Raw genomic sequence first — 72,089 nt, 5'->3', positions numbered from 1 at the left:
CAATATAAACCACTTCTATTACTCATGTTATCTATGGAGCTTCACATGCACTTTATAAAAACGTGCTTTTTATTTTTACAAACTTATTCCTCAAAGGAAATAAATGAAACACGTATTAATGTAAGCATTAATCATGTTTCTACTTCTTAAATGTTCTTCTTAAATATTGTAAATGTGTTAAAAGTAGCAGATCTAAAATAATATTGACAAATCTGATATGTCAAACTAATTTTATATAATAACAAGTAAGGAAGGTTAAGTTCGGGTGTAACCGAACATTACATACTCAGTTGAGAGCTATGGTGACAACATAAGGGAAAATAACCATGTAGGAAAATGAACCGAGGGAAACCCTGGAATGTGTTTGTATGACATGTGTATCAAATGAAAGGCATTAAAGAGTATTTTATGAGGGAGTGAGCCATAGTTCTATAGGTGGACGCCATCTAGGGATATAGCCATAAAAGTGGATCATGGTTGACTCTAGAATGCGTTTGTACGATACGGATATCAAATGAAAGGTGGTAATGAGTATTTTAAAAGGGAGTAATCCTTAGTCCCATAGGTGGACGTCGTTTCGAGATATCGCCACAAAGGTGGACCAGGGGTGACCCTAGAATTTGTTTGTACAATATGGGCATCAAACGAATGGTGTTAATGAATATTTTAAAAGGGAGTGGGCCTTAGTTCTATAGGTGGATGCCGTTTCGAAATATCGCCATAAAGGTGGACCAGGGGTGACTCTAGAATGTGTTTGTACGATATGGGTATCAAATTAAAGGTATTAATGAGGGTTTTAAAAGGGAGTGGTGGTTGTTGTATAGGTGGTCGCCTTTTCGAGATATCGCCATAAAGGTGGACCAGGGGTGACTCTAGAATGCGTTTGTACGATATGGGTATCAAATGAAAGGTGTTAATGAGTATTTTAAAAGGGAGTAATCCTTAGTTCCATACGTGGACGCCGTTTCGATATATCGTCATAAAGGTGGACCAGGGGTGACCCTAGAATTTGTTTGTACAATATGGGTATTAAAAGAAAGGTGTTAATGAGTATTTTAAAAGGGAGTAATCCTTAGTTCCATAGGTGGACGCCGTTTCAAGATATCGCCATAAAGGTGGGCCAGGGGTGACTCTAGAATTCTTTTGAGCAACATGGGTATCAAACGAAAGGAGTTAATGAGTATTTTAAAAGGGAGTGGGCCTTAGTTCCATAGGTGGACGCCGTTTCGAGATATCGCCATAAAGGTGGAGCAGGGGTGACCCTAGAATTTGTTTGTACAATATGGGTATCAAAAGAAAGGTGTTAATGAGTATTTTAAAAGGGAGTAATCCTTAGTTCCATAGGTGGGCGCCGTTTCGATATATCGCCATAAAGGTGGACCAGGGGTGACTCTAGACTTTGTTTGTACGATATGGGTATCAAATGAAATATGATAATGGGTATTTTTAAAAGGGAGTGGGCCTTCGTTCTATAGGTGTTCGCCTTTTCGAGATATCGCTATAAAGTTGGACCAGGGGTGACTTTAGAATATGTTTGTACGATATGGGTATCAAATGAATGGTGTTAATGAGTATTTTAAATGGGCGAAGGGCTTACTTGTATAGGTGGACGCCTTTTCGAGATATCGCCATAAAGGTGGACCAGGGGTGACTCTAGAATGAGTTTGTACGATATGGGTATCAAATTAAAGGTATTAATGAGAGTTTTAAAAGAGAGTGGATAGTTGTATATTTGAAGGCGTTTTCCAGATATCGACCAAAATGTGGACCAGGGTGACCCAGAACATCATCTGTTGGATACCGCTAATTTATTTATATATGTAGTACCTGCCAAGATTTTAAGGGTTTTTTATTTCGCCCTGCAGAACTTTTTAATTTTCTTCTACTTAATATGGTAGGTGTCACAACCATTTTATAAAGTTTTTTCTAAAGTTATATTTCGCGTCAATAAAACAATCCAATTACCTTACCATGTTTCATCCCTTTTTCGTATTTGGTATAGAATTATGGCATTTTTTTCATTTTTCGTAATTTTCGATATCGAAAAAGTGGATTTCGTTCATTTTGCATACCAAGATAAGGAGAGTTCAAGTAAGCACGTGAACTAAGTTCACTAAAGATATGTCGATTTTTGCTCAAGTTATCGGAAGAACTGACGGACGACTGTGTATAAAAACTGGGCGTGGCATCAACCGATTTCGCCCATTTTCACAGAAAACAGTTAACGTCATAAAATCTATGCCCCTACCAAATTTCGAAAGGATTGGTTAATTTTTGTTCGACTTATGGCGTTAAAAGTATCCTAGACAAATTAAATGAAAAAGGGCGGAGCCACGCCCATTTTGAAATTTTCTTTTATTTTTGTATTTTGTTGCACCATATCATTACTGGAGTTGAATGTTGACATAAACTACTTATATACTGTAAAGATATTAAATTTTTAGTTAAAATTTTACTTCAAAAAAAAATTTTTTTTAAAAGTGGACGTGGTCCTTCTCCGATTTTGCTAATTTTTATTAAGCGTACATATAGTAATAGCAGTAACGTTCCTGCCAAATTTCATCATGATATCTTCAACGACTGCCAAATTACAGCTTGCAAAAATTTTAAATTACCTTCTTTTAAAAGTGGGCGGTGCCACGCCCATTGTCTAAAATTTTACTAATTTTCTATTTTGCGTCATAAGTTCAACTCATCTACCAAGTTTCGTCGCTTTATCTGTCTTTTGTAATGAATTATCGCACTTTTTCGGTTTTTCGAAATTTTCGATATCGAAAAAGTGGGCGTGGTTATAGTCTGATATCGCTCATTTTAAATAGCGATCTGAGATGAGTGCTCAGGAACCTACATACCAAATTTCATCAAGATACCTCAAAATTTACTTAAGTTATCGTGTTAACGGACGGACGGACGGACGGACGGACATGGCTCAATCAAATTTTTTTCGATCCTGATTATTTTGATATATGGAAGTCTATATCTATCTCGATTCCTTTATATATGTACAACCAACCGTTATACAATCAAACTTAATATACTCTGTGAGCTCTGCTCAACTGAGTATAAAACTGATTTCATAAATTGCATTCATTTTATACATATGCATTATATTTAAAATTTTCTCTAACTATTCCCTTTGTGCTGACTAAATTTTGCTTATGCATAACTTTCTTTGGCTATATAAGATAACAATTCCAGGGGCCGTTTTCACCATATTCGGTGAACGCTAACAAACACTTTATTTGAAAGAAATCGTTCAGTGATTCGTCAAATAAGGGTTACTTTAAAATAACGGACGATAAAAGTTCCCCTGTCACATGAGGAAAAATGAAATACAACTATTTTTATAACATGAAGATAAATAGAAAATTTATTGGGGATTGCACTGCGACCGTTGATCTATTGTGCCCTCATCAGATTGCGTCGCGTTCCAGGAGAATATGTTCCACCGTCTCTCCTGATCGATTACGAAATCGACATGAATAGAAAATTATGTTTTTTATTTAGTTGAACGGCGATAGAAAATCGGTTTTTTTTTCAAAAATGCAAGAAACTTAAAGAAGAACATTTTTATTTATTTGTGTGTTGCTTTTACGTTGGCATTGCGTTGCTTATGGATTGAAGCACTTAAAGCACGTGTGTTCAATGTCAGATGTAGACGCAACGCAAGTGCCAAAACGACGCAAAAGTCACCTTAAGCGTATTTGCTTTAAGTGTTATTTATCAATATTAATTAAAAATGTTAGATATCCTAAAAATTTGAACTTTGGCAAGATACACAAGAGGCGTAGCTTCGTAGACGCCTGCAAAATATGGCATACAGCTAAGATCTCTCTACACCTCAAAATTGCTTATGCTGTGCCTAATACGCCTCTATGAAGCTACGCCTCGTGTCCATCTTCTCTTAGATTATATTTCAAAGACATTTTTTTTTAGCTTTAAACTTTGTTCATAATATTCATGTACATGTCTACTACTATGGCAGTCGCTTGTATACTACTATTTCATTATTTAAAAAAAAATTTAGTTCGGAATAATGCAACCTTATCACGTGCATTCTCAAACACGGTTGCACCATGTTGTCATTTGGGACCAAAATTCATCGAAAAAAGGACCAGACCTCAAAAAAGGACCAAATTTTAGTTTTATTTTATTGGTATACAAACAATTCGGCAAGTTACTAGAGTATCGTATTTGTTGTAAAAAGCGAAAATTGTAGGATGTTTCAGGGGTGTCCTATATAAAATTTTAATAAAGGAGACACTTGGCTTTAGTTCAAACTGAACAAACAAAAATAAAGTGTACTTTGAGGTATCACATTTTAAAATTTTTAGGATAAGACTATGTCTTTCACCAATCTAGTTTCACCAATGAAGTTTTGCTTGATTGCAACGAAATAAAATGTATAACGCAGTTAGGTTTTAGTAAGGAACGGTTAAAAAATTTGCGTTGTGGCAAACCCAATAAATCATAAATCAAACTAAGCAATTGTGTTAATGCTATTTTTATAGATGCTTTCATTTTCACTCACAGTTTAAACTTCATACCAGAGCCTAGATTCAGTAAGTGTGAATTTTGAACTCAGACTAAAAATTAAGCGTCTTAAAAGTTTCAACTGTATAATAATTGAATACCGATCGAAATATCTAAACACTAAAACAAGTCTTTTTCTGATAAGTGCGTTGTTTCATCAAAAATTAATGACAATGTGTTTGTCCGAACATTCAACACTTCATTTTTAATGCCTCGCCTAAATTATCTCCCAAGTGAAATGCCATTGTTCTGCTACATTTTATTGATAGAGCAATTTTCGTGGTAAGAATTCCATTGGAGTAAATTGAAAATTATATGTGGTTAATAGATTTGCGGCAATTTCTTTAGCAGTGTTTGGAATTTTTGTTTCAGTGAAAAAGAAATAAAAGTACCAAAACCGTGCTGAAAAAAACCAAAATTGAGAAAAAAGGACCAGCGGACCATATAGGGGTGGAAGGGACCATTTTTGGTCCAAATGGACTGAAGTGGCAACCGTGTTCTCAAATGCAAGCATCCACATCAAATACATATACATATAAGTACTTCGACATTACGAAATACATTGTCGCGTTTTGAGGCTAAGTATTTATGCATAAAAGCTTTTTGACTACCACAATACCACAGATTAAGTATAAAATTTCACAAAAATAATAAATTTTTTCGAAAAATCACACAGAATATCCGCAGTCATTGTTTACGAATTTAGAAACAATGAGAATGGCAAATACGAACGTGTATGAAATGTAATGTTAAAATGTATATGCACATGGTTGTATTTATATGAATGCTTTAAAAACGCATGAAGTTGTTACAATAAAGTTCAAAAATAGATGCTAAAAACTTTGATATAAATAAAAAGATTCTTTTAATAACAACAAAAGCGCCTTATATATTCTATATATATATCAACTAGCCTTTACCCGCGGCCCCGTCCGCAAGGAAAATTTTAAATATATGGGCTATTCGCGTTAGCCTGCTTATTATCTGTTTAAAATTTTGTTTTCTGTCTAATGCATTTTATTTTTGTAATTGAGTAAAAAAAAATAACTAAATGAGCTGATAACCTGATAGGATCCAAAATGATCTCGAAATTATCCAGAAAAAGCTACGATATGACCCCAACGCTATCGCGGACGGATCCCGAAAACCATCCAGAAATGCCCCGAAAGGGTCTCCAAAAGTTCCCCGAATAGTCCCAAAAAAACCCGAAATGAGAGCGACACGATTCTAGACGTATCCAGAGAACCACACAGAAATGATCCCTGAAGGTGTTCCAAAATGATCCCGAAAAGGTTCCGAAATGACCCTGACGGGCTCCCGGGCGGATCTCAAAAACCATCCAGAAAATATCCAGGAAGGGTCCCTAAATTATCCCGACTAACTCCAGAAAAAGTTCCGAATTGGCTCCGAGGGGATCGTGGAGATGGATCGCGAAAACCATACAGAAATGATTCCGGAAGGATTACAAATGATCCCGAAATAGTCCGGAATTGACCCAGATAGGATCCCGCACAGATCCAGAAATGATCCCGGAAGGGTGCAAAAACTATCCCGGATAAGTAACAAAAAATCCCGAAATGGCTCCTACGGCATCCCGGCCGGATCCAGAAATGATCTCGGAAGGGTCCCCAAATGATCCCAAAATGGTCCGGAAATGACCCTGATGGATCCGGCAAACCATCAAGAAATTATGCCGGAAGGGTACCAAAATGATCACGAAATAATACAGAAAAAGTCACGAAACGACCCCTAGAGGATCCCCAAATGATCCCGTATTAGCCCCGAAAAGGTCCCGAAATAACCCCGACGGGATCCCGGACAAATCCCGAAAACCATCCAGAAATTATGCCGGAAGGAATCCCAAATGGTTCCGTAAAAGTCCCGCATTGATTCCGACGTCCCAAAATTATCCCGAAATAGTCTGGGAAAAGTCCAGAAATTACCCTGACGGATCCCGGACGAATCCTGAAAACCAATCTTAAATGATGCCGAAAAAGTCCCGAAATGACCCTGATGGGACCCGGAAAGGATCCCGAAAACTAACCAGAAATGATGCCGGAAAAGTCCTCAAATGATCTCCCAATAGTTCCGAAAAGACCCTGACGGGATCCCGAACGGATCCCGACAACTATCCAGAAATGATACCGAAAGGGCCCGCAAATGATCCCGTATTAGTCGAGAAAAAGACCCGAAATGACCCGGACGGGATGCCGGACGAATCCCAAAAACCATCCAGAAATGATGTCGGAAGGGACCCCAATGATCCCGAAAAAGTCCCGCAATTATTCCGACGGGAATCTGAACGGATACCGAAAACCATCCAGAAGTGATGCCGGAACGGTCCTCAAATGCTCACCTAATAGTCCCAAAATGACCCTGAGGGCATCCCGGACAAATCCCGAAATCCATCCAGAAATGATCTTGGGAAGGTCCCAAAATGATCCCGAAATAGTCTCGGAAAAGTCCAGAAATTACCCTGACGGGTTCCCGGACGAATCCTGAAAGCCATCCTTAAATGATCCCGAAAAATCCCCGAAATGACCGTGACGGGATCCCGAACGGATCCCGACAACTATCCAGAAATTATGCCGAAGGGGTCCGCAAATGATCCCGTATTAGTCGAGAAAAAGTCCCGAACGAATCCCAAAAACCATCCAGAAATGATGCCGGTAGGTATCCCAAATGATCCCGAAATAATCCCGAATTGACCTCGTCAGCATCCCGGACGGATACCGAAAATTATCCAGAAATGATGCCGGAAAGGTCCACAGATGATCCCCTAATAGTCCCGAAATTACCCTGATGGGATCCCGGACGGATCCCGAAAACCATCCAGAAATGATGCCGGAAGAGCCCCCAAATGATCCCGAAAAAGTTCCCAAATGACCCCCACGATATCCCGGACGGATCCCGAAAACCATCCAGAAATGATGCCGGAAGAGCCCCCAAATGATCCCGAAAAAGTCCCCAAATGACCCCGACGAGATCCCGCACGGATCCCAAAACCATCCAGAAATGATTGCGGAAGAGCCCCAAATGATCCCGAAAAAGTCCCCAAATGACCCCGACATACTCCAGAAAAGGTTCCGAAATGGCTCCGAGGGAATCAACGACGGATCGCGAAAACCATACAGAACAGATTCCGGAAGGATCCCAAAATGATCCCGAAATAGACCGGAAATGACCCAGATGGGATCCCGCACAGATCCAGAAATGATCCCGGAAGGGTCCAAAAACTATCCCGGAAAAGTAACAAAAAATCCCGAAATGGCTCCTACGGCATCCCGGACGGATCCAGAAATGATCTCGGAAGGGCCCCCAAATGATCCCAAAATGGTCCCGAAATGACCCTGATGGATCCGGCAAACCATCAAGAAATTATGCCGGAAGGGTCCCCAAATGATCCCGAAATAAAACAGAAAAAGTCACGAAACGACCCCTAGAGGATCCCCAAATGATCCCGTATTAGCCCCGAAAAAGTCCCAAAATGACCCTGACGGGATCCCGAAAGGATTCCGAAAACAATACAGAAATAATGCCGGAAAGGTTCTCAAATGATCCCCTAATAGTCCCGAAATGACCGTGACGGGATCCCGACAACTATCCAGAAATGATGCCGAAAGGGTCCGCAAATGATCCCGTATTAGTCGAAAAAAAGTCCCGAAAGGACCACGACGGGATCCCGGACGAATCCCAAAAACCATCCAGAAATGATGCCGGTAGGTATCCCAAATGATCCCGAAATAGTCCCGAAATGACCTCGTCGGGTTCCCGGACGGATCCCGAAAATTATCCAGAAATGATGCCGGAAAGGTTCCCAAATGATCCCCTAATAGTCCCGAAATTACCCTAATGGGATCCCGGACGGATCCCGAAAACCATCCAGAAATGATGCCGAAAGGGTTCCCAAATGATCCCGTATTAGTCGCGAAAAAGTCCCGAAGTGACCCCGACGGGATCCCGAACGGATCCCGAAAACCATCCAGAAATGATGCCGAAAGGGTTCCCAAATGCTCCCGTATTAGTCGCGAAAAAGTCCCGAAATGACCCCGACGGGATCCCGGACGGATCCCGAAAACCATCCAGAAATGATGCTGGATGAGCCCCAAAATGATCCCGAAAAAGACCCCAAATGACCCCGACGAGATCACGGACGGATCCCGAAAACCATCCAGAAATGATGCCGGAAGAGCCCCCAAATTATCCCGAAAAAGTCCCCAAATGACCCCGACGATATACCGGACGGATCCCGAAAACCATCCAGAAATGATGCCGGAAGAGCCCCCAAATGATCCCGAAAAAGTCCCCATATGACCCCGACGAGATCCCGCACGGATCCCGAAAACCATCCAGAAATGATGCCGGAAGGGTCCCCAAATGATCGCGAAATAGTCCCGAAATGATTCCGGAATAGTCCCGAAAATGTTCCAAAATAACCCCGACGGGATCCCGGACGGATCCCGTAAACTATACAGAAATGATCCCGGAAGGGTCCCGTAATGATCCCGAAATAGTCCCGAAAAAGTCCCGAAATTACCCCGGCGTAATCCCGGACCGATCCCGAAAACCATCCAGAAATGATCCCGGAAGGGTCTCGATATGACCCTTACGGGATTACAAATAAGGTGAAGCTAATTATAAAACCATGTTAATAAGGCAGTAGGCGCATTGGAGCGAATAAAAAGTTAGATAGAAACATACAGGTAAAGCTAATAAAAGCGTGCTAATAAAAACAATTGATGGAGGGTGGATGGCGGGAGTAGAGGATCGTTGATCGTTCCTCCAAAATTGTCTAGATCTCGTTCTGTATGTACCAGATACCAAAAACTATTGATTTAGGAGAAAATTTAGATTGAGTTATAACAATTTATGGATTTTACACCAGAGGGGTAGATAAAGGGGCGGACGGAGGGTGTCACTGCTTACTTTGTAAGCCCTCGACTTATTTGACCCCTTGAGTCTGTGATATTGGTGAAGGCCAGTATACGTAAAGTTATAATGTGTAAAAATTATAAAAAATAATTTCTCGAAGGGGTCGTGGGACCCCCACCCCTCTTTCCATGATCGAAAAAAATTTCGCTAGTAGACTACTGTCTGTGTCCCAAATTTCATCAAAATCCGTGTAGCCATTCTGGCGTAATTCAGTCGCAAAGACGAAAAAATATAATAATTAAATTATAACTGTTCCTAGGGGGCGGGGACCACGCCCCTTTTGAAAAATATATAGCTAGTAGACCCTTCTAGACTATTGGCTATATGTGTGCAAAATTTCATCCAAATCGGTCCAGCCGTTCTTGCGTTATTGAGTCACAAAGACAAACGTCTGGACAAACATTCAAACATCCAAACATCCAAACATCCAAACATCTTAACATCCAAACTTTCCCATTTATAATATACTAGCCTTTACCCGCGGCCCCGTCCGCAAGGAAAATTTTAAATATATGAGCTATTCGCGTTAGCCTGCTTATTATCTGTTTAAAATTTTGTTTTCTGTCTAATGCATTTTATTTTTGTAATTGAGTAAAAAAAAATAACTAAATGAGCTAATAACCTGATAGGATCCAAAATGATCTCGAAATTATCCAGAAAAAGCTACGATATGACCCCAACGCTATCGCGGACGGATCCCGAAAACCATCCAGAAATGCCCCGAAAGGGTCTCCAAAAGTTCCCCGAATAGTCCCAAAAAAACCCGAAATGAGAGCGACACGATTCTAGACGTATCCAGAGAACCACACAGAAATGATCCCTGAAGGTGTTCCAAAATGATCCCGAAAAGGTTCCGAAATGACCCTGACGGGCTCCCGGGGGGATCTCAAAAACCATCCAGAAAATATCCAGGAAGGGTCCCTAAATTATCCCGACTAACTCCAGAAAAAGTTCCGAAATGGCTCCGAGGGGATCGTGGAGATGGATCGCGAAAACCATACAGAAATGATTCCGGAAGGATTACAAATGATCCCGAAATAGTCCGGAATTGACCCAGATAGGATCCCGCACAGATCCAGAAATGATCCCGGAAGGGTGCAAAAACTATCCCGGAAAAGTAACAAAAAATCCCGAAATGGCTCCTACGGCATCCCGGCCGGATCCAGAAATGATCTCGGAAGGGTCCCCAAATGATCCCAAAATGGTCCGGAAATGACCCTGATGGATCCGGCAAACCATCAAGAAATTATGCCGGAAGGGTACCAAAATGATCACGAAATAATACAGAAAAAGTCACGAAACGACCCCTAGAGGATCCCCAAATGATCCCGTATTAGCCCCGAAAAGTTCCCGAAATAACCCCGACGGGATCCCGGACAAATCCCGAAAACCATCCAGAAATTATGCCGGAAGGAATCCCAAATGGTTCCGTAAAAGTCCCGCATTGATTCCGACGTCCCAAAATTATCCCGAAATAGTCTGGGAAAAGTCCAGAAATTACCCTGACGGATCCCGGACGAATCCTGAAAACCAATCTTAAATGATGCCGAAAAAGTCCCGAAATGACCCTGATGGGACCCGGAAAGGATCCCGAAAACTAACCAGAAATGATGCCGGAAAAGTCCTCAAATGATCTCCCAATAGTTCCGAAAAGACCCTGACGGGATCCCGAACGGATCCCGACAACTATCCAGAAATGATACCGAAAGGGCCCGCAAATGATCCCGTATTAGTCGAGAAAAAGACCCGAAATGACCCGGACGGGATGCCGGACGAGTCCCAAAAACCATCCAGAAATGATGTCGGAAGGGACCCCAATGATCCCGAAAAAGTTCCGCAATTATTCCGAGGGGAATCTGAACGGATACCGAAAACCATCCAGAAGTGATGCCGGAACGGTCCTCAAATGCTCACCTAATAGTCCCAAAATGACCCTGAGGGCATCCCGGACAAATCCCGAAATCCATCCAGAAATGATCTTGGGAAGGTCCCAAAATGATCCCGAAATAGTCTCGGAAAAGTCCAGAAATTACCCTGACGGGTTCCCGGACGAATCCTGAAAGCCATCCTTAAATGATCCCGAAAAATCCCCGAAATGACCGTGACGGGATCCCGAACGGATCCCGACAACTATCCAGAAATTATGCCGAAGGGGTCCGCAAATGATCCCGTATTAGTCGAGAAAAAGTCCCGAACGAATCCCAAAAACCATTCAGAAATGATGCCGGTAGGTATCCCAAATGATCCCGAAATAATCCCGAATTGACCTCGTCAGCATCCCGGACGGATACCGAAAATTATCCAGAAATGATGCCGGAAAGGTGCACAGATGATCCCCTAATAGTCCCGAAATTACCCTGATGGGATCCCGGACGGATCCCGAAAACCATCCAGAAATGATGCCGGAAGAGCCCCCAAATGATCCCGAAAAAGTTCCCAAATGACCCCCACGATATCCCGGACGGATCCCGAAAACCATCCAGAAATGATGCCGGAAGAGCCCCCAAATGATCCCGAAAAAGTCCCCAAATGACCCCGACGAGATCCCGCACGGATCCCGAAACCATCCAGAAATGATTGCGGAAGAGCCCCAAATGATCCCGAAAAAGTCCCCAAATGACCCCGACATACTCCAGAAAAGGTTCCGAAATGGCTCCGAGGGAATCAACGACGGATCGCGAAAACCATACAGAACAGATTCCGGAAGGATCCCAAAATGATCCCGAAATAGTCCGGAAATGACCCAGATGGGATCCCGCACAGATCCAGAAATGATCCCGGAAGGGTCCAAAAACTATCCCGGAAAAGTAACAAAAAATCCCGAAATGGCTCCTACGGCATCCCGGACGGATCCAGAAATGATCTCGGAAGGGCCCCCAAATGATCCCAAAATGGTCCCGAAATGACCCTGATGGATCCGGCAAACCATCAAGAAATTATGCCGGAAGGGTCCCCAAATGATCCCGAAATAAAACAGAAAAAGTCACGAAACGACCCCTAGAGGATCCCCAAATGATCCCGTATGAGCCCCGAAAAAGTCCCAAAATGACCCTGACGGGATCCCGAAAGGATTCCGAAAACAATACAGAAATAATGCCGGAAAGGTTCTCAAATGATCCCCTAATAGTCCCGAAATGACCGTGACGGGATCCCGACAACTATCCAGAAATGATGCCGAAAGGGTCCGCAAATGATCCCGTATTAGTCGAAAAAAAGTCCCGAAAGGACCACGACGGGATCCCGGACGAATCCCAAAAACCATCCAGAAATGATGCCGGTAGGTATCCCAAATGATCCCGAAATAGTCCCGAAATGACCTCGTCGGGTTCCCGGACGGATCCCGAAAATTATTCAGAAATGATGCCGGAAAGGTTCCCAAATGATCCCCTAATAGTCCCGAAATTACCCTAATGGGATCCCGGACGGATCCCGAAAACCATCCAGAAATGATGCCGAAAGGGTTCCCAAATGATCCCGTATTAGTCGCGAAAAAGTCCCGAAATGACCCCGACGGGATCCCGAACGGATCCCGAAAACCATCCAGAAATGATGCCGAAAGGGTTCCCAAATGCTCCCGTATTAGTCGCGAAAAAGTCCCGAAATGACCACGACGGGATCCCGGACGGATCCCGAAAACCATCCAGAAATGATGCTGGATGAGCCCCAAAATGATCCCGAAAAAGACCCCAAATGACCCACGAGATCACGGACGGATCCCGAAAACCATCCAGAAATGATGCCGGAAGAGCCCCCAAATTATCCCGAAAAAGTCCCCAAATGACCCCGACGATATACCGGACGGATCTCGAAAACCATCCAGAAATGATGCCGGAAGAGCCCCCAAATGATCCCGAAAAAGTCCCCATATGACCCCGACGAGATCCCGCACGGATCCCGAAAACCATCCAGAAATGATGCCGGAAGGGTCCCCAAATGATCGCGAAATAGTCCCGAAATGATTCCGGAATAGTCCCGAAAATGTTCCAAAATAACCCCGACGGTATCCCGGACGGATCCCGTAAACTATACAGAAATGATCCCGGAAGGATCCCGTAATGATCCCGAAAAAGTCCCGAAATTACCCCGGCGTAATCCCGGACCGATCCCGAAAACCATCCAGAAATGATCCCGGAAGGGTCTCGATATGACCCTTACGGGATTACAAATAAGGTGAAGCTAATTATAAAACCATGTTAATAAGGCAGTAGGCGCATTGGAGCGAATAAAAAGTTAGATAGAAACATACAGGTAAAGCTAATAAAAGCGTGCTAATAAAAACAATTGATGGAGGGCGGATGGCGGGAGTAGAGGATCGTTGATCGTTCCTCCAAAATTGTCTAGATCTCGTTCTGTATGTACCAGATACCAAAAACTATTGATTTAGGAGAAAATTTAGATTGAGTTATAACAATTTATGGATTTTACACCAGAGGGGTAGATAAAGGGGCGGACGGAGGGTGTCACTGCTTACTTTGTAAGCCCTCGACTTATTTGACCCCTTGAGTCTGTGATATTGGTGAAGGCCAGTATACGTAAAGTTATAATGTGTAAAAATTATAAAAAATAATTTCTCGAAGGGGTCGTGGGACCCCCACCCCTCTTTCCATGATCGAAAAAAATTTCGCTAGTAGACTACTGTCTGTGTCCCAAATTTCATCAAAATCCGTGTAGCCATTCTGGCGTGATTCAGTCGCAAAGACGAAAAAATATAATAATTAAATTATAACTGTTCCCAGGGGGCGGGGACCACGCCCCTTTTGAAAAATATATAGCTAGTAGATCCTTCTAGACTATTGGCTATATGTGTGCAAAATTTCATCCAAATCGGTCCAGCCGTTCTTGCGTTATTGAGTCACAAAGACAAACGTCTGGACAAACATCCAAACATCCAAACATCCAAACATCCAAACATCTTAACATCCAAACTTTCCCATTTATAATATATATTAGATTAGATACTAGCCTTTACCCGCGGCCCCGTCCGCAAGGAAAATTTTAAATATATGGGCTATTCGCGTTAGCCTGCTTATTATCTGTTTAAAATTTTGTTTTCTGTCTAATGCATTTTATTTTTGTAATTGAGTAAAAAAAAAATAACTAAATGAGCTGATAACCTGATAGGATCCAAAATGATCTCGAAATTATCCAGAAAAAGCTACGATATGACCCCAACGCTATCGCGGACGGATCCCGAAAACCATCCAGAAATGCCCCGAAAGGGTCTCCAAAAGTTCCCCGAATAGTCCCAAAAAAACCCGAAATGAGAGCGACACGATTCTAGACGTATCCAGAGAACCACACAGAAATGATCCCTGAAGGTGTTCCAAAATGATCCCGAAAAGGTTCCGAAATGACCCTGACGGGCTCCCGGGCGGATCTCAAAAACCATCCAGAAAATATCCAGGAAGGGTCCCTAAATTATCCCGACTAACTCCAGAAAAAGTTCCGAAATGGCTCCGAGGGGATCGTGGAGATGGATCGCGAAAACCATACAGAAATGATTCCGGAAGGATTACAAATGATCCCGAAATAGTCCGGAATTGACCCAGATAGGATCCCGCACAGATCCAGAAATGATCCCGGAAGGGTGCAAAAACTATCCCGGAAAAGTAACAAAAAATCCCGAAATGGCTCCTACGGCATCCCGGCCGGATCCAGAAATGATCTCGGAAGGGTCCCCAAATGATCCCAAAATGGTCCGGAAATGACCCTGATGGATCCGGCAAACCATCAAGAAATTATGCCGGAAGGGTACCAAAATGATCACGAAATAATACAGAAAAGTCACGAAACGACCCCTAGAGGATCCCCAAATGATCCCGTATTAGCCCCGAAAAGGTCCCGAAATAACCCCGACGGGATCCCGGACAAATCCCGAAAACCATCCAGAAATTATGCCGGAAGGAATCCCAAATGGTTCCGTAAAAGTCCCGCATTGATTCCGACGTCCCAAAATTATCCCGAAATAGTCTGGGAAAAGTCCAGAAATTACCCTGACGGATCCCGGACGAATCCTGAAAACCAATCTTAAATGATGCCGAAAAAGTCCCGAAATGGCCCTGATGGGAACCGGAAAGGATCCCGAAAACTAACCAGAAATGATGCCGGAAAAGTCCTCAAATGATCTCCCAATAGTTCCGAAAAGACCCTGACGGGATCCCGAACGGATCCCGACAACTATCCAGAAATGATACCGAAAGGGCCCGCAAATGATCCCGTATTAGTCGAGAAAAAGACCCGAAATGACCCGGACGGGATGCCGGACGAATCCCAAAAACCATCCAGAAATGATGTCGGAAGGGACCCCAATGATCCCGAAAAAGTCCCGCAATTATTCCGACGGGAATCTGAACGGATACCGAAAACCATCCAGAAGTGATGCCGGAACGGTCCTCAAATGCTCACCTAATAGTCCCAAAATGACCCTGAGGGCATCCCGGACAAATCCCGAAATCCATCCAGAAATGATCTTGGGAAGGTCCCAAAATGATCCCGAAATAGTCTCGGAAAAGTCCAGAAATTACCCTGACGGGTTCCCGGACGAATCCTGAAAGCCATCCTTAAATGATCCCGAAAAATCCCCGAAATGACCGTGACGGGATCCCGAACGGATCCCGACAACTATCCAGAAATTATGCCGAAGGGGTCCGCAAATGATCCCGTATTAGTCGAGAAAAAGTCCCGAACGAATCCCAAAAACCATCCAGAAATGATGCCGGTAGGTATCCCAAATGATCCCGAAATAATCCCGAATTGACCTCGTCAGCATCCCGGACGGATACCGAAAATTATCCAGAAATGATGCCGGAAAGGTCCACAGATGATCCCCTAATAGTCCCGAAATTACCCTGATGGGATCCCGGACGGATCCCGAAAACCATCCAGAAATGATGCCGGAAGAGCCCCCAAATGATCCCGAAAAAGTTCCCAAATGACCCCCACGATATCCCGGACGGATCCCGAAAACCATCCAGAAATGATGCCGGAAGAGCCCCCAAATGATCCCGAAAAAGTCCCCAAATGACCCCGACGAGATCCCGCACGGATCCCGAAACCATCCAGAAATGATTGCGGAAGAGCCCCAAATGATCCCGAAAAAGTCCCCAAATGACCCCGACATACTCCAGAAAAGGTTCCGAAATGGCTCCGAGGGAATCAACGACGGATCGCGAAAACCATACAGAACAGATTCCGGAAGGATCCCAAAATGATCCCGAAATAGTCCGGAAATGACCCAGATGGGATCCCGCACAGATCCAGAAATGATCCCGGAAGGGTCCAAAAACTATCCCGGAAAAGTAACAAAAAATCCCGAAATGGCTCCTACGGCATCCCGGACGGATCCAGAAATGATCTCGGAAGGGCCCCCAAATGATCCCAAAATGGTCCCGAAATGACCCTGATGGATCCGGCAAACCATCAAGAAATTATGCCGGAAGGGTCCCCAAATGATCCCGAAATAAAACAGAAAAAGTCACGAAACGACCCCTAGAGGATCCCCAAATGATCCCGTATGAGCCCCGAAAAAGTCCCAAAATGACCCTGACGGGATCCCGAAAGGATTCCGAAAACAATACAGAAATAATGCCGGAAAGGTTCTCAAATGATCCCCTAATATTCCCGAAATGACCGTGACGGGATCCCGACAACTATCCAGAAATGATGCCGAAAGGGTCCGCAAATGATCCCGTATTAGTCGAAAAAAAGTCCCGAAAGGACCACGACGGGATCCCGGACAAATCCCAAAAACCATCCAGAAATGATGCCGGTAGGTATGCCAAATGATCCCGAAATAGTCCCGAAATGACCTCGTCGGGTTCCCGGACGGATCCCGAAAATTATTCAGAAATGATGCCGGAAAGGTTCCCAAATGATCCCCTAATAGTCCCGAAATTACCCTAATGGGATCCCGGACGGATCCCGAAAACCATCCAGAAATGATGCTGGATGAGCACCAAAATGATCCCGAAAAAGACCCCAAATGACCCCGACGAGATCACGGACGGATCCCGAAAACCATCCAGAAATGATGCCGGAAGAGCCCCCAAATTATCCCGAAAAAGTCCCCAAATGACCCCGACGATATACCGGACGGATCCCGAAAACCATCCAGAAATGATGCCGGAAGAGCCCCCAAATGATCCCGAAAAAGTCCCCATATGACCCCGACGAGATCCCGCACGGATCCCGAAAACCATCCAGAAATGATGCCGGAAGGGTCCCCAAATGATCGCGAAATAGTCCCGAAATGTTTCCGCAATAGTCCCGAAAATGTTCCAAAATAACCCCGACGGTATCCCGGACGGATCCCGTAAACTATACAGAAATGATCCCGGAAGGGTCCCGTAATGATCCCGAAATAGTTCCGAAAAAGTCCCGAAATTACCCCGGCGTAATCCCGGACCGATCCCGAAAACCATCCAGAAATGATCCCGGAAGGGTCTCGATATGACCCTTACGGGATTACAAATAAGGTGAAGCTAATTATAAAACCATGTTAATAAGGCAGTAGGCGCATTGGAGCGAATAAAAAGTTAGATAGAAACATACAGGTAAAGCTAATAAAAGCGTGCTAATAAAAACAATTGATGGAGGGCGGATGGCGGGAGTAGAGGATCGTTGATCGTTCCTCCAAAATTGTCTAGATCTCGTTCTGTATGTACCAGATACCAAAAACTATTGATTTAGGAGAAAATTTAGATTGAGTTATAACAATTTATGGATTTTACACCAGAGGGGTAGATAAAGGGGCGGACGGAGGGTGTCACTGCTTACTTTGTAAGCCCTCGACTTATTTGACCCCTTGAGTCTGTGATATTGGTGAAGGCCAGTATACGTAAAGTTATAATGTGTAAAAATTATAAAAAATAATTTCTCGAAGGGGTCGTGGGACCCCCACCCCTCTTTCCATGATCGAAAAAAATTTCGCTAGTAGACTACTGTCTGTGTCCCAAATTTCATCAAAATCCGTGTAGCCATTCTGGCGTGATTCAGTCGCAAAGACGAAAAAATATAATAATTAAATTATAACTGTTCCTAGGGGCGGGGACCACGCCCCTTTTGAAAAATATATAGCTAGTAGATCCTTCTAGACTATTGGCTATATGTGTGCAAAATTTCATCCAAATCGGTCCAGCCGTTCTTGCGTTATTGAGTCACAAAGACAAACGTCTGGACAAACATCCAAACATCCAAACATCCAAACATCCAAACATCTTAACATCCAAACTTTCCCATTTATAATATATATTAGATTAGATTGGTAAGGATTATATCACTTTAAAATTTAAGCTAAATAATCTAAAGTATTTTTTTGAAACTGAGTCGAGAACTGAGCGTGTGAATGTGCGAATTTCACCGACCAGCTGTTAGTTGCGCTACTTGGTAAAATTTACTATGGTTGAATAATTATTGGCGCCACTTCACACGTAGTAATATTCTCTTTCGTCTTTATTCGGCTTTAGTTGTCGCTGAACAAGCAGAGTAGCAACATCGGGTGAGGTTATTGTTTATTTGAGCATTTGCGAACAGATATTTTGCAAACAAACGCTCATGCTCAGAATGTTTTAATGGTTTCATGTTAACAATTTATTTTGTTAAAATTTTTCATTAGATTCAAGCAATAAAGTAGTATTTATGTGGCATATTTACGAATCACTTATTGTATGTTAACAAACATGCGTGCATACGTCCCACCTCATTGATTTTCATCAACAACTAAACCACTACCAATAAGATGATTTTAGTTTTACTCACACAGCCACAGTTTGAATTTCGGCTACCCCTGATGTAAACTTTAGTAGCAAAACAATTAACATACATACATGTACTTTTCTTGAAACGGCTGAACCGATTCTCATGAAATTTTGTGAGCATATTGGGTAGGTCTGAGAATCGGCCAACGTCTACCTTGTTTTCACTACGTCCCTAGGGTCTTGAGATCAAAACGTGGACCCGGGTACCCTAGAATGTGTTTACACAATATGAAAACTGTTGATGAGTGCTATAGTACAGGATAATTTTCATACAACTGGGAGGCTAGGGTCTCGAGATATAGCCCAAAACGTGGACCCGGGTACCCCTAGAATATGTTTATACAATGTGGATATCAAATCAAAGCTGTTGATGAGTGCTACAGTACAGGATAATTTTCATACAACTGGGAGGCTAGGGTCTCGAGATATAGCTCAAAACGTTGACCCGGGTACCCCTAGGATGTGTTTATACAATATGGATATCAAATGGAAGCTGTCGATGAGTGGTATAGTACAGGGTAATTTTCATACAACTGGGAGGCTAGGTTTTCGAGATATAGCCCAAAACGTGGACCCGGGTGCCTCTAGAATGTGTTAATACAATATGGGTATCAAATAAAAACTGTTGATGAGTGCTATAGTACAGGATAACTTTCATACAACTGGGAGGCTAGGGTCTCGAGATATAGCCTAAAACGTGGACCCGGGTACCCCTAGAATATGTTTATACAATATGGATATCAAATGAAAGCTGTTGACAAGTGCTGTAGCACAGGATAATTTTCATACCCCTGGGTGACTGGGGTCTCTAGATATAGGCCAAACCGTGGACCCGGGTACCCCTAGAATGTGTTTATACAATATGGATAACAAATGAAAGCTGTTGATGAGTGATTTAGTAGAGGATAATTTTCATACCCTTGGGTGACTAGGGTCTGGAGATATAGGCCAAACGTGGGCCAGTGAACGCCTAGACAATGTTTTTACATTGTGGGTATCAAATTGAAGCTGTTGATGAGTGATTAAGTACAGGGTAGTTTTCATACCTATTGGTGACTAGGGTCTCGAGATATAGGCCAAAACGTGGATCATGGTAACACTAGGATGTGTTTTTACATTATGGGTATCATATTGAAGCTGTTGATGTGTGCTTTAGTACAGAGTAAGTTTTATGCCGCTTAGTGACTAGGGTCTCGAGATGTAGGCCAAAACGTGGACCCGGATACACCTAGAATGTGTTTTTACATTATGGGTATCAAATTGTAGCTGTTGACGTGTGCTTTAGTACAGAGTAAGTTTTACGCCGCTGAGTGACTAGGGTCTCGAGATATAGGCCAAAACATGGACCCGGATACCCTTAGAATGTATGTGTATTATGGATATCAAATGAAAGCTGTTGCTGAGAGCTCTAAAGTTCACTGTGATATTCGATTTAGTCGCATCAACGTGGCAAAACTGATAAATATGCATGCGAAGCCAAAATAAAGGCAAGAGTTAATAATACCCACATACCTATTTACATACGTCCTATTCGATTTGCCGGAAATTTCGTATATAAACTTGCCTATATTTGTATTTACTATGCTTTTTTCCGGGAAGTATACCAGAGGCGGACTGGGATTAGGACTAGGACTGGGACTGAGACTGAGACTCGGAATGGGACGGGAACAAAATACATACCACCCTCTGGGACTTGCAATAAGAGATGAAGATTAAGGAGAAAAACTTGAGAAAAGAGAAAAGAGAGGAGGAGACTGAGAAAGAGATAGAATGAGACGAAGATGAAAATTAAGCGAAACAGACGGAGGGTGGAGTGAATAAAAAGATTAGGAAAAAGTGTAGAGGGGTAGGGCGGAGTTAGACGGAAAAAGCTTATTAAAATGTATGCAGATAGACCAAATTTAGGGCAGAACAACGTTTGCCAGGTCTGCTAGTATTATGTATAAAATTCAAATATACAATTAAAAATCAAAATTAATTATATGCTTGTAAAGTTCCCTGCACTTTGGGGTCTTCAAATCCCCCCGTTACTTCCACGCAGCGTGACCGTTACCGCACCATTTTTGTTAATCCGCACCCTGAAGACCTTAACCGCTACGTGTATCTGGAATGTTTGGCGCTTCTCCGGACGATTTACGGATTGCTCTTTTATTGCCCTCACGACCTCTTACGGAACAGGTTCGACTCCGCTAAAATTCTTTATTGGCGGTGTGGGTTCGGCTGGACTTACCCCTTCGCAGAGTCACTTTTCTACCTCCTCGATTGTTCCGGGATTTACTGGTTCTTCCTCGGCGTTAATAACCTCGTCTAGCCTGCTTTCCAGCCATTTGTCTTCAGCATATAAGCTCAGTGTATCACAACCCTTTGGTTCGTCCGCTGGTACATCATATATCTGTAGTTTCGATGGGGGAGGGTCTTCCTTGGTTACTCCATCGTTGCACAATCGCATGCGTACATCCACCTGCCGTGTTGTTATTCTTACTAAAAGGGATTTATTAAAGTTTTTATTAGCAGTGTTGGCGCGTGTATATGTAGATAAGTGTTCCTATTGGATATGCTTATTAATAACAAGTAAGTACGGGTGTAACCGAACATTAAATACTCAGCTGAGAGCTATGGAGACAAAATAAGGGAAAATCACCATGTAGGAAAATGAACCTAGGGTAACCCTGGAATGTGTTTGTATGTCATGTGTATCAAATGGAATGTATTAAAGAGTATTTTAAGAGGGAGTGGCCCATAGTTCTATAGGTGGACGCAATTTAGGGATATCGCCAAAAACGTGGACCAGGGCTGACTCTAGAATTTGTTTATACGATATGGGTATCAAATGAAAGATGTTAATGAGAAATCTGAAAGGCGTGGGCGTAGTTCTATAGGTGGACGCCCTTTAGAGATATCGCCATAAAGGTGGACCAGGGGTGACTCTAGAATTTGTTTGCACGATATGGATATCAAATGAAAGGTGTTAATGAGTATTTTAAAAGCGTGTGGGCCTTAGTTCTATAGGTGGACGCCTTTTCGAGATATCGCCATAAAGGTGAACCAGGGGTGACTCTAGAATGCGTTTGTACAATACGGGTATCAAACGAAAGGTGTTAGTGAGTATTTTAAAAGGGAGTGGGCCTTAGTTCAATAGGTGGACGCCTTTTCGAGATATCGCCATAAAGGTGGACCCGGAGTGACTCTAGAAATTGTTTGTACGATATGGGTATCATATGAAAGGTGTTAATGAGTATTTTAAAAGAAAGTGGAATTAGTTCTATAGGTGGACGCCTTTTCGAGATATCGTTATAAGGGTGGGCCAGGGTTGACTCTAGAACGCGTCTGTACAATATGGGTATCAAACGAAAGGTGTTAATGAGTATTTTAAAAGGGAGTGCGCCTTAGTTCTATAGGTGGACTCTTTTTCGAGATATCGCCATAAAGGTGGAAGGGGTTACTCTAGAATGCGTTTGTACAATAAGGGTATCAAACGAAAGGTGTTAATGAGTATTTTGAAAGGGAGTGGGCCTTATTTCTAGGGTGGACGCCGTTTCGAGATATAGCTATAAAGGTGGACCAGTGGTGACTCTATAGTGTGTTTGTACCTACGATATGGGTATCAAATTAAACGTATTAATGAGGGTTTTAAAAGGGAGTGGTGGTAGTTGTATATGTGAAGGCGTTTTCGAGATATCGACCAAAATGTGGACCAGGGTGACCCAGAACATCATATTTCGGGTACCGCTAATTTATTTATATATGTAATACCACGAACAGTATTCCTGCCATGATTCCAAGGGCTTTTAATTTCGCCCTGCAGAACTTTTTCATTTTCTTCTACTTAATATGGTAGGTGTCACATCCATTTTACAAAGTTTTTCTCTAAAGTTATATTTTGCGTCAATAAACCAATCCAATTTCCGCGTTTCATGCCTTTTTCGTATTTTGTATAGAATTATGGATTTTTTTTAATTTTACGTAATTTTCGAAATCGAAAAAGTGGGCGTGGTTATAGTCGGATTTCGGCCATTTTTTATACCAATACAAAGTGTGTTCAGATAAGTACGTGAACGTGAGTTTAGTAAAGATATGTCGATTTTTGCTCAAGTTACCGTGTTAACGGCCGAGCGGAAGGACAGACGGTCGGCTGTGTTTAAAAACTGGTCGTGGCTTCAACCGATTTCGCCCTTTTTCACAGAAAACAGTTATCGTCCTGGAATCTAAGCCCCTACCAAATTTCACAAGGATTGTTAAATTTTTGTTCGACTTATGGCATTAAAAGTAACCTAGACAAATTAAATGAAAAAGGGCGGAGCCACGCCCATTTTGAAATTTTCTTTTATTTTTGTATTTTGTTGCACCATATCATTAATGGAGTTAAATGTTGACATAATTTACTTATATACTGTAAAGATATTAAATTTTTTGTTAAAATTTGACTTAAAAAAAATTTTTTTTAAAGTGGGCGTGGTCGTTCTCCGATTTTGCTAATTTTTTTTAAGCATACATATAGTAATAGGAGTAACGTTCCTGCCAAATTTCTTAATGATATCTTCAACGAATGCCAAATTACAGCTTGCAAAACTTTTAAATTACCTTCCTTTAAAAGGGGGCGGTGCCATGCCCATTGTCGAAAATTTTACTAATTTTCTATTCTGCGTCATAAGTTCAACTCACCTACCAAGTTTCATCGCTTTACCCGTCTTTGGTAATGAATTATCGCACTTTTTTGGTTTTTCGAAATTTTCGATATCGAAAAAGTGGGCGTGGTTATAGTCCCATTTCGTTCATTTTAAATAGCGATCTAAGATGTGTACCCAGGAACCTACATACCAAATTTCATCAAGATACCTCAAAATTTACTGAAGTTATCGTGTTAACGGACGGACGGACGGACGGACGGACATGGCTCAATCAAATTTTTTTTCGATACTGATGATTTTGATATATGAAAGTCTATATCTATCTCTTTTCCTTTATACCTGTACCACCAACCGTTATCCAATCAAAAATATTATACTCTGTGAGCTCTGCTCAACTAAGTATAAAAATTGTAATTGGGGTTTATTGCGCTTCTTCTTACAACCTTGTGAGTGCAATCAGATTTAACTTCGCTCTTCTTCTTCTTCTTCCTATAATTCTTCTTCTTTCTCATTTCTAACTCTCCGCCATCCGTGTAGCTGGTTGCTTAATTATTTTCCCCGTAATTATTTATCCTTCTTCTTCTTCGCTCTTTAAATCTACCGCTTCCTGCGTTCTTCGTAGTAATTCGTGCTTATTCTTCTTCGTCTTTTCTCTTCTTATCATGTGCCTGTAATTCTTCGTTTTGTTTTTTTTTTTGGTTGTCCTTAGTGCTTCTTCTTCGTTCACAAAAGTTTGTGTTCCTCTGTTAGATTGGCGTGCCGCGTCAAGCTCTGCAGTTCTAAGACATAATCCTAGAATATTTCGTTACTCCTTCCTCAGTTCGTCGACAGTTCCCGTGCTCCCGATACCAAATTCATTTGCGTATATAACCATCTCCTCCTTATTGAGGTAGTTGATCCACTTTACCTTTACCATGATTGCTTTGTTCTGTGTTCCAGGTAATGATCCTCTTGTAATTTATTTCCCACCTTCTCCGTCCGTTGATTTTAGTATTCCTGTCGTTTTCTTTCACCCTTATACGTGGTCCTGCTCGGGCGCCATTTGTAACGAACCCCGGTCGTTCCGGGTCTATAGCCATGGTTATAACTCGGTTGATGGGTTACCCTACAAAGAAAAGATCTTCTCTATGTTAAAATATACAATTTATTTATTCGATTATTATTATGGAATTTCTACATTTTACTCTAGACATCTCTTCCCCTGTAATTTTCCTGAAGTATATGCAGCGTTCTAGTTATTTAAACAACCTGAGTGGTCACTACCAGTTGTTTCGTAGTGGCCGCTACGCATCCCACTATATACGCATCCTGACTCGTAATATACGTAACTTAAACAACCTGAGTGGTCATTACCAATTGCTCCGTAGTGGTCGCTACGCGTCCTACTGTATACCTGTACTTTCCTGACTTGTAATATACGTAGCTTAAACAACCTGAGTGGTCACTACCAGTTGCTCCGTAGTGGTCGCTACGCGTCCCAATATATACCTGTACTTTCCTGACTTGTAATATACGTAACTTAAACAACCTGAGTGGTCACTGCCAGGTGCTCCGTAGTGGTCGCTAAGCGTCCCACTACCCAGCAAAAATCTAGTGACTAAAAATGGCGACCAACAACAAAGTATCCCCCATTGTTCCACAATTGTTAGTATGACAGAATGAGATGGCCTAATTGAAATGTCCGATCCATATATGCTTGCCTTTTCTTACATGCTATGTACCCTCAAATGCGTCACAAAAATTTTCTGCGAATCCGCCATTTGTTATTTTCAGATTAAAACCACAAGCGCAGCAACAGCAGAGTAATAAAAATTGATTTAATAATAATTTCGGATATAATAAAAACTAAATTTAAATTAAGTGTTATGTGCACTACGGTATTTGCATTTTATATTAATAATACATTTATATTTTCCACAAAGGAACCAAAATCAAGTAATAGTAGGAGAGCTGGTAAGCATTTTTGAGCAGGTATTTGAGGCACAATGAAAATTATGTGCAATGCTTTTTTAATGGTATCTAAATATAGAAACGCAGAACTGGCTAAGGGGTGGCGGGGCTGAAGCAACCCTTGAATTTATCAAAAAAATTTATTTTTGAATGCTAAAAATGTTTTTGAGGCACTCTGAAAATTAGATATGTTAAAACTTAATATTTGAAAAATATAAAAAGAAATAAGACAGATTATTAGGTTGGGTCTAAAACTTTGCCAGGTCATTGTAAAATAATTTCTTTTTTAATTGAAAAAATGTTTTCGAGGCACTTTGAAAATTAGATATGTTAAAATTTAATATTTGAAAAATATAAAAAGAATTAAGCCAGATTATTAGGTTGGGTCTAAAACTTTGCCAGGTCATTGCAAAATAATTTTTTTTATTGAAAAAATGTTTTTGAGGCACTTTTAAAATTAGATATGCTAAAATTTAATATTTGAAAAATATAAAAAGAAATAAGCCAGATTATTAGGTTGGGCCTAAAACTTTGCAAGGTCATTACAAAATATTTTTTTTTTAATTGAAAAACTGTTTTTGGGGCACTTTGAAAATTGGATATGTTAAAATTTAATATTTGAAAAATATAAAAAGAAATAAGCCAGATTATTCGGTTGGGTCTAAAACTTTGCCAGGTCATTGCAAAATAATTTTTTTTAATTGAAAAAATTATTTTGAGGCCTTTTGAAAATTAAATATGTTAAAATTTAATATTTGAAAAATACAAAAAGAAATAGGATTATTTGGTTGAGTCTAAAACTTTGTCAGGTCATTGCAAAATAATTTTTTTTAGATTGAAAAAATGTTTTTGAGGCATTTTGAAAATTAAATATGTTAAAATTTAATATTTGAAAAATATAAAAAGAAATAAGCCAGATTATTTGGTTGGGTCTAAAACTTTACCAGGTCATTGCAAACTAATTTTTTTTTTGTAGATTGAAAAAATGTTTTTGAGGCACGTTGAAATTTTAATCTAATATTATTTATAATTTTTAAAAAATATTGTGCGAACCGGATATGTGGGCAACTCCAAGACTTATTAATACTGGTTGATAGGCCTAATTTTTCTTTAAGATTTTCAATGGTTTTATCTTGCCTTTTTGAAAAAAGATGGATTATAATCGCACCCTGCTAATGAATGATAGTCAGGTAAACTTGCGCATAAAGATGACCCTAACTCGATGTATAATTTAGTTATATATATATATCTTTTTGCATTTCCGGTGCCATATTCCATGAAAATATGAAGATCATCGCTTTGAAGGTGATCCATGCTTCCCAACATGATTATTAAAACATCTGTATCACAAGTTTTAATAAGAATATTTGTCTTGGAATTTGTTTCGAGCTGCATACGTGGTGAGTTATTCTTGTGTCAGCCTCTTCATGATTATCGCAGGTCATGTTTTCATCAATTGACATTTTTATTGAATCATTTTCAATAATATAAGAATGGCAAAACTCATAGTTCAAATTTCTAATCACATTATGCATAAATGGTATTACTTCACGTGAAGCCCAATGTTCAATTAAACTTTTGAAAAAGCTCTGCTTAAATTCTATGTTTTTCAATTCTTTCATGAAATCTATCGGCTCTACTAAAGTAAATAGTACTTTGTTCATTTCTTCGTATACGTTCGTAATCCTTAACTGAAGGACAAAAATATTGATCGGAAATTATATCAACACGTGAAGCTCCAGTTGCTGTCAAGTTGCCCAAAATTTTTTTTTAAATACCATCGAATGAAAGAGAGATATCATGCATTGTATGGAATTTCCCTAAATTCGTTACAATATCTAATTTTCAAAATGCTTCAAACATTTTTTCAATCTAAAAAAAATTATTTTACAATGACCTGGCAAAGTTTTAAACCCAACTTAATAATCTGGCTTATTGCTTTTTATATTTTTCAAATATTAAATTTTGACATATCTAACTTTCAAAGTGCCTCAAAAACATTTTTTCAATTAAAAAAATTATTTTGCAATGACCTGGCAAAGTTTTAGACCCAACCAAATAATCTGGCTTATTTCTTTTTGTATTTTTCAAATATTAAATTTTAACATATTTAATTTTCAAAATGCCCCAAAAACATTTTTTCAATTAAACAAAATTATTTTGCAATGACCTGGCAAAGTTTTAAACCCAACCTAATAATCTGGCTTATTGCTTTTTATATTTTTCAAATATTAAATTTTAACATATCTAACTTTCAAAGTGCCTCAAAAACATTTTTTCAATTAAAAAAAATTATTTTGCAATGACCTGGCAAAGTTTTAGGCTCAACCTAAAAATCTGGCTTATTTCTTTTTATATTTTTCAAATATTAGATTTTAACATATGTAATTTGCAAAGTGCCTCAAAAACATTTTTTCAATACAAAAAAAAAGAATTATTTTGCAATGACCTGGCAAAGTTTTAGACCCAACCTAATAATCTGGCTTCTATTTTTTATATTTTTCAAATATTAAATTTTAACATATTTAATTTTCAAAGTGCCTCAAAAACATTTTTAGTATACAAAAATTAATTTTTTTGTTTAATTCAAGGATTTTTTCAGCCCCGCCAACCCTTAGCCAGTTCTGCGTTTCTATATTTAGATACCATTAAAAAAGCATTGTACATAATTTTCATTGTGCCTCAAATACCTGCTGAAAAATGCTTACCAGCTGTTAGCCTATAAGTGCGATATGGGAAAAGCCATTTTCTGGGAAATCTAACATCATTTTCCCATATCGCTACACATCCATTCATTCATTTTCATTACTGGTGCTACAAAATCTGCATCGTTCAAACTGTTATATTGTAGGATTTGCTTTAATATAATTTGAATTAATAAAAAACTATTATTTACAGGATATCGAAAATTTGTCCCCATTATCGCCAGAGGTAATTTCGCGTCAGGCAATAATCAATATTGGCAGGATTGGACATGGTAAGTCCACTGTTGTGAAAGCTATTTCCGGTGTTCAAACGAAAAGCCATTTGTTATGCAATGCCACGACAGCAGCAGCAACAACCTATCTGCCAATGCCACAACAGTCGGGCTATCCACCACAACCTGGTCCACCTGGTTGCCCTCCACAACCTCAACATCCAGGCTATCCTCTACAACAACCAAGTGCTCCAGGTGGTTACATGGGTCAAATGATGCCACCAACACAACCTGGACAGGCGCCAATGCTCACTCAACCACCCATGCCGGGTCAACCCCCAATTCCCGGATGTCATGGTTATAATGTATGCTAATACAACTAATATATTTCAAATATTACTGATGATTATTTTTGTATTATTTTCTTTAGCAACCACCTGCACCTGGTACTCGTATATATCAACAGCCTCAACAGTAGCCCAACGCCGTTTAGATCCCGATCAGATGCCTAATCCGATAAGCGTTATCGTTGAAAATCAAAATAGCGCTGGTGGTGCTTTTATTACTAATGAACAGGGTTTATTACCACCATTGGTGACAGGCCCGGCAGATAATGTGGGTATGGTGGGTAGTACTACCCACTCGGAAATTTTCGGGTGGGTATTTTAACCACCCGGGATTTGACAAAAGTTTTCAAATTTTTCCACGTGAAAGAGCGCCCTGTGTATGCGCTCGGCATGAGCAAACTTCGAAGTTTGTTTATTTTCTCTGCTACGCACACATGTATTCTACTACATGTAACCAGTGTTCAAAAAACTGCAATTTCTGCCACTTTATTTGATTTTGCTAGTGCTTGCGCTTCTTGTCCCCTACATCTTAATTGCGCTGATGCATTAAGAAATCTTGCAAAAGTTAACGTGGTGCAACAAATATCAACAACGCACTCAAAACAAATTACGGAGAATCGGACAGCATTATTAAAAGTATTCAGCACGTTAAAATCACTAGCGAAACAGGGCTTGCCTATGAGAGGAGACAATAATGATGAAAACTCCAATTTCATGACGTTTTTGAAGTCACGCGCAGAGGGATGGTCACAAATGGCTTCACCATGAAAGTCAAAATGAAATTCTCCAACTTATAGCCACTATTGTATTATCGGAAATCATGGAAGCAACGAAACACACCGAATATTTTTCGATTTCTTTAGATGAAACTTCCGATGTGTCTCGAATTAAACAAGTGTCCGTTTGCCTTAGAACCGTTTCAGAAAATTTAACAGCAAGTGAAAATTTTATTGGATTTTTTTCAACTCCTAACACTAAGGCAACAACTTTATTCAACCTCGTCAGTGAAAATTTCGACAAATGCCAACTATAGCTTTCCAAACTCAGGGGTCAGTGTTACGATGGGGCATCGAATGTTTCAGGCAGGATTTCAGAATTGCAAAAACAGATTTGTGAAGCAGAACCACGAGCCTTATTCGTGCATTGCATTGCACATAGCTTGAATCTAGTTGTTCAAGACTCAATCGAGAAAATTCTACTCGCAAGAAAATTTATTGTGACAATAAAAGAACTGATAAATTTTGTCAGAGAATCTCCAAAACGCGTTGCACAGTTCAAGGAGTTGCACATTGGCGCGCAGGAAAGGAGCCACAAAGATTTACCCGCGCCTGCAGCCTATTAAAATTATATAGGTATAGAAAAGAAATTAAAAATTTTCTTTTATCATGATTGAGGTATTTATATACATATATATATTTTTTAAATTTTACAGATGGGTGGTAAAAATTAAGTCTCTGAAGGTCGTAAAGGCAAACTATGCAGAGTTGATGCAATTTTTCTATGACCGATCTGTAAATAAGGAAATCGACAGCGCCATATCAGCGAAATCGTCAGGGTTTTACGACTACATGTATTCATTTGAGTGTGCATTTTATTTCATTATGATGATTGAAATTTTCGATCGCGTGGAAATTTTGAACAAGGAATTGCAAAAGTCGAATCTCTGCGTCATTGAATCATACGAAAAGATTGAAGCCGTGTCAGATGTTCTTGATGCTTCTCGTGATTCTAAATTTGAAGATATTTGGAAAAAAAAAGCTTTCAAATAGTTGCTGACCCCGAACTGATTGAACCTCAAATTCCACGGCAACGAAAAATTCCAAAGCCTCTTGAGCAAGGTACTGCTGAAGTCCTGCAATTCAAAACACCAGATGATTTTTTTAGAAAATCATACTTTGAAGTTTTCGATCAATTGATTGCGTCGCTCAAAAGTAGATTCGAAAATGATTCAGCGCGATTTTTCAAATTGCTGGAACAATTCGCAGTGGGGCAGTCTGCAGATATTGATAGTATTGTAAAATTTTATAAAGACGATTTTGGCAAAGAAAGTTTACTGAGCGACAGACACGTGTTTTTAAAACTTGTGAAAAGGCAAAATGAAAAGGCGAATAATTTGAGAGAAGTTGTAAATTTCTTGCAAAAATTCGAATGGACTAGAGGGCTTATTCCGGAGTATATGCGTTTCGTTCGTTTGCTCCTGACAACACCAGGGTCATCTTGTTCAAATTATAGGAAATTTTCTGTTCTTCGTCGACCCAAAACATATTTGCGATCAACAATTTTGCAGAATAGACTTAGTTATATCGCTATCCTAAATGTTTACCACGACAAGACTTGATTTGGAAACATTGTTGGATAAATTTATTTCGTAAAATTCCAAACGATCTTATTTTGCATTGTATGTGCATTGCGTAAGTAACATTTTTTGAAAGTACTGAATCTTCCTGATATCCAAGTATAATTGAATGCTTTTCAAGGGTGTATTTTCTACACCGAAAAAATAAAATGTTCCGACCAAAATAATTGCCACTGTAGTATTTTTAATAGCCCATTTACATACAACTTCGCGTTTGCTTTGTCATTAAGTGAGTTTCGACAAATCGCAAATGAAAAGTGTACAATGAGCGTGGAAGTCATTTGTTTTTGTTGAGAATTATTGAAAACTATATTATTATGTTGTCTGACGAAGTTATTAAAATTATAACACGTAAGTATTTTCAATTAGATATGTACGTTTATTCACATCAGCTGATTATATAACAACGCACTCAAAAAGATGAGAGTTGCACATATTTCTACTTTGGTTTCATTTTCGCGTTGCTCAATTTTGTTTATGTGAACAAATTCATTTAAATGAGTGTAGTCGTAGTAAGCTGGTGAAAAGCACTCAACGCCAAAATAATTGTTTCAATACAGCTTTCCATATTTTCCACATTAAGTTGAAAAAAAAAACTATTTTGGCTAATCTGGCTCTTTCCCAACGAGTTGCAATTGCCAGGGTGACAAACTGTTGACTTTTTTTCTGACGATCTTTTTTTTTTGTTTTTGTAGAAGTAACATTGGTTCTTCATCTAATGACAACTAACCACCCGGGTTGAAAGTGTTCTGCCGGGCCTGATTGGTGACCACAAAATATGTGGTACAAGATCAGGGTAACTCCTCGCCACGTTACGTTAGGTATTGATATTCGAAATTATTTTTTTGTTTGGCAATTCCATTGGTCTTTCTCGTTTGCCTTTTTTTATTGCATACCTGCAACAGCTGATTTATTAAAAACAACAGCTTTGTCCTTTACACTTACCATCTCACCAATGGCACGCACGGTTGAGGGTGAATATGAGCCACCCATTGTAAATTTTGGTGAAATGGGTTCAATTAGATGTAATCGTTTGCAAGGCTAAAATGCAATTTGTAGATGCTGGTCGTCGTTTCCAATGTCTAATGTGTAAAGTAACAACAGATGGTAAAAAAAATCTTTCACTTTTACCTGTGTTCATTGATACAAATTTTTTCTCAACAGTGCCAACTGAATATTTCCAACATTTGGGCCACACCGTACAGCGTGTCGATAAATATGAACGTCCTGAACTTGTATTGGGTACATGAGTTTTTGTGTAAAAAATATTTGGGTACCGATAGCTCTCAAGGTAGAACTTCAACTCATATCCAACATCAATGCCTCGCATTCAATTGTGGACGCTGTACGCACTACATTGGGTTCACACACTATGGACAAACATATTGTTGATTCCAGTGGTAGGGCCACAATTTCAAATGATGGGGCAACCATTATTAAACTATTGGGTTTTGTGCATCCAGCCGTAAAACTCTAGTCGACATCGCCAAATCTCAAAATGCTGAGGTAAGTTTTTTGTTATATTAGAATATGTAGAATAAAAATGTTTCTCTTATCAGGTCGGCGATGGCACCACTTCAGTAGTTTTTTAAGCATGTGAAATCTTAAAACAAGTTAAGCCATATGTTGAGGAAGGCGTGCATGCACGTATCATCATTAAAGCTATACGCAAAACATTACAATTATGCCTGACCAAAATATGGCATGGCTGAACATGTCGAAGCGCCAATCAAAGGAACAACAACGTGCTTTATTGGAAAAATGCGCTGCCACAGCAATGTCCTCCAAACTTATTCATCAACAAAAAGATTTCTTTTCTAAAATGGTTGTGGACGCTGTACTTTTCTTTGGTGGATCCAGCGTCATACAAAAAATATAAAATCGCAATTTTAAATACAGAATTGGAATTCAAGGCTGAGTCTGACAATGCTGAAGTACGTATTGATAATGTTCAAGAGTATCAGTAAATTGTTGATGCTGAATGGCGTATTCTGTACAATAAACAAGCCAAGTACGCCACCAATGTTGTGTTATCTAAACTACCAATTGGTGATGTTGGTGCACAGTACTTTGCAGATCTTGAAATGTTCTGTTAGTGTAGCAGAAGAAGATTTGAAACGTACAATGAAAGCTTGTGGTGGTGCTGTTATGACTACAGCTAATGATATTAATTCAAGTGTTTTGGGTCAATGTGATTACTTTGAAGAACGTCAAGTTGGTGGTGAACATTTCAACATTTTCCAAGGTTTGATAGTGGGTTTGAAATTAATTTTATTTTTATAGTTTATAATTATTTAAAGGTTGCGTTAATGCTAGAACATGTACATTGATTTTACGTGGCAGTGCCGAACAATTTTTGGAAGAAACTGAGCTTCGTTACATGATGGTGCAGTGATTGTGCAGCGTACAATTAAACATGATTCTATTGCTGCTGGTAAGTCAAAATACAACTTGAAAAAAATGTCTAATCTTAAATTGTTAAGTAATATTATGAAAAGATTGTGTCCAACAACGGAAGAAAAAACTATAAAATTTGTGTCAGTGAAAAGATAATTATTGCTTTTGGTTGTTAGTTTTGAGGCATCGTCTTCGAGTGCCTTCTGATGTTGTTGTTATAGCAGTGCTTCGCCCCATCCAATAGGTCTGACCAATCACAAATTGTCATCAATGTCCTCCAACGGGAGTCCGAGGAAACTTGCTGTTTCAACAGGGGTGGACTATAAAAAGAGGGGTGTTAGAGGAGTTGGTTCCACATTACAATTGAAAAGATGGTTGGTGTCATGTGGGGACACACTGCAAGCAGGGACATTTTGTATGTCGGGGTTGATTCTGGATAGGTAAGGGTTTAACCTGTTACAGTATCCAGATCGAAGTTGGACTAGAGTGACTCGCGTTTCCCTTGGGAGCGTGCGTTCCTGTTCTGCAATTTTTGGGCATTGTTCTTTGAGTACTGAATTCACCGGGCAATTCCTGACATAGAGGTCCGACGCCTGTTATAGTTCACCAAGGACCTGCTTGTGTTTTCTTGCTTCATACGGCTGAGTTCTCAAGTACCGTATTTCCTCATAGTGCTAACGGAGGTGACTCCTTAAGACCATGGGCGGTGTTGGCTCATCAATCAGATGTCTGTTGGGATGCCTAGGTTCCTGGGTGTAGGAGACAATCCGTGGCGGTTCTGAGGGCAGTATTTTGGCAGGCCTGTAGCTTCTTCCAGTGGGCAATCTTTAGGCTTGGCGATCATATGGTGTAGGAAACAATAGTGACTCCTTCTGGTGGTGAAGATAGCTATTGATATGTAGAAGTTAAACAGAAGTAGGGATAGGACACCGCTTTGAATGTGAGTTTTTTGAAGTTATTGCAAAAAAAAGCGTTGAGGATTTTTAATATCTTACGAGGTACCTTCGTACATGTTTCTGAGAATGAAGAATAAGACCTATTCAAACTAAATTTTCACCAGGACAATGCCGCTGAGACTTTGCTATACTTTAACATACAATACTTTACCCCTTTTTACCACAACTATCATTTTTGATTTTATTAAATTTTAAAAATGTTTCTTCCTCTACAGTTCAGCATATCTTTTGCCAACGCAGGTTGGCGAAACTTTATAAACTAGATGTATAACAAGAAAATATATTGAATTTAATATTTGTGATGGACTTAACTGAAAGTACCAATACCATCAACTAAATGGTCCTTATAAACATTGTAATCACCTTATAGATCCAATAGCTAGAAATCAATATACTAAACATGCTAACAACTCATCGATACTTTTTAGTGCCAACACGTCGGAAAACGCTATCACATTCATAATACCTGCTATTCTCCCTTTTGCACACTGTCTACACATAGGCAAAGGAAATTTTGGAGAAATATTTTTGGCTTCGGATAATACCAGCATTCCGCGTAACCAACGAAAATGCAAAATTCGTGGTAAAAATCGAACCACATTCAAATGGTCTTCTGTTTGTAGAATCCATTCTTTAATGAACACTGTCAAAGACGAAGGTAAGAATTTTGCTTTAATTCATAGAAAAAATAAATAAGAACTCTTGTTTTATTTAGCAAACCATTTAAAAAAGGAAAATTTTAACTTGGGTAAACAACCAAATGTTGCAGCATCACTAACCCAAATTTCCCCTACGGGTATACCCAGCTACATCGCATCAGGTTCTCATTATTTTGGTGATGCTCGTTACCGTTTTCTTGTGTTGCAGCGTTTTGATTGCGATCTACGTTCTTTAATTAAAAATTGTCGTGTCCATCAAAAGTATGTATTAACACTAGGCATACACATTGTTAACATTTTGGAAAAATTACACGTTAAAGGCTACTGTCACAATGATGTGAAAGCGCAAAATCTTATGATTTCCAAATGCAAGTATTATAAAAAACAAACTTCTACTGCTCCTGTTACCACGGGCAATACGAAATCTTCGCGTTCGGCGTATATAAAGTCCTCAAAATACGATGAGCACTATGAAGAAAAACAACAGACTACAGATAGCGGCAATAGTTCAGAGCAGGAAGCCAATGATGACGATGATGATGAGGACTTTGATGATGGAGCAACAACAAATAGCAACAGTGCTGACATTTACGAAACACCAGTAAATCGTAATCGGAAGCGTCGCCCACGCTACATCGTGGAATATAGTGGATCAAATCCGGTATATAAAGAAAACAAAATATTTGCTATTTTTATATTAATACAATTTAAAATGTATTGCAGGTACGCTCATGCTGACGCCAAAATAGAAATTCGATCTATGAGGAAATGGTGAAGTAACATTATTTACGTCCAGCAAAACGTATTAGTTATTTAGAGTTCTTCAATGAGGATGGTATTTCAGTTAAGGAAGGCACAGGTGATTCAAAGGCAGTTTCATTTATGAATAGATATAACCGTAATGCAGCATGGCGCTTCCCAAGGCAGTCGGTTCTATGTACCGGAGCGACTCGGGATTTTTCCCGACCAAGGACTGTCATTTCAGTGTGACCCCATTTAATTTGTTTCGTCCCTCCCACAAATTGTCATCCTCCCAGCAGCTCCTTGCAGCAGGACTGCTACATATTCTCTTACTCCGGGAAGGTATCGAACCCAATCCGCGTCCGTCTCCTGACCCCGGTCCTAAGAAATGGTTTTGCTGCATTTGCCCGAAAAGAATCTTTTTAGGACGGTCATACTCTGTTCAGTGTGTCTCGTGCAAGGGATGGTTGCATCGGACAGGTTGTTCTGGGCTTGATCCCAAAACCCGACGTCCACGTAACTTTTATAAATCTTTTGTGGCTCCTTGCTGCTCACGCCCAAGGGCGTCCCGTAGTCTACGCCTAAGCGTATTCCCACTACCTTCCAGCAGCTTCGCTGCTCAGCAAGCCACAACAAGTACCCACTGCTGCTCGCACCCCACGGCGCCAACAACTCAAACAGCTGATACCACTCATAACTACTACCTTCGTAGTAGAGCTGGTAGCAATGCTGAGCATCAGCCCCTGCCCCCGTCTTCTTCTCCCCCCCCCCCCCTCTTTTCTGGCAGCAATCGTGCAGGTCAGGGAAACAGACTCTTAGTCCCTGCCTCCGTTTGCACCGTCTGCCAGCACAGAATATACAGGTTTGCGACATCCGCTCAATGCAGCTCCTGCCTTGGGTGGTGCCACTTTCCTAGATGTTCTGGTCTCCGCGACGGCAACCCCTCGACGGGTCTCATCGCGTCATGTTGCCAGGTCGCAAACCCAAATCATCCGGGTACCCCAATGCTTGCCCAAGGGCGCCCAGTCCCAAGGCCACAACAGCAATTGCGTCCTGGCCTTCCACAACCTAGGCGTAGTCACCCCTCACTTACCCCCAGAGTGGCGGCGTCACCCCTCATGCACTTCAGAATTCTGCAGTTCAACTGTAATGGACTAACTGGGAAGATTACGGAGATAGTCGATTTCATGAAGCGGCACAACATCCGCATGATTCAAGAGACTAAACTCACAGCAAGATCTGCATTGCAGACCTGCTCTGGTTATAATGTCCACAGGAAAGACCGCGAGAGCGGAAATGGAGGCGGCCTCGCGTTTATTATACACCACTCTGTGCAATATCATATATTTGATCCTGGCATCGACCGCAGTGACAATGTCTTAGAACGTCAAGGCCTATCTGTCCGGTCAGGCGATGCAAATCTAGAAATCATCAACATCTACATCCCTCCTGTCACCTGTTGCCCCAGTGGATACCGCCCTAATATCGAGGCCTTACTCACTGGCAACAATGGCATTATCTTAGGCGATTTCAATGCCCATCACGACCTATGGCATTCAAACTTGTGGGCGGACGGTAGGGGTGAGATGTTGGCGGATCAAATAGACGAAACGACGTTCTGCACAATAAACGGAGACGCCCCCACACGTATGGTAGGAAGCTGTCATAGCTCGCCAGATATCTCAATCGTGAGCGCAGAACTCGTAAACTGCGTCAACTGGCAGCCGATGGTAACATTGACATCCGACCACCTGCCCATACTTATTTCGTTCGAGCGTACCGCCGACTTCATCGTCACCGAAAAACGCACTTTCATAAACTTCAAAAAAGGAAAGTGGGAAGAATACAAATCTGCAACAGACAACAGCTTTGCTGCCCTCCCTATCCCGACTGATGCCCGCCAAGGGGAGCGTGCCTTCCGTAAGGTCATTGAATCCGCCTCGGCACATTTCATTCCCGCCGGGAGAATTCCCGAAATCCGGCCCCACTTCCCGGCGGAGGCCGCGAGCTTAGCGAGGGAACGCGACCTTATAAGACAGCTTGATCCAGGCGACCCCCAAATAAGGGATATAAACCAACGCATCAGATTGCTTGTGGACGAACACAAGCGGGCGAAATGGGAAGAGCACCTAAGAGGTTGTAACCTCTCTACAGGTGTACGTAAACTTTGGTCCACCGTAAAGTCCCTATCGAATCCGACTAAGCACAAAGACAAAGTTTCCATCGCCTTTGGCGATAAGGTGCTGTCGGATGCGAAAAAATGCGCGAGCGCTTTCTGCCGACAATATGTAATGCATCCTACGGTCGACAAAGATAGACGGAGAGCCAATAGACACGCACATAAACACAAACTCAGCGCGTCACCAATTACCATCACCGCTAGAGAGGTTGAGGACGCCATTGGTCGCGCTAAACCATCCAAAGCAGTGGGCCCAGACGGCATAGCCATGCCGATGCTTAAAAACCTAGGGAAAGAGGGTTTCAAATATTTGGCGCATGTCTTCAACCTGTCTCTTTCCACCTTTGTCATACCCGAGAAATGGAAAATGGCCAAGGTGGTCCCGCTACTAAAGCCTGGGAAACCAGCTAACGTAGGTGAGTCATATCGTCCGATATCTCTCCTATCGCCAGTGGCAAAGACGCTTGAAGCCATTTTGCTCCCTTATTTCCAAGCACATTTGCAGCTAGCCCCTCATCAGCATGGCTTCAGAAAACTCCATAGCACTACCTCCGCGCTAAATGTCATTAGCACCCAGATAAATTGCGGTTTGAATCAATATCCCCACCATAGAACAGTAGCGTTAGACCAATCAAAAGCTTTTGATACGGTCAACCATGGCTCGTTACTGCAAGACCTGGAAGGGTCTACCCTTCCCCCATGTCTTAAAAGGTGGACCGCAAATTATCTGGGTGGTCGGCAGGCATCGGTGCAATTCAGAAACGAAACATCAAAACAAAGGAGAATTAAACAAGGGGTGCCACAGGGTGGTGTCCTATCCCCGCTTTTGTTTAATTTCTACATATCTAAGCTACCTTCACCACCGGAAGGAGTCACAATCGTTTCCTACGCCGATGACTGCACAATAATGGCTACAGGCCCAGGCCCAAAGATCGATGAGCTATGCAATAAAATAAACGGCTATCTCCCTGATCTCTCCAGTTTTTTCGCCTCGCGAAACCTGGCATTGTCACCAACTAAATCTTCCGCGACCTTATTTACAACATGGACGCCCCAAAAGTCGACCATATTGAACATCCACGTCGATGGCACTACGCTACCGACTGTCCTACACCCCAAAATCTTGGGTGTGACGTTTGATCAGGATATACATTTTGGTGCGCACGCAACCGCAATTGTTCCAAGAATTCAGAGCCGTAATAAAATCCTCAAATCCCTTGCTGGCAGTACCTGGGGAAAAGATAAAGAAACGCTCTTGACCACATACCAAGCAATCAGCCAGCCGATTACATGCTACGCGTCACCCATATGGTCGCCAAGCCTAAAAACCACCCACTGGAAGAAACTACAGGCCTGCCAAAATACTGCTCTCAGAATCGCCACGGGCTGTCTTCTTATGTCCCCAGAACACCATCTGCATAATGAGGCGAGAATACTCCCCATCAGGGAGAGAAATGAGATGCTGACCAAACAGTTTCTGTTGAATACCCAGAAACCTGGGCATCCCAACAGACATCTGATTGACGAACGAGCACCGTCTAGGGGCCTAAGGAGTCATCTCCGTAAGCATTTTGAGGAAATACGGCACCTGAGAACCCAGCCGTATGAAGCGGAAAAACACAAGCAGGTCCTTGGTGAACTCCATAGACAGGCGTCGGACCTTTATGTCGGGAATTGCCCGGTGAATCCAGTACTTGAAGAAAAATATCCAGAGCTCGCAGAAGAGGAACGCATACTCCCCAGGGAAACGCGTGTCACTCTTGCTCAACTTTGTTCTGGATACTGTAGCAGGTTAAACTCTTACCTATCCAGAATCAACCCCGACATACAAAATGTATGCCCTGCTTGCAATGTGTCCCCACATGACAACAACCATCTCTTTAATTGTAATGTGGAACCAACGCCTCTAACACCCCTTTCCTTATGGTCCACCCCTGTTGAAACGGCAAGTTTCCTTGGACTCCCGTTAGAGGATATTGATGACAATTTGTGATCGGTCGCGGCTATTAGGTGGGGCGAGCATTGCTACAACAACAACAACATGGAGTAATATGAAGAATAGGTCAGTGGGAACGCCATTCCATGAGCGCACATTCTCCAATTGGGTGTCGCCTAAAACCCTAAGATCCAAATCTGACAAAAAATGTATGAAGAAGAAAAAGTTTTCATGGGCTGAAGTTTTGTCACAGGATCCTGACCAAATTGCACGCGAACGTGCAGAAAAAGAATTTTACCATGAAGAGGAACTGAGTGAGTTCAACAACCAGTGGTTCGTAGATATGAGGGTAATCCAACATACGCTATACTTGAAATACAACAGCGCCTACAAATGAGCGGGCGGGTATACCTAACTTAATCATTTCATCAATTTCGGCATGTACGAGTTTCTCGACAGCTGGTGAAATTGGGAAATAACGCTGCTTTATCGGACGGACATTGGGTTCGGGTTGGATCTCGTACTCCAATAAAGAAGTTTTTCCTAAGCCTTCTTTTTCGAAGCTTGGGAATCTATTTTTAACTAAACTTAAGTGATGCTGTTGCTCAACATTCAACGAAAGCGAGTTTTCGTCGTTATAATTTTCATCAAGTGAAATTTCCGAAATAATATTCGGCGCATATTGGAACTTATGCCAAAAGTCAATTCCTAAAATTAACTCTTGCGACATGCTAGGCACAACAAAAAATGTTATGATTTCTGTTTTATTTTTATATTTTACAGTAAGGTCTATAGTACCGAAAACTATTTGGTTCTTGCCATCAGCTGTGCAGATTGGAATTTGGTGTTTTTGTAAAGGACGTTTAGAAACCTCCTTTGCTAACAGACCTCCTAGGCAAGACACTTGAGCTCCGCTGTCTAGTAGGCCTAAGTGGTCACTTTCCAATAACCTAACCTTGGCACAGGGCCTCAAATCACTTTCACTTCGCTGCAATGAACAAATAACTTTCTTTAAGTCTTTTCTATTTGTTTCAACTTTTATCCAAAAGTCTTTCATATGAGTTGAGGAACGTTTTAGAAATTCTGAGGTATTATCATCAGGAGTAAATATTCTTCTTCTAACTTCATTGTATCTCTTCAACCGTTCTTCGTATGGAATAATTTCTTTTCTTGGCGGAGTTGTAAAAGTCTGAGAATCACCAGTGTGTATACTTGACTGTACACAACTGGTTTGCGTATATTTGTGGGTGTTATTGCTGTCTAGCATTTGCTGTCGTTGCGAGGGATCTGTCGAGATTCCTCGCTCATTCTCCAGTTTCCCGGGCTACACTTCAAGCATTTGGGACGATAAGTATTTGGTGCGCCACAACCGTAGCAAAACACCGTTCGCTCTTCAAGGCAGTCATAATATCTATGTCCCTCCTTGTTACAATTCCAGCAGCCAGGTTTTAGTTTGGAAGCTAGCTGAGAAACTGCGTCTACCTCAGCAAATTCACTTTGCACTATCGTGTCATCATCTACTTCCAAGTCAAGGTAGGCTTCGTTAACCTGTCTCCTAGGCAATAGTCGAGAGCTGTTTGCTTGTGAAGATGGTGTTGTCTTCGCAATTTCATTGGCAAGACTCTCAGCTTTCAAACAGAGTCTACGTAATTCTGCCACACAATGAATAGGAATGAAAAGAAGCTGTTGCCGAATACGAGGTCGCAAATTATTTTTTAAAATTTCGAGTAACTCTACCTCTGAAAGTGGCGTTTCAAGAGGTTCCGCGATTTTCAATATGGCGTTTCGGAATTCGTCAAAACATTCAGTTTGACCCTGCTTTCGAGCACGAATCGATTCTTTAATTTCAAAGTCACTCTTAGGTTGTTGAAAATTTGTTCTTAACGCTTGGCAAAGAGCTGGCCAGGTGACACGTTCGACAGATCTACGGTATCGGCAGTACCAGTCTTTGGCTTCATTAATAAAAAGGCTTTGTATGTGTTAACACAAAAGGTTGAAATTGCCGTTAAGCGAATCGACAACTAACAATTCTATTCTCGATAAGAAACTATCTACAGATAAACGAGACGTACCGTCAAACTTTACGTCCCAACTTGAAATTAATTGGGCTATTCTACACATGTACGGCACGATCGACATATCACTTAGCCGTATTTGGTCAATCTGGTTATGAAAATTTGTATTGGTATTATTTGGCAATGGAGGTACATCTCTAGGCCACACTGGAGTGGATCTATTTGGTGGGTGTTGAGTTGTGGACAAATTAGTTGGCTGACTTATGTCATTGCCTACAGGGACTGCTTGTGTAGGGTTAATATTTAATCGTTCTAAAAAACGGGATAAAGTATTTTCTATCCGCCGTTCTACCATTTGCGCTACGCGATTCTCTAAATCTTCAAAACGGTTGCTGACCTCGCTGATACAATAGCCGAGACCATATTCCTAATACGAGCTTCGTCATCATTTACTGGTGGTACGTCACCACCATGTGTTCCTTCAGCTGACAAATTATTGGCATTTTCGGATCTTTGTTGCAGCTCATGCTGCTCTTCCCTATGGGACTTTTGCAGGTTTCCATTCCCACTAGTATTACCTGCGTTTCCCTGAGACATCGTCTTCACTAATCTAGTGTTATATATATTCTGATTAAAGTCCCTACTGCGGCAAGGAGCTCTACAAAGTGGACAAGAAGAATTGTTCTTAAGCCACGGCAATAGGCAGCTTCGGTGGAAGCGGTGGTCACACGCGGTAGTTAGTATGTTAGCCTATTCGTAAAAGCCTTCCTACATAGAAAACATCCAGCCTGCAAAGGAGCGTGTTCGTCGCTGTGACGCAATGGCATGTTCCAAAAAAAAAAGTTAAAAAAAAGGTATATGTATATTTACACTAGCAACAAAAAAAAGTTATGACCCTTTAACACAGTGTTAAAACAGTAGTTTAACGCGAACAAAATTGTTTTTAAGAAAACCAAAAAAAAATCACCAAAAATATTAGTAGCTTATTCGCTCGGTGATCAACGCAAAAAAAAAGGTTCTTTATCAAAAAAACAAAAAATCATCAAATATAAACTTGGTTTGAGACCATGGGAGTCTGTGTAGTGGTAATGTGGCATAAAGGTTAAATTCGGCATATAGTCATATTGTGCTGTCACATGCAACATTTTGAGAAAGAAAGATCGGTTGTGACGTATTTGATTTACAATCACAATTTCCGAAATATTCAATCTTTCCCAAATACTAAACGAAAATAAAAAAGTTATTAAATTGGGGTGGCGTCTCGACAATGGGTTTGAGATATATTTACTATTTGAAAACTTGTATACTTTTTCTATTGGATTGTAGCAAACGTGAACACCCGGTAAGTCAATTGGCATTTAGCCTTAATTTCCAAAAAGCGTATAACGTATTTTTGCAACAAAACCAAAAGAACTGCTATGCTCAAACAATTCCCTAAACACGAAGTTTTAACGCGGTACGCATCTCAAGGCATCTAGCCTATAGGATGGTCAATTCCAGCGAAAATTCTTCGCATCCATAAAAAACTGTTTGAACACAACAACAATCAAAAAAAATTCAAAAATTTATAAAATGTTAATCTAATAAAAAAAAATTCCAAAAGCAGACAGACTATTTGATTCAAGGAGTGAATCATATATGTGGAGCCAATATTTAACAAAAGCACACAAAAGTTGCTTTCCTCTATCGGGCTACACGTTGGGCGCCATTTTATCTGTTATGATATCCATTGACTGAGTGTGCGATAGGCACATTCAAGGACAAAAGAGCAGCAGTGCTTGTGGCAAGGTGCAATGACCACGGCGTGTGCACTGGCGTTCAGGCCCGGAACTTCAGCTTCGTGGATTCCTTAACGTGATCACTGCACAGCACTACTCTCCCCAGTCAATGGCCAACCAGAATAATTTAGTTTGCACACTGGGATACACTAGCATAAGGAAATATAAAAACAGAAAAAAAAACAACAAACGCACTTGCATGCCACACTTCTTCAATATGACATACCTAACTTTATGCATGGCAGCTCATTGTTGCAACGATTGGTGGCTGCCTCTGTACCCGCCCTACCATTGGCCTCATATATGTTATTGAGGCCCCGATATATTACCACTAACTCCTGTGTCTCAAACCAAAGTAAAACAAACTAATTACCCATTATAACAAATATTATTATTGAAACAAAATTCAATCATTTGCAAATACTTCTTAAAAGCACACAACATGAGAATGATGGTGGACTAAAAAATTTATTCTAATTAATTACTCTCTTTATTAAAAAAATATTCAATAATGGCGTAAAGTTTGCAACAATTTTTAAAACAATTTAATTGCACCGAATTTGTCAATAATTTTTAACCAAAGTTTATAAATTAGATGTATAACTAGAAAATATTTTGAATATAAATAATTCCTGATGAATTTAACTTACAGTACTAATACTATCAACAAAATGGTCCTTATAAATATTGTAATCACGTAATTCAAAAGAAAAATTACTATGAGTACCTACGTTTATTATTGCAAAATCTCGAAGAAAGAAAGTTGCATGAAGTACCCTCAATGTAAAATTATTCCACTGAATGTATATATCGCATTTTAAACTAAAAAATGTAAAAACTAAAAAAAATTAAATCGGTATTTAAGTGTAAATCGATCCATGAAAGCATCGTAAAATAACTTATGTTTTTTTGGTAGTTAACGTTATAGTTTAGCCTGGTTTTGTTAAGAATTTTGTTATTTTTGTGGTATAAACCAACATTCAACACAAAGCTTCTCTGATTATGAGTTGCAATACTTTTTGGATTAGGTTACGATATGTAAAATTACATATTTTTGTACACAGTTCTAAAATGTAAAGGAAAAAAAGTATATTTTTCTATTAATGAAATTATTAAAGAGATATTGTTATATTAATGATACAGAGAAGCGCCAACACGAATGCAAGTGGTTTCAAACCTCTGGTAGGCAATTCACCACTTTAACTGTCAGAAAAAATGTTAAATTGTTCATTTTATGTATGAAAGCTCGTGAATTTCAATTGAAGTTCAAAAAATTACAATTGAAGTTCATAATTTTCAATAGAAGTTCAGTAAATTATAATTGAAGCTCAGGAATTTCAACTGCAGTTCAGCAAATTACAACTGAAGTTCAGAAAATTACAATTTAAGTCCAATTATAATTTTCTGAACTACAACAGAAATTCTGAACTTCAATTTTAATTTTCTGAACTACAAATAGAAATTCTGAGCTTGAATTTAAATTTTCTGAACTTGAATTGAAATTTTTGAACTTCAATTGTAACTTTCGAACCCAAATTGCAGCTTTCTGAACTAAAATAAAAAAGGTATGGTATTAAAATTGGCGAATTACAAGTCAACTTACTCAAGTTGTGAATTGCCTACTCGCGATTTGATGGTTTACTGCACCGAATAGCTCTGTTAGTTCTTCTCTTTTGTTTTCTATATCATTAATTAGTTTATTTAAGTTTCCCTTAACTTTGAATGCATACAATGGCATACAATAAAATTTGTATTTATGGCTCACCAACAAGACTGAAAAACTATTCCTTCCTTAAGACTTATAGTTAATAATTTACAACCGTTGTAAATAATCTAATATATTATAAAAATGTTGAATAAAAGAAATGTTAATGGACTTGAATTAAAGAAATGTTTTATTTATATAGCAGTATAGTCCAAGTAAAACAAGTAAGGAAGGTTAAGTTCGGGTGTAACCGAACATTACATACTCAGTTGAGAGCTATGGTGACAACATAAGGGAAAATAACCATGTAGGAAAATGAACCGAGGGTAACCCTGGAATGTGTTTGTATGACATGTGTATCAAATGAAAGGTATTAAAGAGTATTTTATGAGGGAGTGGGCCATAGTTCTATAGGTGGACGCCATTTAGGGATATCGCCATAAAGGTGGATGAGGGTTGACTCTAGAATTTGTTTGTACGATATGGGTATCAAATGAAAGGGGCTAACGAGCATTTTAAAAGGGAGTGGGCCTTAGTTCTATAGGTGCACGCCTTTTCGAGATATCGCCATAAAGGTGGACCAGGGGTGACTCTCGAATGTGTTTGTACGATATGGGTATCAAATTAAAGGTATTCATTAGGGTTTTAAAAGGGAGTGGTTGTAGTTGTATAGGTGGTCGCCATTTCGAGATATCGGCATAAAGGTGGACCACGGGTGACTCTAGAATGCGTTTGTACAATATGGGTATCAAACGAAAGGTGTTAATGAGTATTTTAAAAGAGCGTGGGGCTTAGTTCTATAGGTGGACGCCTTTTCGAGATATCGCCATAAAGGTGGACCAGGGGTGGCTCTAGAATGTGTTTGTACGATATGGGTATCAAATTAAAGATATTAATGAGGGTTTTAAAAGGGAGTGGTGGTAGTTGTATATGTGAAGGCGTTTTCCAAATATCGACCAAAATGTGGACCGGGGTGACCCAGAACATAATCTGTTGGATACCGCTAATTTATTTAGATATATAATACCACGAAGAGTATTCCTGCCAAGATTTTGAGGGTTTTTTTATTTCAGCCTGCAGAACCTTTTCATTTTATTCTACTTAATATGGTAGGTGTCACACCCATTTTACAAAGTTTTTTTCTAAAGTTATATTTTACATCAATAAACCAATCCAATTACCATGTTTCATCCCTTTTTTCGTATTTGGTATAGAATTATGGGATTTTCTTCATTTTTCGTAATTTTCGATATCGAAAAAGTGGGCGTGGTCATAGTCGGATTTCGGCCATTTTGTATACCAATACAAGTACGTGAACTGAGTTTAGTAAAGATATATCGATTTTTGCTCAAGTTATCGTGTTAACGGCCGAGCGGAAGGACAGACGGTCGACTGTGTATAAAAACTGGGCGTGGCTTCAACCAGAGGAGCCACGCCCATTTTGAAATTTTCTTATATTTTGGCATTTTGTTGCACCATATCATTACTGGAGTTGAATGTTGACATAATTTACTTATATACTGTAAAGATATTAGTGGGCGTGGTCTTTCTCCGATTTTGCTAATTTTTATTAAGCATACATATAGTAATAGGAGTAACGTTCCTGCCAAATTTCATCATGATATCTTCAACGACTGCCAAATTACAGCTTGCAAAATTTTTAAATTACCTTCCTTTAAAAGTGGGCGGTGCCAGTTTAACTCACCTACCAAGTTTCATCGCTTTATCCGTCTTTGGTAATGAATTATCGCACTTTTTCGGTTTTTCGAAATTTTCGATATCGAAAAATTGGGCGTGGTTATAGTCCGATATTGTTCATAGCGATCTGAGATGAGTGCTCAGGAACCTACATACCAAATTTCACCAAGATACCTCAAAATTTACTGAAGTTATCGTGTTAACGGGCGGACGGACGGACGGACATGGCTCAATCCAATTTTTTTTCGATCCTGATGATTTTGGTATATAGAAGTCTATATCTATCTCGATTCCTTAATACCTGTACAACCAACCGTTATCCAATCAAAGTTAATATACTCTGTGAGCTCTGCTCAACTGAGTATAAAAACGGTCATAATACTAGTGAGTGAAAAGGCGGTCATATTAACGTAAAAATAGTGTAAAAATACTCGTAAAGTTACAGGTATATAACTTAAAAATTGACTGCCATAACGTGAATGTAAGAACAGTACAGCACTATAGTTTGTTTACATTTCGATAACCTAATACCGCATATGTGTGAGCAGTATGGACAATCACATAAATAAGTACGACGGAATGGACTGGTCACAAAAGTGCCCGACGCCCTGTACAAATGCTATTTAACGATTTACGTGTTCCATCGACACAGATATTAGTCATTTTACTGGTCAATTTACGGGTATATTTTTGCTGGGTATATAGCTGTGCTTTGGCTGGTAGGCCCCTAACTCACTTTTGTTTGGTGACTGCCGTTCCTTTTATACGATTTTTGGCAGTCGGCCGCCGCTATTTCTTATTAACTAAACTATTAGCTTTACAACAACTAATAACAATGTTCTTGCTTCGGCACTCTTTCGCATTACTTATGTTGGTAGGTACATTTATTAGATTTACTACAAATAAAAATATTCTTGCTTCAGTTTTCTTTCTCATTGCTTATCTAAGTATATATATGTATATTCGTAACTTTCCATAGGCTGTACCAAAAGTATCCGCCTAAAACTTCAAGTAATTTACATTAAGCATATACTATATAGAACTTTTATTACCCTTGTATTTTATAAAATATATAACATATATAAGTATGTAAAAGCATAGTTTAAATTGATAAGTTTGTACCTCATGTTTTAAATTAAGGTATATACGTTTAAAATTCATATTATGTATAAAATTAAAATATACAACTAAAAATCAAAATTTATTATATTTTTGTGAAATTCCCAAACGCCTGCTCTTTGGGGTCTTCACAATTGTTTTGTAAAAATATAAACTGTAGCTGTTGTATTCTTGGAAAAATATTCCAACTTCTACCACTATTTTAATTTTTTGTCTACCAACATTCTCTTTTTAATAGTCCGTGCACTGATTGTGACCGCTGTTTTAGAAGCAGTTGGGTGCTTGCTATACCAGCCTACGTTTTATAACCCAGACACATAAAGGTTATTGGATATTTTCTTAATTGAGGATTTGCGTGCAAAAACGAATCTTCTTTAAAAACTACGTGTTGAGTTTTTCGTGTTTTAAACATTTGACGTTATGTAGCATTTTTGTTGTTATATTATTTTAAACATTTTCTTATTATATAGTATATTAGTATATTTCATATATCATTTTTCCAGTGAAGATATTGACAAAAATCTTATGTTAAAAAGTGCAAATATAATATTTCAGCGAAATCAGGAGACCTTATCATAGCTTATATAGGGAAGCACACTGTATGGTAGTGTGAGTAATTTAAATTTTTTCAAGAACAAAGCAACAAACTGGCATAGAGCTTTTCATTTTTCGTTGTCACGAAGTCAGTTTCAGAGATATAAAAAAATATTTCGTGTCGGTATAAAACAGGACTCCTCAATTTATAAAGCTAGAAAGATGCAAGTTTATAGAACAATTTTGTAAGAATGATTTAAAATTCGTATTTTGTTATGAAAAAGCGGGCGTGACAACGGAGAAGGCCGCTCGTATTTTTTAAAAAAGCTTTGCACCACCTTTCCTTTACATAAAAGAACTGCCCTGCACAAGAATCAGAAAGTCGGTTGATTACCACGTACACTTATATAGAAAGTGGAAATGAAAAAACACATATAGGACACATACAAATTCGCGAAATGTAGGTCGGCCGATTTTTCTTATATATCTGGTTATGAAAAGATGTTTACTGTTCATAGACGTACATATACTCAGCAATTTCATATAATAATTAATAGATTTAGGGCCTGAATCGCAGAAAGATGCAAGGCTTCAAGCCCCGGTCAAATTTCCGTCAGAACGAAGGGCGCGACCTGGCAGGGATGAAGCACAAGTACAACTATAGGCTTTGTCATTGTACTTCGTGGCTGTCAATGTGCAAAATATGAAGCAAACACTCAAAAAAACTTCCTCAGAACGAAACTATTGGAAGGATTTTTCCAAATTTTTTCGTCAAATTTAAAAATTTCCATCCATATTAGATAGTTTTTTTTTATTTTAAGAAAACAATTAAATATTGTTGTATGATGAGAAATCATTTTGTTAAAAAAATTTTGGGTGTAGAACTGGTATCTTGTTACAGATTTTCAGAGATACAATGGCTTTGGGGGGACCCCCCTCCGTTTGTTGAAAACTGTGTGAATTTTGTGTCAAAAAGGCAATAGAGGTAAAAAATGCTTAGAGCATAGAAAGGAATAGTTATTGAAAGTTAGAGGAAGAATTTAAAAACTTAATATAAGGCCGGATGCTGTGACATGAAACCGGAAATGAGGCAATCAGTTGGCGTTGTCGAATCGATAACGGGTGAATTAACTGACTGTTAAATTTGTCGGTAGGATAAATTCAACGGGTATAGCAGTAACCAGAATTGTGTTTAAAGGAAAGATTAATTTTATATATCAGCGAAAACGTGTCTACATATTGCTTGCAGGTTATATAGAATGGTTAAAGAATACATACCCAAGAGTTGTCATGGTGACGATAGTGTACCAGAAAGCAGCTGGAATTGATGTGAAGTTCGTACCGTTGACATTTTTTTCCGCATAAAACATAACTGTCGCAAATATTATAATAGCCATTGCTAGCGAAAATACTAGAAACCCCAATTCAGAAGCACATGATTTTAATGTGTAACCAAGTATCCGGAGGCCTTGTGAATGCCGTGAAAATTTAAAAATTCGAAACACGCGGAATACGCGCAATGTGACAAACGCGCCGCTAACATCATCGTTATCAGTGATTCCCAATCCAATATAATAAGGAAGTATAGCAACGACATCTATTATACTCATTACACTCCGGACAAACTTACAGCGATCTGGGGCGGCAAAGAGTCGTAATAAGTATTCGGCGGTAAATATCATAACACAGGCGGTGTCAAGGCAGAAAAATACAATTTTGTAACGTTCCCCACATGGCAATGTACCAGCACGACCTGGCCTATGACCGCACGGCACTGTTTCAACCACATTCGCCATGACTGAGACAGCAATAAAAAAACCAGTTACATAGTAAAACACTAAGGCTGCTGTAGAGGTATGAGGATTCTCAAATGCACGCCACATCTTCTGGCGAATATTCGTAAGTTGCTGCAGATTTTGATCACCATTTTCAGATAACTTGTCATCCATTAAACGTTCTGCATTCTCGCGTTTCCGATCACGATAATCTTCATAACAGCAATCGCCAATTACATCGGGCATTATTCCAAAAAATGCCAACTCTTCGTCGTAGCTAGTAAGGCATTCATGCTTTGGGTAATGCAACTTTCCTGTACGGTAGTAGTTAAGAATATGCCTAAAAATATCCGGATCTCTATCAAAAAAATATTCTTTGCAATCTTCGTCATAGAAAAATTCGCGTTCGTTGGATCCCAGTAGAGTATCTGGATATTTTTCAAGCGTATTACGCCATGTTTCGAAACGTCGTCCGGATACATTTATCAGCAGCTTTTCGTCATCAGTTTTACGACGATCTTTTGGAATCGGTGGTGGTGGTAGCGGGTGCGTAGCAATAGGTACCCATCCGATGGCCGCCGCCCGGGCAAATGGAAGCCAAGCGGCGACCGACGCCATGCTGTGGGGTGGAATGTTTTGTCCCAAATTTTCTTTTTTGTACTGATTAAGTTTCTAGGCACCAACAATCATTTATTTTTGCTAAGTTAGTCCACTTAGTATTTTCAGTTCCTTATAGGTACAAAATAATTTGACGATAATTCTAATTTGAGGAATTCTAATTGGAGAAAAAAGATTAGTTAACTACTTGCTGCTTTACTTTCTAAGCAATACATTTATTTTGAAACCAAAAAAGTAACTTGGGGTCTATACTGCAGCCATATCAAAGCGGCATTAAAGTGTAAAAATTGTGTGAGGACTAAATATTGACAGCAAATTTGGCCCACGCAACATTGTATGCGTGTATATATGTGTTGGCGGTTTATTAATATGTATATACTAGGGGGACCCCGGTGTGCTTCGCTACACCAATAGAAATATTGGAAAAAAATAAAATATCATAGAATTTTTTTAATCTTTATTTCAATTCTTAATCCAAAACATTTGTATACACTACATTTTTCGTTTTTCCATCTGGGATATGAATAAGCAACCAATTTGGAATGCCTACCCTGGAACAGGCGAAAAGCAGGGTTCCTCCAAATTCAATCCGCATACTCGAAGCGTTTGTTCTTGCGCCTTGTTCACTGACATAGCAAATGACAGGCGCACTGGAAATTGCAAACGCCCGAATTCAAATGGCATGTCTGTTGGTATCAGTGGGATTCGCGGTATAAGCACAATTTCACATTTCGCTTTGCCGGGCAGTATTGTTGCTTCAATATATTCGTCATCACCTTTTTTAAATTCAGTCTTGTTCCATTAAACAATTATGGTGCATTTAAATTCCTTAATAAAATAACTGATGAGCCGACCTTCAAATTTAAACAATGCGGTGGCATACCAGACGGTTCCAATAAATTCAAAAATTCAACTGGATAATTCACTGCGTCATCTTGATTCATTGCGCTATCCAATGACTTGTATGTTGTCACCACACCTGGAAATTTTTTCAGAATGTGATGATTGATTTGATTGACATGTACATTTTTATGTAATTTTGAACAATATTTGGAAAGACTCGCTCAATTAATTCTTCTTTTGATTGGACAATTGTACAAAAATTGTTTGGCAATGTAATCAAACCATTTGTTTTGTCGATTGCAATTTTGCCATTTCCGCTCTCTAACAATTGCTTCGAGAACTGCTCTGCAGATTGATCATTGTGCAACTGAACATGCATGTTTATGTGTAATGTTAATTTTTTAACGTATCGACACAAAATGAAAGACTTCAAACATGCATTGATCTCATCCGCTGGTATTGATCGTGGCATAACGGGCAATGTTTGTCGAAAGTCACCTGACAATAAAATTAAAGCACCACCAAAAAGCCTTCGGTTTCCACGTAAATATTGCATCGTTCGATTTAATGCTTCCAATAATTTTGTGTTTGCTATTGTACACTCATCCCATAGAATGACCGCTGCTTGTTGCAAAATTTTTGCCATCGCTGAATGTTTGGATATGTTACAGGTTGGAGTTTCAACCACCTGTATATTCAATGGAAATTTTAAAGCTGAATGAGCTGTTCGTCCTCCATCCAATTACGTTGCAGCAATTCCAGAAGTAGTGAGTGCCAAAGCAATTTTCTGTTGCGATCGAATAGTTGCTAAAATCAATGAAATCACAAATGTTTTTCCGGTGCAGCCAGGTGAATCCAAAAATTATAATCCACCAGTGTTATCAGAAACAGCTTGCATGATTTTGTCTTATATATCCTTTTGTTGATTGTTCAATTTGGTGATGTTGGATTGAACAAATGTACGTAAATCGTCAAAATCGAATTTTTGTTCACGCTGCAACACTCGATCAAATTAATCATGCATTGGACGATTTGGTAAAATCAAAGTTAACTGCCCCAATGCTTTATTGGCAATCGCAAGCCACATATCTTCAATTATTATCAAATCTTCATTCTACATTTCCAATGTAATCAGCAAATCAGGATCCATTGCTGTACGACGCATCCGAACTAAAATATCTTCAGTCATGTAATCTTTATATTTATTCCACAGTTCAATTGGATTCAATGGTATGCATGTATGTTGATATTATAATCGAAAACAGCATTCGTATTTGCTTTGGATGAGATGAAATCGATGCATCAAGAAGTGTTGCGTCCCAATGAGTGTCATCTTCTAACAAATGCAAGACCTGACATGCTTCGCGATATGTCTGACAAAAATGACCGTGAACTGTTCTTAAATTCTGAAATGATTTTGGTTCTCGAATGTTTACCAACAACATTCGCAAATAGAAACATTCAGCATTGTTGGGATGTACCGTATACATCCTGCTCAAGGCATCTGTTTGGAAAATACCTGGATGACCATCAACTGGTTTTCCTTGTTTATGCCGTTGAAATTTTTTCGATGATGCATTCCAGGTGTAATATTGCGGTATATAAACATATATCAAATTTCGGGCAAATGTGTCAATTTCACACATTTGAAAAAAAGCAGTTAAAGTAGTTGCTGGTGGTTGTGCTGCTCTCTGCTGTTCATTCTCAGTAGTGAAATAAACTCGTTGATCATTCTCCAGATGAACTACCAAATGGACAACAACAGGATGTCTTTCGTGCAAAGGAAACGAAAAAAACTGCTTCATTACTGCTGATACATAATTTGATATTGAGTGATTTCATCATTTCTATTTTCACCATCTACTCTAAAAACAGCCATATCACTTGCTTTATTCACATATTTGCAAATATATTTGATAGACTTTACTGAGTTACAGTACTCAACATTTATGTGAGCCTGAAAAACTTTTGACAATATGGCACGACCCAACGATTGTCAACTTCGATGTCTTGATTGCGCACTCTTATTATCGCCGTTTTACCATTATTTTCAAATGATCGAAGTCGATACAATCGATATCCGTCATTGCCTGTTAAAGTATCGGAAATTAATGCTCTCGGATACAGCTTTGAATATTTCCCATCGATCATACATGGTGAATTCATATTTATTTCACCGCATGGACCGTGAATAATGTTTTTTGTTACCACTTCAAATAATTCTGGATCGATGGTTTGATCTGGTATTTCGGCTGATATGACGCTATCAATCTCGTCCCATGTTATTTTACGTACCAGCCATATCAATATGTGTGCGTGTGGCAAACCTCTTTTTTGCAATTCAATCGAGTACATCCAACATTGTACCTTTCCAAAAACGCTCAATTTCACAATTAAATCCATCAGTGCCTTCAATTTTTGCCGGAATACACGTGCCCTATTATCGTGTTATATCGTTTCACATCGGATTACACGTAAAAGTGACGAAAAGATCTGGTCGTCCGTATTTTCAAGCATATGACATAGCATCTTGTGCATATTCTTGCATGTGGCGTGGACTACCAATATAAGAAGCTGGTAATATCGACTGACGTCCGATATCATTCACATTTGCATCATTCGCTATTGCATCTTGCAAATGTATGTACCCTTCAGATCGCAATTTGGCTTGATTGAATCGGATGAAATTGAGACGTTCAGTTTCAATTTTTGCATACATGTCTACAATGTTTGGTGAAAAAGTATAACACATCTCAGATTTTTGTTCTTGTGCACGAATCATCAATCGATAAGAATAATATTTCATCGCACTAACTTTCTTTTGAACATCTCGACCTGTAAAAATATGTTCATTCGATTTAAAATTTTACTTTTTATTTAATATCTGATTAATATAATTATTATATTATTTACCGGTTCTTGGATCTATATTGGTATATTAATGTGATAACCATCATTACCTTTCCAATGTAGAATTGGATATTGTAATGCGTCGTAACTGCGATGAAGCTCCGAAACACGCTGTAATTGTTCATTTCTACGATGATGTATAATATCGCGGGATTGAAACTGATCGCCAACAATTACAATTGCCGCATCATCAATCGCCGGCACATTAAATCTTCTGACATGCTCACTGATTATGATTTTGTGATTAGCAGATGGCACACGATCGAGAGCGGTTTTGAACAATTTCACCAATTCATTGTTCTTATCAAAAAATTTTTGGAGATCGCAAATAATCGCTCGTTTTGTATGGGAGCCAATTGTGCAACGTTCGTCCATCTGTAATATGTATGCAATGTAATTTGATGTTGGATCAGAATCCTTAAAAATATTGTAGAAACTGTTACATAGATCTACAGAACAATTAGATATTCCACATGAAGTAATCACCTTAAGTGTCGGCATAAAATTATCTCTTATAATTTTTGTAGCACCAAAAGAAGTCATTTGAAATGATGAATTGTATTCTTGTATATGATTCATAAAGTGCTCCGACATTGGTGATCCTCCAAAAATCAATGAATGCAATGGATCAGGTGGAGTTTCAAATGCTGGCAATTTTACTTTGCCATTAGCACATTAGCCGCTTCACCCAGAAACTTAGCCGCTTCACCATGTGGACATATACCACTTATTAATCCAATATATCCATGCATACTGTAATCAATTTGTGGATCGTAATTAAAAGCCGCCCGAAACATATTTTCTAGAACACGACGTCGTATTTGTCTTGGTCGTGCTGGATTTCTTTGCCGCTGTGGTTCTGCAGATCTATTTCATGCATATCGTTCACGTCGTATTTCATTTTGTTGTGACAAGTCATCAATACTTTGCGCTCTTCTTTGAAGTAACATTCTCATTTCTAGTACTACGCGTACGTCGACCGATATTTTGACGTCTGGCTCGAGGCATTTTCTTCAAGAGAAAGGAAAAAAATTCACTAAAGTACATGTGCAAACAAAAAATGCGCGGTCGAAATACACCCACACGTATATGTCCAAAAGACAAAAGGAAAATACGAACCGTGGAAAAAATTTGATGAAAAACACAATAAAATACGTGCGCACGATTACATACAATTGAAATCACTAAATATATTCTGTAAAATGAACGAAGAAAGAACATTTGAAAAAATAAATTTGAAGAGAAAAACATGATACATCATTGCCACAATTTTCTACTATGTTTTTGTTCAACGATACGACATACTTACAGAAGGAATTCCCAATCTATATATATAAAAATAAGTGCACATTTTGGGTGTTACTATATAACTTGAGACCGGCTCCACCAAATTCAACCAAATTTCTACGGTACATTTGGGCTATCATGTAGATGGTTTCTGTAATTTTTGAATGAATTTGGTCGAGCGGTTCATGAGATATATCACACCAAGCTACGGCTACATTTCATACCAATAGATGGTGTGTATTTGCATATTTGCGTTATTTCATGAAATGGAATAGGTGGTGCTTATTTCCATTTTGCATTATTCAATGGAATTGACGTTTCTAGAATTATAATTTGACGTTTGGCATTTCTCAAGTGAAAACCAAACGAAAAAAAGAAGTCTTTGGTTTTTTTTTTTTTTTTTTATAAAAACTGTGAAAAAAGAATAAATGAAATGGATTTAAGTAAATTCGGTATATGCTGTGCTTCAATTTGTTGAGTAATGCCCCACTAAATTTATTAAGTGTGATTTTGTTTTCTCAAAGAAACAACATTGTAATAGAATTGCGTTGCTTTTCTTCAGAAACAACCATGAATACAGTTGAAATAATCTTGGAAATTGCTGACCGACTGCATTCTGATGAAGATGTCATACATTTCGCATCGGCAAATTCATTTTTGGCTGGAATTTTGGCAACAACAATTCAAGAGTATCGAGTTCATTGCATTTTTTACGATGAAGCGCTGATGCATTATTTCGGTCAATATTTTAGATTTCTCGAAATCAAAACCCAACATTCCGCAAATTCAACTGGTTCTTTTCAAACGGTCGCTTCCTTACTGAAAATTTACAATATCTCTTCATTACACAACTGTCCCAACAAACAACGGTTCCTCGCAACGTGTTCAATCTTCTTTCACGACGAGAACTCACTTATTGGGAAAACGAATATACAGGATCGTTGACTGTTGCCATTCAACTTGCAAATTTACGACTACCAAATCTGATAGCCATAAGATTTACATATACAATATTTCTTCGAAATACGAATCAAGTCAACATTAGAAACATTCGCCCACCTGTTTTCGAATCAATATCGCTACAAATATTTGGTAACCTAACTCATGGATCCCTCGAGTTCAACGAATATATTCACCAGCGTCCCAAAAATTGTTGTTCATACACACTTACTAACTTCTTTACTCTGATGCCTTAGGAATAAAAAAATAAAAAAAAAAGTAATAATGAAATGTTTTTATGATGTGTTGTACTGATTCATCTGCATCTGATCGAGTTTTCTTAGACAAGATTACGAACAATGAACATGGCTGCCATTTTGGCAATAGGGATTTTTCAGATACAATGGAAAGAGATTCACCACAACACAACATGTCTGTCACATCGTACTTTCGGTGTATATTGACATTAGGTATTTTTGTTATGAACTATGGAGAATCAACACGCGTGTTCAATATTTATGAAGTTTTCGATTCATAATTGAGTATTTCTTCATTTTCAATTGAATTCATATCAATATTTATAATACATTGGGAATTCCTCTATAAGTATGTCGTATCGTTGAAGAAAAACATAGTAGAAATTTGTGGCAATGATGTATCATGTTTTTCTCTTCAAATTTATTTTTTCAAATGATCTTTCTTCGTTCATTTTACAGAATACATTTAGTGATTTCTGACTGTATCTAATCCTGCGCACGTGTTTTATTGTGTTTTTCATCAAATTTTTTGCACGGTTTGTATTTTCGTTTTGTCTTTTGGACATATACGTGTGGTTGTATTTCGACAGCGCATTTTTTGTTTGCACATGTGCTTTTCCTAAATTATACTTCTTGCATTGAACATTGAGTTTTAGTGAGTTTTTTTTTTCCTTTCTCTTGAAGAAAATGCCTCGAGCCAGACGTCAAAATATCGGTCGACGTACGTGCAGTACTAAGAATGAGAATGTTACTTCAAAGAAGAGCGCCAAGTATTGATGACCTGTCACAACAAAATGAAATACGATGTGAACGATATGCACGAAATAGATCTGCATAACCACAGTGGCAAAGAAATCTAGCACGACCAAGACAAATACGACGTCGTGTTCTAGAAAATATGTATGGTGCGGCTTTTAATTACGATCCACAAATTGATTACAGTATGAATGGATATATTGGATTAATGAGTGCTATATGTCCACATTGTGAAGCTGCTAAGTTCTTGGGTGAAACGGCTGGCATGTATTGTGCTAATGGGAAAGTGAAATTGCCGGCATTTGAAACTCCACCTGATCCATTGCACTCATTGATTTATGGAGGATCACCAATGTGGAAGCATTTTATGAATCATATACATGAATACAATTCATCATTTCAAATGATTTCTTTTGGTTCTACAAAAATTATAAGAGACAATTTTATGCCGAAATTGAAGGTGATTACTTCGTGTGGAATATCGAATTGTTCTGTAGATCTAAGTTACAGTTTCTACAATGTTTTTAAGGATTCTGATCCAACATCAAATTACATTGCATACATATTACAGATTCAAGGTGAGATTTATCATCGAGCGGGTATATTTTTACCATTTCCTGACGCTAACCATCGATTTTTGCAAACATATTTTATCGGAAATGAAAATCGTGAGTTGGATGAACGTTGCACAATTGGCTCCCATACAAAACGAGCGATTATTTGCGATCTCCAAAGATTTTTTGATCAGAACAATGAATTTGTGAAATTGTTCAAAACCGCTCTCGATCGTATGCCATCTGATAATCCCAGAATCAAAATCAGAGCGGATAAAACGCCTTTTGGTGAGCATGTCAGAAGATTTAATGTACCGACGATTGATGATGTGGCAATTGTAATTGTTGGCGATCAGTTTCAATCCCGCGATATTGTACATCATCGTAGAAATGAACCATTACAGCATGTTTCGGAGCTTATCGCAGTTACGACGCATTACAATATCCAATTCTACATTGGAAAGGTGATGATGGTTATCACATTAATATACCAATAAAGATCCAAGAACCGGTAAATAATATACTAATTTATTTAATAATTTGGGAAAAATTTAAACAACGTGACATCAGGACGGACAAGGCGACAGCTGTTTCGATTATACCTTGTAAATCTCTTCAAAGCCTTTTCTCCCGGGAGTGGGAGTCGAACTCGCACTCCTACGATAGTTGAAATGGTTGTAAACGCATTCAGCTACGTCATGCCTGTTGTAAAGTTCTTCCCAATTGCCTTCTTTTTGCATATTTTAATCTTTTACACATTGCATACTTCGTATGCAATTATGTGTTAAAGCTATGCTTGGTACGGCGGTTTTCAAAGAAACTTTGGTTTTTGTTGCTGTTTTCGTTCTATTTATAGAACTACAACGAATTAACCAATTTTGTCTGTTTGTATGTTTTTAATAATCGGGGATTGCCCATATTGCTTTTTCAAATGTATGAAAACATTTATTTGGAGCAATTTTTTAATTTTACCATTTCAACTATCGTAGGAGTGCGAGTTCGACTCCCACTCCCGGGAGAAAAGGCTTTGAAGAGATTTACAAGGTATAATCGAAACAGCTGCCGCCTTGTCCGTCCTGATGTCACGTTGTTTAAATTTTTCCCAAATTATTAAATAAATTATAAAATTAAAAAATTGCTCCAAATAAATGTTTTCATACATTTGAAAAAGCAATATGGGCAATCCCCGATTATTAAAATCATGCAAACAGACAAAATTGGTTAATTCGTTGTAGTTCTATAAATAGAACGAAAACAGAAACAAAAACCAAACCTTCTTTGAAAACCGCCGTACCAAGCATAGCTTTAACACATAATTGCATACGAAGTATGCAATGTGTAAAAGATTAAAATATGCAAAAAGAAGGCAATTGGGAAGAACTTTACAACAGGCATGACGTAGCTGAATGCGTTTACAACCATTTCAACTATCGTAGGAGTGCGAGTTCGACTCCCACTCCCGGGAGAAAAGGCTTTGAAGAGATTTACAAGGTATAATCGAAACAGCTGTCGCCTTGTCCGTCCTGATGTCACGTTGTTTAAATTTTTCCCAAATTATTAAATAAATTATAAAATTAAAAAATTGCTCCAAATAAATGTTTTCATACATTTGAAAAAGCAATATGGGCAATCCCCGATTATTAAAATTATACTAATTATATTAATCAGATATTAAATAAAAACTAAAATTTAAAATCGAATGAACATATTTTTTACAGGTCGAAATGTTCAAAAGAAAGTTAGTGCGATAAATTATTATTCTTATCGATTGATGATTCGTGCACAAGAACAAAGTTATATTCTGAGATGTGGTATACTTTTTCACCAAACATTGTAGACATGTATGCAAAAATTGAAACTGAACGTCTCAATTTCATCCGATTCCATCAAGCCAAATTGCGAACTCAAGAGTACATACATTTGCAAGATGCAATAGCAAATGATGCAAATATGAATGATATCGGACGTCTAACGATATTACCAGCTTCTTATATTGGTTGTCCACGCCACATGCACGAATATGCACAAGATGCTATGTCATATGTTCGAAGATACGGCCGACCAGATCTTTTCATCACTTTTACGTGTAATCCGATGTGAAACGATATAAAAAGTAATTTGTTCGACGGTCAGTCATCAACAGACAGACACGATGTTACAGCACGTATATTCCGGCAAAAATTGAAGGCACTGATGAATTTAGTTGTGAAATTAAGCGTTTTTGGAAAGGTACAATGTTGGATGTACTCGATTGAATTGCAAAAAAGAGGTTTGCCACACGCACACATATTGATATGGCTGGTACGTAAAATAACACTGGACGAGATTGATAGCGTCATATCAGCCGAAATACCAGATCAAACCATCGACCCAGAATTATTTGAAGTGGTAACAAAAAACATGATTTACTGTCCATGCGGTGAAATAAATATGAATTCACCATGTATGATCGATGAGAAATATTCAAAGCTGTATCCGAGAGCATTAATTTCCGATACTTTTACAGGGAATGACGGATAGCCATTGTATCGACGTCGATCATTTGAAAATAATGGTAAAACGGCGATAATAAGAGTGCGCAATCAAGACATCGAAGTTGACAATCGTTGGGTCGTGCCATATTCACCCATACTGTCAAAAGTTTTTCAGGCTCACATAAATGTTGGGTACAGTAACTCAGTAAAGTCTATCAAATACATTTGTAAATATGTGAATAAATGAAGTGATATGGCTGTTTTTAGAGTAGATGGTGAAAATAGAAATGATGAAATCGCTCAATATCAAATGGGGCGATACATAAGCAGTAATGAAGCAGTTTGGCGTATCTTTTCGTTTCCTTTGCACGAAAGACATCCTGTTGTTGTCCATTTGGTAGTTCATCTGGAGGATGGTCATCGAGTTTATTTCACTACTGAGAATGTACAGCAGAGAGCAGCACAACCACCAGCAACTACTTTAACTGCTTTTTTTCAATTGTGTTAAATCGACACATTTGCCAGAAATTTGATATATGTTTATATATCGCAATATTACATCTGGAATGCATCGTCGAAAAAATTTCAACGGCGTAAACAAGGAACGCCAGTTGATGGTCATCCAGGTATTTTCCAAACAGATGCCTTGGGCAGGATGTATACGGTACATCCCAACAATGCTGAATGTTGCTATTTGCGAATGTTGTTGGTAAATGTTCGAGGACCAAAATCATTTCAGGATTTAAGAACAGTTCACGGTCATTTTGTCAGATATATTGCTAAGCATGTCAGCTCTTGCATTTGTTAGAAGATGACACTCATTGGGACGCAACACTTCTTGATGCATAGATTTCATCTCATCCACAGCAAATGCGAATGCTATTTTCGATTATAATATCAACATGCGTGCCATCAAATCCAATTGAATTGTGGAATAAATATAAAGATTACATGACTGAAGATATTTTAGTTCGGATGCGTCGTAAAGCAGTGGATCCTGATTTGCTGATTACATTGGAAATGTACAATGAAGCTTTGTAAATAATTGAAGATATGTGGCTTGCGATTGCCAATAAAGCATTGGGGCATTTAGCTTTGATTTCACCAAATCGTCCAATGCATGATTAATTTGATCGAGAGTTGCAGCGTGAACAAAAATTCGATTTTGACGATTTACGTACATTTGTTCAATCCAACATCACCAACGTAGGGTTAAAGGGTTTCCCTCTGCTTTAAAGTACCAGGGTGATTTGTCTAGCGACGATCAAGATATTGCTAACTTCTTTGCACAATTTTTCAAGTCCAACTATTCCACTGAATTTAATACTTTTTCAAATGAATATCCATTTCAGCTTAACTCACTTAACACAATTAATTTTTAAATTGTTCTTCCTTTTATTGTAAATCCTCTGACGCACATTATTAACCACTATTTTACAAGTGGTAGTTTTCCTTCTGCTTGGAAGAAAGCAATAGTTCTGCCTGTCCCTAAGAAATCGCTTGCTGCGGATCCTTCCGACTTCAGACCGATTAGTATAGTACCATCGTTCTCAAAAGTGTGCGAATCTTTACAATCAACAAAAGGGTATATATGACAAAATCATGCAAGTTGTTTCTGATAACACTGGTGGATTATAATTTTTGGATGCACCTGGAGGCACCGGAAAAACGTTTGTGATTTCATTGATTTTAGCAACTATTCGATCACAACAGAAAATTTCTTTGGCACGCGCTTCTTCTGGAATTGCTGCAACTTTATTGGATGGAGGACGAACAGCTCATTCAGCTTTAAAATTCCCATTGAATATACAGGTGGTTGAAACTCCAACCTGTAACATATCCAAAAATTCAGCGATGGCAAAAGTTTTGCAACAAACAGCGGTCATTCTATGGGATGAGTGTACAATGGCAAAGAAAAAAATTGGAAGCATTAAATCGAACGATGCAAGATTTACGTGGAAACCGAAGGCTTTTGGTGGTGCTTTAATTTTATTGTCTGGTGACTTTCGAAAAACATTGCCCGTTATTCCACGATCAACACCGGCAGATGAGATCAATGCATGTCGATACGTGAAAAAATTAACATTACACATAAACATGCATGTTCAGTTGAACAATGATCAATCTGCAGAGCAGTTCCCGAAGCAATTGTTAGAGATCGGAAATGGCAAAATTCCAATTGACAAAACAAATGGTTTGATTACATTGCCAAAAAATTTTTGTACAATTATCCAATCAAAAGAAGAATTAATTGAGCGAGTGTTTCCAAATATTGTTCAAAATTACATGAATCACGATTGGTTGAGAGAACAAGCAAAAAAAAAAAATAAAAAATGTACATGTCAATGAAATCAATCATCACATTCTGAAAAAATTTCCAGGTGTTGTTACAACACACAAGTCAGTGGATAGCGCAATGAATCAAGATGACGCAGTGAATTATCCAGTTGATTTTTTGAATTCATTGGAACCGTCTGGTATGCCACCGCATTGTTTAAATTTGAAGGTTCATCAGTTATTTTATTACGGAATTTAAATGCACCAAAATTGTGTAATGGAACAAGACTGACTGTAAAAAAGTTGAAGACGAATTTAATTGAAGCAACAATACTGACCGGCAAAGAGAAAGGTGAAATTGTGCTTATACCGCGAATCCCACTGATACCAACAGACATGCAATTTGAATTCAAGCGTTTGCAATTTCCAGCGCGCCTGTCACATGCTATGTCAGTCAACAAGGCGCAAGGACAAACGCTTCAAGTATGCGGATTGAATTTGGAGGAACCGTGCTTTTCGCACAGACAGCTATACGTTTGCTGTTCCAGAGTAGGCATTCCAAATTGTTTGTTTATTCATATCTCAGATGGAAAAACGAAAAATGTAGTGTATCCAAATGTTTTGGATTAAGAATTGAAATAAATATTAAAAAACTTCTATGATATTTTCTTCTTTTTTCGATATTTCTATTGGTGTAGCGAAGCCCACCGGGGTCCCGCTAGTGTATTATAAATATTGATATGAATTCAATTGAAAATGAAGAAATACTCAATTATGAATCGAAAACTACATAAATATTGAACACATGTATTGATTCTCCATAGTTCATAACAAAAAGACCTAATGTCAATATACACCGAAAGTACGATGTGACAGATATGTTGTGTTGTGGTGTATCTCTTTCCATTGTATCTGAAAAATCCCTTTTGCCAAAATGGCAGCCATGTTTATTGTTCATACTCTTGTCTAAGAAAACTCGATCAGATGCAGATGAATCAGTACAACACATCATAAAAACATTTCATTATTACTTTTTTTTTTATTTTTTTATTCCTAAGGCATCAGAGTAAAGGAGTTAATAAGTGTGTAAGAACAACAATTTTCGGGACGCTGGTGAATATATTCGTTGAAATCGAGGGATCCATGTGTTAGGTTAACAAATAGTTGTAGCGATATTGATTCGAAAACAGGTGGGCGAATGTTTCTAATGTTGACTTGATCCGTATTTCGAAGAAATATTGTATATGTAAATCTTATGCCTATCAGATTTGGTAGTCGTAAATTTGCAAGTTGAATGCCAACAGTCAACGATTCTGTATATTCGTTTTCCCAATAAGTGATTTCTCGTCATGAAAGAAGATTGAACACGTTGCGCCGAACCGTTGTTTGTTGGGACAGTTGTGTAATGAAGAGATATTGTAAGTTTTCAGTAAGGAAGAGACCATTTGAAAAGAATCAGTTGAAATTTGCGGAATGTTGGGTTTTGATTTCGAGAAATCTAAAATATTGACCGAAATAATGCATCAGCGCTTCGTCGTAAAAAATGCGTTGAACTCGATACTCTTGAATCGTTGTTGCCAAAATCCCAGCCAAAAATAAATTTGCCGATGCGAAATGTATGACATCTTCATCAGAATGTAGTCGGTCAGCAATTTCCAATATTATTTTAACTGTATTCATGGTTGTTTCTGAAAAAAAGCAACGCAATTATATTACAATGTTGTTTCTTTGACACAAACAAATCACACTTAATAAATTTAGTGGGACATTACTTACTAAATTTAAGCACAGCATATACCGAATTTACTTAAATCCAGTTCATTTATTTTTTTCACAGTTTTTATGAAAAAAAAACAACAAATGACTTCTTTTTTTTTCGTTTGGTTTTCGCTTGAGACTTCTAGAAACGTCAATTCCATTGAATAATGCAAAATGGAAATAAGCACCACCTATTCCATTTCATGAAATAACGCAAATATGCAAATAAGCACCATCTATTGGTATGAAATGTAGCCGTAGCTTGGTGTGATATATCTCATTAACCGCTCGACCAAATTCAATCAAAAACAAGTAAGGAAGGTTAAGTTCGGGTGTAACCGAACATTACATACTCAGTTGAGAGCTATGGTGACAACATAAGGGAAAATAACCATGTAGGAAAATGAACCGAGGGTAACCCTGGAATGTATTTGTATGATATGTGTATCAAATGAAAGGTATTAAAGAATATTTTATGAGGGAGTGGGCCATAGTTCTATAGGCGGACGCCATTTAGGAATATCGCCATAAAGGTGGACCAGGGCTGACTCTAGAATTTGTTTGTACGATATGGGTATCAAATGAAAGATGTTAATGAGAATTTTAAAAGGCGTGGGCTTAGGTCAATAGGTGGTCTCCTTTTCGAGATATCGCACATAAAGGTGGATCAGGGTTCACTCTAGAATTTGTTTGTACGATATGGGTATCAAATGAAAGGTGTTAATGTGTATTTTAAAAGGGAGTGACCCTCAGTTCCATAGGTGGACACCGTGTCGAGATATCACCATAAAGGTGGATCGGGGGTGACCCTAGAATTTGTATGTACGATATGGGTATCAAATGAAAGGGATTAATGAGTAATTTAAAAGGGAGTGGGCCTTAGTTCTATAGGTGGACGCCTTTTCGAGATATCGCCATAAACGTGGAACAGGGGTTACTCTAGAATGTGTTTGTACGATATGGGTAACAAATTAAATATATTAATGAGGGTTTTAAGAGGGAGCGGTGGTAGATGTATAGGTAGGTGGTCCCCTTTTCGAGATATCGCCATAAAGGTGGACCATGGGTGACTCTAGAATGCGTTTGTACAATATGGGTATCAAACGAAAGGTGTTAATGAGTATTTTAAATGCGAGTAGACCTTAGTTCTATAGGTGGACGCCTTTTCGAGATATCGCCATAAAGGTGGACCAGAGGTGACTCTAGACTTTGTTTGTATGATATGGGTATCAAATTAAAGGTATTAATGAGGCTTTTAAAAGGGAGTGGTGGTAGTTGTATATGTGAAGGCGTTTTCCAGATATCGACCAATATGTGGACCAGGGTGACCCAGAACATCATCTGTTGGATACCGCTAATTTATTTATATATGTAATACCACGAACAGTATTCCTGCCAATATTTCAAGGGTTTTTTATTTCGCCCTGCAGAACTTTTTCATTTTCTTCTACTTAACGTGTTAGGTGTCACACCTATTTTACAAAGTTTTTTTCTAAAGTTATATTTTGCGTCATTAAACCAATCCAATTACCATGTTTCATCCCTTTTTTCGTATTTGGTATAGAATTATTGCATTTTTCTTATTTTTCGTAATTTTCGATATCGAAAAAATGGGCGTGGTCATACGATTTCGGCAATTTTTTATACCAATACAAAGTGAGTTCAGATAAGTACGTGAACTGAGTTTAGTAAAGATATATCGATTTTTGCTCAAGTTATCGTGTTAAGAGCCGAGCGGAAGGACAGACGGTCGACTGTGTATAAAAACTGGGCGTAGCTTCAACCGATTTTGCCCTTTTTCACAGAAATAAGTTATCGTCCTAGAATCTAAGCTCCTACCAAATTTCTCAAGGATTGGTAAATTTTTGTTCGACTTATGGCATTAAATGTATCCTAGACAAATTAAATGAAAAAGGGCTGAGCCACGCCCATTTTGAAATGTTCTCTTAATTTTGAATTTTTTTGCACTATATCATTACTGGAGTTGAATGTTGACATAATTTACTTATATACTGTAAAGATATAAAATTTTTATTTTTTGTTAAAATATGACTTAAAAAATTTGTTTTTAAAGTGGTCGTGGTCGTTCTCCGATTTTGCTAATTTTTATTAAGCATACATATAGTAATAGGAGTAACGTTTCTGCCAAATTTCATCAAGATATCTTCAAATTACAGCTTGCAAAACTTTTAAATTACCTTCTTTTAAAAGTGGGTGGTGCCACGCCCATTGTCCAAAATTTTTTTTTTTAGGGCGGGGTCGCCCCTCGGCAGTGTTTGGAAAGCGCTCCGGTTGTACTTCTGCCATGAATAGCTCTCAGTGAAAACTCACCTGCCTTGCAGATGCCGTTCGGAGTCGGCATAAAACATGTAGGTCCCGTCCGGCCAATTTGTATGGAAAATCAAGAGGAGCACGACGCAAATTGGAAGAGAATCTCGGCCTTAGATCTCTTCGGAGGTTATTGTGCCTTACATTTATTTTTATTTGTTTATTATTGTGTTAACGGACGGACGGACATGGCTCAATCCAATTTTTTTTTCGATCCTGATGATTTTAATATATGGAAGTCTATATCTATCTCGATTCCTTTATACCTGTACAACCAACCGTTATCCAATCAAAGTTAATATACTCTGTGAGCTCTGCTCAACTGAGTATAATTACAGAAACCATCTACATGATAGCCCAAATGTACCGTAGAAATTTGCTTGAATTTGGTGGAGCCGGTCTCAAGTTATAAAGTAACACCAAAAATGTGCGCTTATTTTTATACATACATGTTAAATTCCAATTAGAATTAGCAATTGATGCAATTGGTTTATATTCTCTAATTCATTAAACAATTAGAAATAGTTCAGCTAATTCTCATTAGATAATTGAAATTTTTATTCTAATAGTAAATCTAATTGGAATTACTTGCCATTAGCAAAAAAATTGGGTTACCTTTATAATTAGAAATCCAGTTGACTTCTGCTAATGCAATTAGAAATTAAATTAGCTCGAATTAATTGATTCTACTTCGAGCTAATTGAATATCTAATTGCATTAGCAGAAGTCAATTAGATTTCTAATTGTAAAGGTAAACCAATCTTTTTTGCTAATGGCAACTAATTGCAATTAGATTTACCATTATTGGGAATTAGTTGAACTAATTCTAATTATTTAATGAATTAGAGAATTTCGCAAATGAAGGTTAAGTAGCAATCATTAGCATTATCTAATCATTACTTAACATCTATGTTTATATATATATAGATTTTAGTTCAACTTACGTGAATCGTGGTGGCTGGAGTTTGCTGCTTGTCCTTTCTGTGGTCGCAAAAGAAATGGAAGAGCCACAGTTAACAAGAATTCTTCTTGAAAACGGTAAGATCATTCCATTCTTGTAGTTAACTGTTTGAAAAAAGTAGTTAAACAGTTGACGTTAACATAATGTTAACATCTCACATACTAGGGCTACAAAAAATATTTATGTTTTGGACCGTGGGCATAAACATGCCGAGCACCTTGCGGTAAGCAATCTCTAGAAGAACAGCAGGCAGCCACCAAGACTCAGTTGGTAGTTTTCCCCTGCAGGAACAATTTTATAAATAAAAAAAGTTATGTACGTTTATTCAAAATTTCAGTTGCACTTATTATATTATAAATTCATTTGGTTAGCGTTTAAAAAATGCATGTATAAATTCAACAAATTAATTACATAAAGTTCAACAATTCATATATATTAATTCAAAATTTGAGTATAAAATTATAAGGTTTTAACAATTTTAATATATAAGTATAATAATTAACAGGTCCCTGATTGGACAAACCCAAAGATGGTATCTTGTGCCAGTATTAGACAAATCATGCCTGCTGGAGTAGTGCCCCTGTATATCTTAGGGAACACGTCTGCTCCTAGTACTAGGCGTACCGGGCAGGATTATAAAATTTCGCGTCGGTAAGCTTTAGATTGGAATGCGGTCTCACGATCGCACTGTCAGTCTCTTTAGCCGGTGATCGCTTACAAAAGTTCCGCCGAAAAATAGCGTGGGTTGCAATTGTGCGCGTTTGCCCGTAGTTGCCTCGAATTTAAATGAAGCAACCCTTTTGTTTATTTGTCGCCGTAGTTGTCAGCGGAAGGTCTTTAACCAGGCTGTCCGCGACAGTAGAAGTGCTGGCGCTTAGGTCAAATAGAGCCCCAATTAAATGCAGTCGACCTCCTGATTCGACTTTAATGACCGCGGTCGGCGCGATTGCGGTGGTGACTTGGGGCTCAGCACAACTCAGCTCAGAGCGAGAGAGATTAGTCTCCACTTCGACCACGGATGCTTCAATAGAAATAAAGTCGTGGTCGTCGTCGTCGAGGCGTGAATAGAGTGATGGTTTGTGTGTTGATTTTTTGGGGTCGACTGATGTGTCTAAATGGAGAAGAGTATGATGGTTGTCGTTGCATCGTCGACATCTTTCCTCATTCGTGCAATGGTCAGACCGATTAGTACCTGCCAGGCAATTCTTGCAGTAGCGATGAATCAGCACCGCCCGAAAACGGTCCTCCGGTTTCTTCGCTCGAAAGATTGGGCAAAGCCGAATCGGATGATACCGTCCACAAAATTTGAATTTGAGGCTGTACTGGCCTCCTAACTCAATGCGCTTTCGCATAGCTGAGTAGCGGATCATTTTGCTGTAAAGACATTTTTCCCCTTTAGAAGTTTTAATCATTGGTGAAAAATGTCATGTGTATATGCTGACGAGCGATATTTTAAATGGGGAACTAAATTGGTTTAGCAGATTTTATGACAGCTGCTGGAAACTGTGACATTTCTGGGTGGCAAGTATGTGATTTTACCCAGAAATAAAAACTTTTAAGTTAACTGAGGTGAAGAAATTGTGTTCCTTTATTGGATCTTGGATCCCGAAAGAAAATAAAAGTTTGAAACAGAAGCATTTTTGTGAAGTAAGTAAAATAAATGTTCAGTATTACCACAAGAATCGCGTGAGAGCTATTTTTCGGTAATCTGAAGCATTTAGATCCTCCCCCCTTAATTTTCATTAATAGTGGCTCTAATGCGGATAATGTAGCTGTCGTACACCATTTCGACACCTTTCACGTCGGCAGTGTGGTCTTGCAGGTAGTGTGAACAGTGTGTGCATAATGATATTCTCGATACTTTGGTTCATTTATCGAATTGTGAAAAATGTGTCATCCCTACTTTCATGATAGCCGCCCACTCATGAATTGTTTTTGTGCGATTGACGAATGGAAACAAAATCAAAACAAAGTGCCGGTAAGTGACAAGTTTGTACGAACAAAAAAACATGATGATAAAAAATACACCCAAGTGTATTGGCCTCACAGCAGAAATGCGTTCATTTCTGAAAATTAATGTAATTTTTTATAAACGGCCTTAAGTAAATTTACACATCAAATGTGAACATTAGGTTAGTCCGGTGCATTTAAAAAAAAAATGGTCGGGGAAAAGTATCGTTCAGTGAAAAATAAAGGTTTTGACCAAAGAATATTAATAAAAAATACTAATAATCGCGAAAATGAAGACTGTCATTCGCTTGATTGTTTATTTTGTTGTGAAGTTTGAAGTTGAAAAAATTATATTAATTTCAATAAAATTAAAAATGGTTCATAAAATTCAATTTGTTATGATGATTGTGTCATTATTTTTTAAAATAATAGACAGCGAAGTGACTATTAACTATTTAAAACGAAAAGTTCTTTATAACAAAATGCTATTGACTATAGCTGCATGTTTCAACGAAATTTTAATACGCTCGAAAAGTGTATGGAGTTTGGTATGATAGCAACTTCAGTATACAATTTTTAGGTTTAATAAATAAATTCCAGGAACATTCAAGTACCTTTTGGGAGGTGGACTGCCAGAAGAACGGCCCAAAGTTTTTTTTAAGGAAAACTTTAGAATGACACGATCCAGCTTCGACAAGTTGTGCATTCGCCTTCAGAAAATGAAGAAGAAGGACACAAATTATAGGAATGCGATTCCTTTAGAGAAGCGTTTTGCAATTGCTTTATATGCACTGGGATCTTCCAGTGAATATAGATCGATTGCAAATTTGTTTGGAGTAGGCAAAGCTACTGTTTGCAAAATTTTAATTGAGTTTTGCAATGAAGTCTGGGCGTGCATGACGCCGGTATATTTCAAAAGCTTCCCCCTCACAAGGACTGGGATAGAGCAAGGAGTAGCAGACTTCAATGCAATGGGTTATCCACAATGTATTGGAGCCATAGCTAAGCAATTAATAACAACACGGAAAACAGTTTAAACCACAATTCGTTATCTAATACAGATGGTTGTCACATAGAGATACACCCTAAAAAAGAAGAAGCTGTCGACTACTATAATTATAAGGGTTGGTATTCCGTAGTGCTTTTGGCTTTGGTGGACGCAAAATACCGATTCATGTACATCCACTGTGGTAGCCCGGGAAGATGTAATGACTCAATTATATTTGAGCGGTCCTCTCTCAAGCGGGAGCTGCAGGAATATGCACTT

General features: G+C 38.8%; 1 protein-coding gene and 1 pseudogene across 1 annotated transcript; one reads left to right on the top strand and one right to left on the bottom strand.

Moving 5' to 3' along the window:
• The first annotated feature begins 26,949 nt into the window (after positions 1–26,949).
• Positions 26,950–40,501, top strand: LOC137234541 (uncharacterized; annotated as a pseudogene).
• A 2,172-nt stretch (positions 40,502–42,673) lies between these two features.
• Positions 42,674–65,290, bottom strand: LOC137234540 (potassium voltage-gated channel protein Shal-like). Its single transcript, XM_067758004.1, has 3 exons — positions 65,268–65,290; positions 50,414–51,685; positions 42,674–42,959 (listed from the first exon to the last, which is right to left on the bottom strand). The coding sequence occupies exons 2-3, from the start codon at positions 51,526–51,528 to the stop codon at positions 42,674–42,676; spliced, it is 1,401 nt and encodes a 466-aa protein (XP_067614105.1). The 5' UTR covers positions 51,529–51,685; positions 65,268–65,290.
• Positions 65,291–72,089: the final 6,799 nt, after the last annotated feature.

Source organism: Eurosta solidaginis, chromosome X (genome assembly GCF_040869045.1).
Source record: "Eurosta solidaginis isolate ZX-2024a chromosome X, ASM4086904v1, whole genome shotgun sequence".
NCBI classification, from domain to species: Eukaryota; Metazoa; Arthropoda; class Insecta; order Diptera; family Tephritidae; genus Eurosta; species Eurosta solidaginis.
This window is presented reverse-complemented; position numbering and strand designations above follow the sequence as displayed.

Coding starts and splice junctions, on each gene's coding strand:
- LOC137234540 (XM_067758004.1), bottom strand. CDS start 51,528: ATGGCGTCGGTCGCCGCTTGGCTTCCATTTGCCCGGGCGGCGGCCATC. Junction 42,960..50,413: donor GTCACCATGACAACTCTTGG/GTATGTATTCTT, acceptor TCCACTTTGTAG/AGCTCCTTGCCGCAGTAGGG.